Below are 71412 nucleotides of genomic sequence, written 5' to 3'. Positions count from 1 at the left end.
TGATAGATATAGACAGATATGATAGATGATAGATAGATAGATAGATAGATAGATAGATAGATAGATAGATAGATAGATAGATAGATAGATAGATATTGGATGGATGGATGGATATGTAGATGATAGGTAGATGATAGATGACAAGATAGACAGATAGATAAATAGATAATAGATAGATGATAGATAGATAGATATTAGATGGATGGATGCATAGATAGATAAGATAGATAGATAGATGATATAGATAGATGATGGATGATTAGATAGATAGATAGATAGATAGATAGATAGATAGATAGATAGATAGATAGATAGATAGATAGATAGATAGATAGATAGATAGATAGATGATAGGATCAGTGGTGGGATTCAAATAGGTGAACAACTGGTTCTCTGTCAGTGGCTGCCCTGAGCTTGCTGGGAAGAGGAGAACAAGATTTAAAATCCCCTGTTCCAAAAACATAAATTTCAGCCTTTAAAGCTGTTGCAGTTGCAATCTTGCTAAGACACATGAATCCTTTGGCTGACGGAGAGTAAGAAGAGGCTCGTCAATGCTGGAGATGGTTATTAATGTTTCCTAGGTAGCAAAGTCAAAAATGTGCAAGTCAGGACATCTCTGCTTGGGGCAAAGGAGCTTGAATTGAGGGCTCGTCAGAAGGGCCACAAGCGCTGTGGAAAGAAAAGGAAAGTGTCTCCTTTGCAGCTGGGGGGAACTGACTCCTTCTTCGCCCACGGGACAACAGGAAAACGCGGCTGGTTTGCAACACAAGAGGTGGCAAAATGCCGATTCCTCTGGGGCACAGCAGGGACCAGGGAAAAAGAGAAGGAAGCAAAAACTCCTCATTTGCCTTTGAGCTTAGAAACCTGATCCGTTTTATTTCTGGCCCCAGCTGTCCTAGGTGGAGGGGTTCCCCTCCCCAAACTGCTGAACATCGATTTCAACAACGCCTCGGTGGATGTCATCGAAGTAAGTGCTACAGGAGGAAGTTGGTAATGTATGCATTGGAGGGGGGGAGAGAGGGAGAGAGAGAGGGAGGGAGAGAGAGGGAGGGAAAGAGGGAGAGGGAGGAAGGGAGAGAGAGAGGAAAAGGGAGAGAGAGGGAGAGGGAGAGAGGGAGGGAGAAAGGGAGGGAGGGAGGGAGAGAGGGAGAAGGAGAGAGAGGGACACAGAGAGGGAGGGAGAGAGGGAGAGAGAGGGGGGAGAGAGAGAGGGAGGGAGAGAGGGAGGGAGAGGGAGGGAGGGAGAGGAAGAGAAAGAGGGAGAGGGAGAGGGAGGAAGGGAGAGAGAGAGGAAAAGGGAGAGAGAGAGGGAGAGGGAGAAAGGGAGGGAGGGAGAGAGGGAGAGGGAGAGAGAGAGAGAGGGACACAGAGAGGGAGGGAGAGAGGGAGAGGGAGGGAGGAAGGGAGAGGGAGAGAGGCAGGGAGGGAGAGAGAAGGAATGAATGGTGGGGAGAGTTAAAGGATCAAGATGTCCCATTCTCAAGACCTGTTAATGCTTTCTGGGAGACTTAATTGGACAAAGTGCATTTTGTGGCTGCCCCTCTTGATGCGTCTGTGGTTAACACTATTTGTGCCTTTGTGGCCTCCATTACTGGTTCCTTTGTGGTTAGCATCCAACAAGCAAAGTAAATGGGGGAAGCCAGATTCACTTAACAACCATGTGATTCACTTAAGTGCAGTGTCCCAAAGGGGCTTTTTTTTTCCAGGAGGCAACTGGATTTTCGTTGTTTTTCCTTGAAGAGGTTTCGCTTCTCGTCCCAGAAGCTTCTTCAGGTTCTGACTGCAGGGTGGGGAAGGGAAGGATTTATACTCCTTGCAGACGGCTGGTCATTTGCCTTCTTCCAGTGAGCTGTTGAGGCACCTTGGAGGTTGACCTGCCTCCTCAGGGTCACCCGAGTGGGTTCAGTCAGAACCTGAAGAAGCTTCTCGGATGAGAAGCAAAACATCTTCAAAGAAAAAACAAGAAAATCCAGTTGCCTCCTGAAAAAAGAAGCACTTTTGGGACAATCGTGATCCGGAGGACGCAGAATCTCCATCAACAAATGACTGCACCAATTCACTGAACGATTGTGGCAAAAAAAAAAAGGTCGAAGAATCAGGTGTGACCCACTTAGCAACCGAAAGTCTGGTCCGAATCGTAGTCCTAAGCTGAGGACTTAGCCTTGCTCAATAACCAGGGAAGTCCACAAAAGCTATGAGCCGATCTTTGGGATTTTTCAGGGAATGGCTTGGGAGGGTTGAGAAGGTCACCTAAACCCCAAGTTCTCGAGATCCTTCCCGGATTTTGGCGATGTGGGAGCAGCGGGAAAGGTTCCGCCAACGCCCTGGGTGTGTCGGAAGTCCGTTCCTCCGAACTTCTAGGCGGGATGATCTCCCCACCCCATGAAAGTCCCAGGAAGAAGGGATCATAATACGAGAATTCATAAATGAGGTATTTTCTTTTTTGCTCAGGATCTGCTGGTGTTGTCGGCGTAAGAGAAGTCCTCCGGGCAGGGCAACACCAGAGGAGGAGGAGAAGAAGTGATGTTTTTTGGAGCAGGATCCGTCCTTCCCCTTCCTCATCACACAGTTTTGAGTTTCAGCTTCTTTCTGGACAAGAGAAAACCACAGGAGTCCTAAATTTGTTTGCAGGAAGACAGGAGTTGGTTTTCCAGAATGGGCAACGGTGGCTGTTCTTAATAGGCTTCAATGCAGCTTTGTCGTTGCCGAGCAGGTGTGAAGCAGGCCCTGCCTGCACCAATACACTCACAGACTCACTCACTCACACACACACATACACACACACACACACACACACACACACACACACACAAACACACACACAGAGCCAACAAAGTTGCATCTCTCTCACCTGGCACATTTTAATAAAAACTTTTAATTTCATTGCACGTTGACTCCGTGGACTGCAAAACATTATTGGTAGTTTGGAAAGAGGGTGGAGAAAGCGTCATTACAGACAGTCCTCAACTTACAGCGAATCATTTAGTGACCGCTCAAAGTTACAACGGCACTGAAAAAAGAGACTTGCGCCCATTTTTCACACTTAACAACCGTCGCAGCGGCCCCCAGGGTCACGTGATCACGATTCAGATGCTTGGCAACTGGCTTGTAGACAGCACGGTTGCCAAAAGTGTCCCAGGGGGGGGTGTCACATGATCCCCTTTGGTGGCCTTCTGACGAGCAAAGTCCGTGGGGGAAGCCAGATTCATTTAACGATTGTGTGGCTAACTTAACAGCCGCAGTGATTCACTTAACGACCATGGCAAGAAAGGTCGTAAAACCTACTTAACAACTGTCTCACTTAGCAGTGGAAATGTTGAGCTCCGTTGTGGTTATAACTCAAGGACTAATGTAATGTGTAAGTATGAGAGAGAGAGAGAGAGAGAGAGAGAGAGAGAGAGAGAGACAGAGAGAGAGAGAGACAGAGACAGAGAGAGACAGAGAGAGACAGAGAGAGACAGAGACAGACAGACAGAGACACACAGAGAGAAAGACAGGAGAGAAAGAGAGAGAATAGACAGAGAGAGAGAAAGACAGGAGAGAAGGAGAGGGGGGAGAAAGAGAGAGGGGGAGAAAGACAGACAGACGGAGAAAGAAAGAGAGACAGAAAGAGAGAGAAAGAGATAGAGACAGAGAGGGAGAAACAGACACACAGAGAGAGAAAGACAGATAGAGGGAGACAGGAGAGAAGAGAGAGAGAAGGGACAGAGAGAGAGAGATGGAGAAAGAGAGAGAGAGAGAGAAAGACACAGAGAGAAAGAGATAGAAAGAGAGAGAGGGAGAAAGAGAAACAGACAGAGAGAGAGAGAAAGAGAGAGGGGGAGAAAGAGAGACAGAGACGGAGAAAGAAAGAGAGAGAGAGACAGAGAAAGAGAGAGACGGAGAGAGAGAGAGAGAAACAGACACACAGAGAGAGAACGACAGAGAGAGACAGAAAGAGGGAGACAGCAGAGAGAAGAGACAGAGAGAGATGGAGAAAGAGAGAGAGAGAGAGAAAGACACAGAGAGAAAGAGATAGAAAGAGAGAGAGAGGGAGAAAGAGAAACAGACAGACAGACACAGAGAAACAGACACACAGAGAGACAGGAGAGAGAGAGGCAGAATAACCGTCCATAAGTCAAGAACCGGCTGTATTCCAAGAAATGGCCTTGTTTTCCTTCTTTGGAAGAAGTCTGCTGCAGGGCAAGCAGCTCCCAAGGTCCCGTGGACCCCATTAACCCAAATTGGCTCAAGAAGCTCCCCATTCGTTCCGCTCCACTTTGCAGGAGGAAGGAACGGGACCTTCCCACTCCTGATGCCAACTTCTGCCGCCTTCTCTGAAACTGGGCACCAAATTAAACAAAGGAAAGATCCTGAGCGTTTCCCACCAAACTCCTTACGGGGAGTTTTTGGGCCACTAAGAGGATCCCCTTGACCTTTGCAGTTTCTCCCACTTCACGAGAACGGGGTGTGGTGGGGTGGGGTGGGGTGGGGTGGGCGAGGTTCCGCTCTGCCTGAATGGCCTCCTCCCTCTGCTTCGAGAGAGATCAAATATTTGCTCTGATGCCTTTGTCACCCGAAGAGGGTTTGCACCTGACGCCAGGAGTTGCATCAGAGCAACTTTCCGCTGGGAACAAAGGGGTGGGTTGACGACTCTCTTAGGCCACTTAAGGTGAGTTCAGTCAGAATACAGCTGGAAGGGACCTTGGAGGTCTTCTAGTCCAGCCCCCTTCTCAAACAGGAAACCCCTACACCATTTCAGAGTAATGGCTGTCCAGTCTCTTCTTAAAAGCCTCCAGTGTTGGAGCATTCACCACCTCTGCAGGCAGGTTGTTCCACTGGTTAATTGTTCTAACTGTCAGGAAGTTTCTCCTTAGTTCTAGGTTGCTTCTCTCCTTGACTAGTTTCCATCCGTTGCTTCTTGTCCTGCCTTCAGGGGCTTTTGGAGAATAATGTGACTCCCCTCTTCTTTTTGGGGGGCAGCTTCTCAAATACTGGAATGCTGCTCAAGACAAGATGTGCAGGTTAGGTTACCTTAGAACAAGAATCCAAGGAAGAAGCACACAAGGATCCCATCTGATTATTTGGCGGGGGGTTTAGGGTCTCCCAGATGGACCCCGTCTCTCCTCCTTTCTGCCATCTTGGAAGCAGCTTCATGGTAAAACCAGCCACAAGGTTCTGCCAGGATCCATCCTTCCTTCCTTCCTTCCTTCCTTCCTTCCTTCCTTCCTTCCTTCCTTCCTTCCTTCCTTCCTTTCCTTTTATCCTTCCTTTTTTCTTTCCTTTCCTTTTTTCCTCCCTCTTCTTTCTTTCTTTCTTTCTTTCTTTCTTTCTTTCTTTCTTTCTTTCTTTCTTTCTTTCTTTCTTTCTTTCTTTCTTTCTTTCTTTCTTTCTTTCTTTCTTTTCTTTCTCTTTCTTTCTTTCTTTCTTTCTTTCCTCCCTCCCTCCCTTCCTCCCTCCATCCCTTTTTCTTTTCTTTTCTTTTCTTATTTCTTTCTTTCCTTCCTTCCCTCCCTCCCTCTTTTCTTTTCTTTTTTCTTTTCTTTTCTTTTTTCTTTTCTTCTCTCTCTCTCTCTTTCTTTCCTTCCTTCTTTCTTTTTTTCTTTCTTCTTTATTGGCCAAGTGTGATTGGACACACGGGTGCATAAATTCACAGTGTACCTATAAACAGCAAGGCATAGGCCATAGATCATAAATCATAGTTACAATCGCTAACCCTAAGTTACAAACAATTGATTATAAGTGATGATTAACGATTAACCTACAAGTGAAAATCCTAAGAAACCAATGGGAGAAGATCGTAGGAAAGATGAGAAGATGGGAAAAGGTGAGAAATGAGACAGGGGGAATTAGGTGTTCAGGAGAGTGACAGGACGAGGGAAAAACTTATATCTCTGGTTATTTCGGCATACAATGTCCTATAGTAGCATCCAGAGGGGAGGAGTTGAAACAATTTATGCCCAGGAGGTGAGGGGTCCATACACACAGCCCTCTTACTCATTCGTACAGTATTCAGATGAGAGTCTGGAAAAAAATTCACAGAAGAGCCACTAAGATGATCCAAGGCCTGGAGACTAAAACATACGAAGAACGGCTGCGGGACTTGGGTTTGGCTAGTAGTCTAAAGAAAAGAGGAAATAGGGAGGAAATGATAGCAGTGTTCCAGTATCTGAGGGGCTGCCACAAAGAAGAAGAGGGGTTCCACCTCTTCTCCAAAGCACCAGAGGGAAGGACGAGAAACAACGGTTGGAAACTAATCAAGGAGAGAAGCAACCTGGAATTGAGGAGAAACTTCCTAACAGTGAGAAGAATTAACCAGTGGAACAGTTTGCCACCAGAAATCATGGGCGCTCCATCCCTGGAGGTTTTAAAGAAGAGACTGGACAGTCACATGTCTGAGATGGTATATGTTCTCCTGCTTGAGGAGGGGGCTGGACTAGAAGATCTCCAAGGTCCCTTCCAGCTCTATTCTATTCTATTCTATTCTATTCTATTCTATTCTATTCTATTCTATTCTATTCTATTCTATTCTATTCTATTCTATTCTATTCTATTCTATTCTATTCTATTCTATTCTATTCTATTCTATTATTCTATTATTCTGTTCTGTTCTATTCCGTTCTCTATTTTCTATTCTATTCTATTCTATTCTATTCTATTCTATTCTATTCTATTCTGTTCTGTTCTGTTCTGTTCTGTTCTGTTCTGTTCTGTTCTATTCTATTCCGTTCTCTATTTTCTATTCTATTCTATTCTATTCTATTCTATTCTATTCTATTCTATTCTATTCTATTCTATTCTATTCTATTCTATTCTATTCTATTCTATTCTATTCTATTCTATTCTTCTGTTCTGTTCTATTCCGTTCTCTATTTTCTATTCTATTCTATTCTATTCTATTCTATTCTATTCTATTCTATTCTATTCTATTCTATTCTATTCTATTCTATTCTATTCTATTCTATTCTGTTCTGTTCTGTTCTGTTCTATTCCGTTCTCTATTTTCTATTCTATTCTATTCTATTCTATTCTATTCTGTTCTGTTCTGTTCTGTTCTGTTCTGTTCTGTTCTGTTCTGTTCTATTCCGTTCTCTATTTTCTATTCTATTCTGTTCTATTCTATTCTATTCTATTCTATTCTATTCTATTCTATTCTATTCTATTCTATTCTATTCTATTCTATTCTATTCTATTCTATTCTTCTGTTCTATTCCGTTCTCTATTTTCTATTCTATTCTATTCTATTCTATTCTATTCTATTCTATTCTATTCTATTCTATTCTGTTCTGTTCTGTTCTGTTCTGTTCTGTTCTGTTCTGTTCTATTCTATTCCGTTCTCTATTTTCTATTCTATTCTATTCTATTCTATTCTATTCTATTCTATTCTATTCTATTCTATTCTATTCTATTCTATTCTATTCTATTCTTCTGTTCTGTTCTATTCCGTTCTCTATTTTCTATTCTATTCTATTCTATTCTATTCTATTCTATTCTATTCTATTCTATTCTATTCTATTCTATTCTATTCTATTCTATTCTATTCTATTCTATTCTATTCTATTCTGTTCTGTTCTGTTCTGTTCCGTTCTCTATTTTCTATTCTATTCTATTCTATTCTATTCTATTCTATTCTATTCTATTCTATTCTGTTCTGTTCTGTTCTGTTCTGTTCTGTTCTGTTCTGTTCTATTCCGTTCTCTATTTTCTATTCTGTTCTGTTCTATTCTATTCTATTCTATTCTATTCTATTCTATTCTATTCTATTCTATTCTATTCTATTCTATTCTATTCTATTCTATTCTATTCTATTCTTCTGTTCTATTCCGTTCTCTATTTTCTATTCTATTCTATTCTATTCTATTCTATTCTATTCTATTCTGTTCTGTTCTGTTCTGTTCTGTTCTGTTCTGTTCTGTTCTGTTCTGTTCTGTTCTGTTCCGTTCTCTATTTTCTATTCTGTTCTGTTCTGTTCTATTCTATTCTATTCTATTCTATTCTATTCTATTCTATTCTATTCTATTCTATTCTATTCTATTCTATTCTATTCTATTCTATTCTATTCTATTCTAGGCAGGCTGGTTGCAATTCTGTTTTTTTTTCTGCAGTCCTAACTATCCATTGAAGTCTGTATCTGTCCTGTTTAGTTGCTGTGCCAAACCAGTTACTGAGGTGCAAATGACCGACTCAATAATTCCTCTCTTGAACTGTATCAGCAGCTCCTTGGACAATCCACGCTTTCTGAGTGGAAAGCAGGAAGCACATTCTTTGTGGTGCCTTTTTTTAATGATGATTCTAATGCTAGCTGTTCCATCTGAAAGCCTGGGAGATAATAGAACCGAAAGACCTGAAGGTCTCTGCTGTGGATCCCGTGTCACCTCTCAAGGACCAGCTTGAGGTCACCAGATGAGCAGTGACGTTCACGTCCAGAAGAACACTCCAAAACAAGACCCTGTGGAAGAAGAAGAGAAAAGGGATGTGATGTCGGAAAGCCAGACGCCAGGATCCCTAATCCTTTCCTGGTCCACCATTCTGCAGAGAGGTGAAAGGGACCTTGGAGGTCTTCTAGTCCAGCCCTCTGGCCAATTGTTCTGAACAAATGGTTGTGCAATCTCTTCTTAGAAACTTCCAGGAGTGGAGCACCCACAACTTTTGGAGGCAAGCAGGAATTGGGTATGTCTAGTTTAATGAACAGAAGGATCAGGGGCTTTGGAGAATAGCTTGACTCCCTCTTCTTTGAGGCAGCCCCTGAGATACTGGAAGGCTGCTATCATGTCCCCCCTCGTCCTTCTCTTCATTAAACTAGACATCCCCAATTCCAGCAACTTTTCCTTACATGTTTTAGCCTCCAGCCCCCTGATCACCTTTGTTGCTCTTCTCTGCACCCTTTCTAGAGTGTCAACATCTTTTTTACATTGTGATGACCAAACCTGTTTGAAATGGTTAGGGTTTCCTATTCTCCAAAAGCACCAGAGGGCAGGACAAGATACAGTGGAATGGAGATTTATCAAGGAGAGAAGCAACCTAGAATTAAGGAGAAACATCCTGACTGTTAGAACAATTAACCAGTGGAACAACCTGCCTCCAGAAGTTGTGGCTGCTCCAGCACTGGAAGTCTTCAAGATGAGATTGGACAGCCCTTTGTCTGAAATAGTATACAGTCTCATGCTTGAGAAGGGGGTTGGACTAGAAGACCTCCAAGGTCCCTTCCAGCTCTATTCTGATTGATTGACCAGATAGGCCCAGTCTTCAAGCTGCTTCGAAAGATGTTCAGGGGAAAGGAGCCATCTCAGTGGCTTTAAGCCCTCCCAGAAGACAACCACCAGCTCCTCTTTGCTGTCTCCAGATATCCAAGTGTAATGGAGCTCTTGAGACAATACATGGCCCTTGCTTGCAACCCCCCAAACCCCTAAATGTCTGGATCAGGCCCCTGATGATAGAGCCATAAGATAGAGCATGATGATAGAGACATAAGATCGTCACTCCATTTCTCTTCTTCCGCTGGGCATGCAAGAACTCTACCGCGGTCTCTCACCCAGAAGCAGGGCTACCCCAGATTAGGTTGGAAGGGGGAAAAAATGTCCTGGGGGAACTGAATTTTGCACATTTGACACCCAGCCACAGGAGGAGGAAACAATCCCGCTGGGAGGTTTCCAATTCAACCCTTCTTCCTCTTCCACCTGCCCACGGCTGGCTTATATAAGAGAAGAAAGGTGACAGGGTAGGTGTACTTGCCAAAGTTGAAGACCGTCAGGTAAGAGCACTTGGTTTCTTCTCCTAGGACCAAGAAGGTGGATCGCGAGAAGCAGGCAGGAGAGTTTAGCTTTCAGTGGGGGTTCCGAGGACTAAATCTCCGGAGAACATAGAATAACAGAGTTGGAAGGGACCTTGGAGGTCTTCTAGTCCAACCCCCTGCCCAAGCTGGAGAGCCTGAGCCATTCCAGACAAATGGAACTCTTCTTGAAGTCCTCCAGTGCTGGAGCACCCACAACTTTGGGAGGCAAGCCATTGCACTCAATCACAGAATATCAGAGTTGGAAGGGACCTTGGAGGTCTTCCAGTCCAACCCCCTGCTCAGGCAGCAAACCCTATCCCATTCCAGACAAATGGCTGTCCAGTCTCTTCTTAAAAACCTCCAGTGTTGGAGCATTCACAGCTTCTGGAGGCAGGTAGTTCCACTGGTTATTTGTTCTCACTGTCAGGAAGTTTCTCCTTAGTTCCCGGTTGCTTCTCTCCTTGATGAGTTTCCATCCTTGCTTCTTGTCCTGCCTTCGGGGGCTTTGGGGAATGGAACAGAATCACAGAGCTTGGAGGGTCCTTGGAGGTCTTCTAGTCCAACCCCCTGCTCAGGCAGGAAACCCTATCCCATTCCAGACAAATGGCTGTCCAGTCTCTTCTTAAAAACTTCCAGTGTTGGAGCATTCACAGCTTCTGGAGGCAGGTTGTTCCACTGGTTAATTGTTCTAACTGTCAGGAAGTTTCTCCTTAGTTCCCGGTTGCTTCTCTCCTTGATGAGTTTCCATCCTTGCTTCTTGTCCTGCCTTCAGGGGCTTTGGGGAATAGGATAGGATAGGAGGGGAGGGGAGGGGAGGGGAGAGGAGAGGAGAGGAGTAGAGAGGACGGGGAGAGAGGATAGGAGAGGATAGGATAGGATAGGATAGGATAGGATAGGATAGGATAGGAGAGGAGAGGAGAGGAGAGGAGAGGAGAGGAGAGGAGAGGAGAGGAGAGGAGAGGAGTTGGAAGGGACCTTGGAGGTCTTCTAGTCCAACCCGCTCAGGCAGAAAACCCTATACCATTTCCAATTGTTGACCCCCTCTTTTTTTGTGGCAGCCCTTCAGATATTGAAACACTGCTATCATGTCACCCCCAAGTCCTTCTTCTCATTAGACATCCCCAATTCCTCCAAGCGTTCTTCGTATGTTTTAGCCTCCAGCCCTCTGATCCTCTTGGTTGCTCAAGTCCATGTTTCAGCCAGTTCTAAAAGGGTCACAGGTCAGGGCTGTCTGGAGTTACTCCCCCCTTTTCAGAGACCCCAGAGACATGCCCACTGGAAGCCATCAACCATCAAAACCGGGTTACAAGCTTCTGTGGACAAGGATCAAGGAGTCAATAAAGGCTGTAAACTTTTTCCCAGCGGCAGTTGAATTTTTGATTCATGGGTCACACCCGTGTGGCTCACACCAGGCTGTGATTGAACCAATCCTTTTATCGGAAGTAGGCGGGGGGGGGGGATTCTGACCCATCAACTCCCCCCAAAGGAGCTGAGTTTGCATAAAAATCAGAGCCAGAAAGAAAGAAAAAAGGCGAATTGAATCTCCTCCAAGCTTGCAAAGGGCCAATGGAGAGAATGCAGCTGTGAAGTGTTGACTCCACCTGATTAAACACTCTATGTGAGTGGTAATTTTGGGAATCGGAGTAAATGTGACAGATTATTTCGAAAGGCGTTCGTGAATTAATAACTGAAACGATTACAGATGGTCTCCGGTGATGGAAAAATACTGTCGGTTTAAATTAAACAGTTGGGGCATCGAAACATCTCAGGGAAATTACCTCCCTGTCCTTCTTTAAAAAGGCCTTAATTAACCTGCTGGAGATCCTGACAAAAAATGAGAGAGAATGTTAAATATTTTGCACCATCCATGATAGAATAGAATAGAATAGAATAGAATAGAATAGAATAGAATAGAATAGAATAGAATAGAATAGAATAGAATAGAATAGAATAGAATAGAATAGAATAGAATAGAATAATAATGAAGAACAGAACAGAACAGAACAGAACAGAACAGAATAGAATAGAATAATAATGAAGAATAGAATAGAATAGAATAGAATAGAATAGAATAGAATAGAATAGAATAGAATAGAATAGAATAGAATAGAATAGAATAGAATAGAATAGAATATATGAAATAGAATAGAATAGAATAGAATAGAATAGAATAGAATAGAATAGAATAGAATAGAATAGAATAGAATAGAATAGAATAGAATAGAATAGAATAGAATAGAATAGAATAGAATAGAATATATGAAATAGAATAGAATAGAATAGAATAGAATAGAATAGAATAGAATAGAATAGAATAGAATAGAATAGAATAGAATAGAATAGAATAGAATAGAATAGAATAGAATAGAATAGAATAGAATAATAATGAAGAACAGAACAGAACAGAACAGAACAGAACAGAATAATAATGAAGAATAGAATAGAATAGAATAGAATAGAATAGAATAGAATAGAATAGAATAGAATAGAATAGAATAGAATAGAATAGAATAGAATAGAATAGAATAGAATAGAATAGAATAATAATGAAGAATAGAATAGAACAGAACAGAATAGAATAGAATAATAATGAAGAATAGAATAGAATAGAATAGAATAGAATAGAATAGAATAGAATAGAATAGAATAGAATAGAATAGAATAGAATAGAATAGAATAGAATAGAATAGAATAGAATAATAATGAAGAATAGAATAGAATAGAATAGAATAGAATAGAATAGAATAGAATAGAATAGAATAGAATAGAATAGAATAGAATAGAATAGAATAGAATAGAATAGAATAGAATAGAATAGAATAGAATAGAAGTTGGAAGGGACCTTGGAGGTCTTCTAGTCCAGCCCTCTATTCAAGCAGGAGAACCTATACCATTTCAGACAAGAGACTGTCTAGCCTCTTCTTAAAAACTTCCAATGATGAAGCATCCACAACTTCTGGTGGCAAGCTGTTCCAATTGTTCTAACTGAAAAGAAATTTCTCCTTAGTTCTAGGTTGCTTCTCTCCTTTGCTAGTTTCCACCCATTGTTTCTTGTCCTGCCTCCAGGTGTAGCCAGATGTAGTGTCTAATTTTCCAAATCTCTCCAACTTCCTTAACTGAGGAGAAAATGATGTGTCTGATCTGACATGATTTTCCTCCGTGCAGGTTGAGATGGCTGCTTAAAAGTTCTTAAAGACAGCAATGAATTCTGTGCAGTGGATGCCAGCCACTTCTTTTGATTTCAATATGAATAGAGCTGGGAGGGACCCTGGAGGTCTTCTAGTCCAACCCCCTGTTCAAGCAACAGACCCTATACCATTTCAGACAAGTGACTGTCTCTTCTTAGAAACCTCCAGTGATGGAGCACTCACAACTTCTGGAGGCCAGTTGTTCCACCGATTAATTGTCCTCACCAGTAGGAAATTTCTCCTTAATTCCAGGTTGCTTCTCTCCTTGATGAGTTTCCATCCGTTGCTTCTTGTCCGGCCTTCAGGTGCTTTGGAGAATAGCTTGACTCCCTCTTCTTTGGGGCAGCCCCTCAAATACTGGAACGCTGCTATCAGGTCCCCCCATAGTCCTTCTTTTCTCTGGATGAGCCAAACCCAAGTCCTGCAGATGTTCTTCGTATCTTTTAGTCTACAGGCCTTTGATCATCCTAGTTGCTCTTCTCTGCATTTTTGTAGTCTCACTCTGCTCCTTCTCTATAAGCCTGGTGCTCAGCATCAAACCAATGAGCTAATGATCAAAGTGATGGTTCACCAACTGAGAAACCACATACCCCCATTCTTGAAGGGAATGATCATCTAGAAAAATGTGATTGTGTAACCCAGGGCTTTTTTTTCTCGTGGAACGCTCAGAACGGAGTTCTGGCACCTTTTTTGGATGGAACCTTGTAGGGTAGGCAAGGCGGGTTTGTATGACGTGTGTGAGTTCCGGCACCTTTTTCTTTGACAAAAAAAGCCCTGGTGTAACCAGTCAGTATGAAATGGAGGGAATGGAATAACACGGAGTGAAGAGGACACGTAAGCTTAAGCAAGCGCCAGGGGCAAAAAGACACGTAGACTAAAGCGAGGCGTAACTCCATAAAAATTAACAGCTTGTGACATTTTTACTTCCCTATTTCTGGTGTTTAAAAGATTAGTCTCGGCTCCTTTAGCAGCTGGGACCCTTTTGCTCTCTGGTATTTATTTTTTTATTAGCTTATAGCATAAAACGCAAAAATGCGAAAGCCAGTAATTGGAAGCAAAGGGAAAGGGAAGGGAAAGAGAGAAGTTTTGAAAAGAGGGGGGAAATGAAAAAAAATATATGGCGTTGACTTCCGATTCCCTCTGTTGTGGTAAAATAAGGCATTAACATCAAACCTCAGCTACAAAGCCCTAGTATGGCCACACCTGGAATACTGCAGCCAATTTTGGTCACCATGTCACAAAAAAGATGTTGAGAGTCTGAAAAAAAATTCAGAGAAGAGTCACTAAGATGATCCAAGGCCTGGAGACTGAAACATACGAAGAACGGCTGTGGGACTTGGGTCTGGCTAGTCTAAAGAAAAGAAGAAATGGGGGAGACATGATAGCAGTATTCCGATATTTGAGGGGCTGTCACAAAGAAGAAAGGGGTCACGTTATTCTCCAAAGCACCAGAGGGAAGGATGTGAGACAATGGTTGGAAACTGATCAAGGCGAGAAGCAACCTGGAACTGAGGAGAAACTTCCTGACAGTGAGGACAATCAACCAGTGGAACAGCTTGCCAGTGGCGTAGCGTGGGGGGTGCAGGGGGGGGCCGGCCGCACCGGCCGCAACATCTGGGGGGGCGCGCTCGCACTCGCAGCTCTCTGCCCCTGCCTGGCTCACTCACTCTCTCTCACTGCAGTGCTGGCTGTGTGAATCCGATCCGAGCCGCCGGGTCGCCGCCCACTGTGGAGGGGTGTGTGTGCCAGGCGTGCGGTGCGGTGCGGAGAGAGAGCGAGGGACTGTCTGGGGGAGGGACAGTGCAGCGGTGGAAGAGACTCGAGTGCTGAAATCCACGGGTTAGGGGGCGCAAATTACTTGCCTTGCCCCGGGTGCTGACAACCCACGCTACGCCACTGCAGCTTGCCACCAGAAATCGTGGGCGCCACATCACTGGAGATCTTTAAGAAGAGGCTAGACAATCACCTGTCTGAGATGGTGTAGGTTCTCCTGCTTGAGCAGGGGGCTGGACTGGATGACCTCCAAGGTCCCTTCCAGCTCTATTCTATATATAATAGCCATTTCTATAACAGAAAATCAATCAAATCAGTAAAACCCAAAATCAAAGTTTCATTATTTTTTCCATCTCAAGCACAAAGTCCAGAAGTGGTCTCCAAGTAGAAACAAGAGTATTTATATTCTTTTCTTTGATCGAAACGGTCAATTTAGCCATCTCTGCTAACTCCGTCAACTTTTGCAGCCATTCATCCACGGCAGGAATCAAAACGTCCTTCCATTTTTGTGCATAGAATAGTTTTGCTGCCGTCAACGTATGTAAGATCAGAGTTCCAGTATTTTTCCCCCCCAAGTCCTTTTCCATTAAACCCAAAACAAAAGTTTCTGGTTTTCTCTTTATAGTCACTTTAAGAATTTTCTGCATTAGAATATGAATCCTATCCCAGTATTTCTTTGCTGTGTGGCATGTCCACCATAAATGGTAAAAGGTCCCTTTTTTACATGTCCAACATTCATTTGAAGTACCTTTATACGTTCTGGATAACTTGTCTGGTTCTAAATAGCAGCGATACATCATCTTTTGCTATAGCACTTTCTTGAAAGAAAAATCAGGTTCACTTCCAAGTCGGGAATAAAATGGAGGCTGCCTTGGGAAGAAGGTTTTGGTTTATTGATGAGCAGAACCAGCAACAGCAGGCAGCTCTGGAACAGCTGACAAATTGATTTGATGAGCATAAGGATTTTTATATAGTTTTGCGACATTTCATAATTTGGAGACTTCCTTTGTGTGCTTTTGTTATTAGTTTTGTTTAGCTTGTTTCACAAAGGCCAGCAATGGATCTAAAATGCTGGCTTCCTTGAGGTTTAATCCTGTCAATGGATCTAAAATGCTGGCTTCCTTGAGGTTTAATCCTGTCAATGCTGGCTTCCTTGAGTTTTAATCCTGTCAATGGATCTAAAATGCTGGCTTCCTTGAGGTTTAATCCTGTCAATGCTGGCTTCCTTGTGTTTTAATCCTGTGAATGGATCTAAAATGCTGGCTTCCTTGAGGTTTAATCCTGTCAATGCTGGCTTCCTTGAGTTTTAATCCTGTCAATGGATCTAAAATGCTGGCTTCCTTGAGGTTTAATCCTGTCATTGCTGGCTTCCTTGAGTTTTAATCCTGTCAATGGATCTAAAATGCTGGCTTCCTTGAGGTTTAATCCTGTCAATGCTGGCTTCCTTGAGTTTTAATCCTGTCAATGGATCTAAAATGCTGGCTTCCTTGAGGTTTAATCCTGTCAATGCTGGCTTCCTTGAGTTTTAATCCTGTCAATGGATCTAAAATGCTGGCTTCCTTGAGGTTTAATCCTGTCAATGCTGGCTTCCTTGAGTTTTAATCCTGTCAATGGATCTAAAATGCTGGCTTCCTTGAGGTTTAATCCTGTCAATGCTGGCTTCCTTGAGGTTTAATCCTGTCAATGGATCTAAAATGCTAGCTTCATTGAGGTTTAATCCTGTCAATGCTGGCTTCCTTGAGGTTTAATCCTGTCAATGGATCTAAAATGCTGGCTTCCTTGAGGTTTAATCCTGTCAATGCTGGCTTCCTTGAGGTTTAATCCTGTCAATGGATCTAAAATGCTGGCTTCCTTGAGGTTTAATCCTGTCAATGCTGGCTTCCTTGAGGTTTAATCCCATTGATGGGTTTAAAATGCTGGCTTCCTTGAGGTTTAATCCTGTCAATGCTGGCTTCCTTGAGGTTTAATCCCGTCGATGGGTCTAAAATGCTGGCTTCCTTGAGGTTTAATTTTGTCAGATAGGTGTAATTAATTTTATCCCCTTATCTTCACTCGGACTATTATTTTTAGCAAGCTCTCTTTGTAAATCGATAGGCTCGTTTTCAACGTTACTGCTTTTCACAATAGCCAGGGGCTTCAAATCATTGGGTGGCTCAGATCAATGGATTAAGATTTCCAGGGTGGCATCTTCCGCCGAGAAGGGAGACACGCTTCTTTCTCAAGATGATAGAGGCAGGGGAGGGAAAGTAGAAAACGAAAGTTATCCCAATCGAAAGCACGTTCCCCTTCCCCCAGCGGAATGGCAGCCCCCCCAAAGTAGAACATATATGCAGGGGAAACAACGAGGGTTTGGGGACCTGACACAAGATCAGAGAGAACCAAGGACCCCACTGACTGGTAAGCTGCTCTGGAAAGAGTCAAGATGGTGGCCATCTCATGCAATCTAAGCCCATTCCCTCAAAAGGAATATATAAATGCTTGCGATAAATGAAACCATGAGCCAAGATCTTACCATTTTCCAAAGTAACAATTTCACCCAGATCTGGGAAGAAATGTTCCAAGGATTTCAAATGTTGAGAACTCATTCAGAGAGAATAGAATAGAATAACAGAGTCGGAAGGGACCTTGGAGGTCATCTAGTCCAACCCCCTGCTCAGGCAGGAAACCCTATACCATTTCAGGCAAATGGCTGTCCAGTCTCTTCTTAAAAACTTCCAGCGTTGGAGCATTCACAGCTTCTGGAGGCAGGTAGTTCCACTGGTTAATCGTTCTAACTGTCAGGAAGTTTCTCCTTAGTTCTAGGTTGCTTCTCTCCTTGACTAGTTTCCATCCGTTGCTTCTTGTCCTGCTTTCAGGGGCTTTGGAGAAGAGCTTGACTCCCTCTTCTTTGGGGCAGCCCCTGAGATATTGGAACACTGCTATCGTGTCACCCCTCGTCCTTCTCTTCATTAAACTAGACACTCCCAATTCCAGCAGCTGTTCTTTATATGTTTTAGCCTCCAGTCCCCTGATTATCTTTGTTGCTCTTCTCTGTACCCTTTCCAGAGTCTCGACATCTTTTTTTACATCAAGGCGACCAACACTGGATGCAGGATTCCAAGTGTGGCCTCACCAAGGCCTTGTAAAGTGGTATCAACACTTCACGTGATCTTGATTCTGTCCCTCTGTTAATGCAGATGATCTCCACGCCTTTTTTTTTCTTCCTTCTCTTTCAGGATGACCACCTTGACCATGTCTGAGGTCATCTGCATGGCCCTCTTCTGCAGTTTGCTGGGACCAGGTCTTGGGCTCAGCAGCCTCCATGGTTTAAACTCTGGAAGAACTCGAAGGGGTAAGTTCAACTTTGAGGGAATCTCCTGAAATGGCGTTTTGCTTCTTTGGGTAGATTCCATCAGAGTAAAACCATGATTGAACAATGGTTCATCCTGGCAGGAATGCTACCTAGTGGGTGTTTGCATCCATGTGTGTCTCTGGATAGGGACATCAAATCTAGGTATCTCTCACCTGGGTGTCTTAAGAAAAAAGTTAATGCAGAAACTAAAGGTTATAGCTAACTCAGGGGTAGGCAACCTTGGCTCTTTTATGACTCGTGGACTTCAACTCCCAGAATTCCTGAGCCAGCCAAGCTGGCTCAGGAATTCTGGGAGTTGAAGTCCACAAGTCATAAAAGAGCCAAGGTTGTCTACCCCGGAGCTAACTATAGTGAAGCAAGAAACAATTTCTTCCAAAAAATGAAAGCATACGTTCAAAATTGCATAAGGGCTAGTAAATACCGAATATATTATAAAGATACAGTACCTATCTAAAATTAAAGTTACAATCTGGATAGGTTTCTTAACCTCAGCAACTTTAAGACTTTTGGACTTCAACTCCCAGAATTCCCCAGCCAACCATGCTGGGACTTGAAGTCCACAAATCGGAAAGTTGCCAAGTGTGGAGACCCTTGATCTTGTGGTTAAGACACCAGACTAGAAAGTGCAGGTTGTGAGTTCAGGTCCTGCCGTGGGCATGAAAGCCAGCTGGGTGACTTTGGGCCAATCACCAGGAGATGGTGAGTTCTAGTTCCCACCGCAGCCATCTGGGTGAGTTGGGCCCAGTCAATCTCTCTCAGCTTAGCCCACTATGCAGGATTGTTGTTCTGGGGAATATCAGAGGCATGTTGTATACTGTATGTCATCTTGAGTTGCTTGTAAAAAATAATAAGGTGGAATACATTAGAATGGAACAGAACAGAACAGAATAGAAAATATGGAATAGAATGGAACAGAATGCAGAATGCAGAATGCAGAACACAGAACAGAACAGAATAGAAAATATGGAATAGAATGAAACAGAAGGCAGAAGGCAGAACACAGAACACAAAACACAGAAAAAAGAACAGAATAGAAAATATGGAATAGAATGGAACAGAATGCAGAATGCAGAACACAGAACAGAATAGAATAGAAAATATGGAATAGAATGGAACAGAAGGCAGAAGGCAGAACACAGAACACAAAAGACAGAAAAAAGAACAGAATAGAAAATATGGAATAGAATGGAACAGAATGCAGAATGCAGAACACAGAGCAGAATAGAATAGAAAATATGGAATAGAATGGAACAGAAGGCAGAACACAGAACACAGAACAGAACAGAATAGAATAGAAAATATGGAATAGAATGGAACAGAAGGCAGAAGGCAGAAGGCAGAACGCAGAACACAAAACACCGAAAACAGAACAGAATAGAAAATATGGAATAGAATGAAACAGAAGGCAGAAGGCAGAAGGCAGAACACAGAACACAAAACACAGAAAAAAGAACAGAATAGAAAATATGGAATAGAATGGAACAGAATGCAGAATGCAGAATGCAGAATGCAGAACACAGAACAGAATAGAATAGAAAATATGGAATAGAATGGAACAGAAGGCAGAAGGCAGAACGCAGAACGCAAAACACAGAAAACAGAAAGGAATAGAAAATATGGAATAGAATGAAACAGAAAGCAGAAGGCAGAACACAGAACAGAATAGAATAGAAAATATGGAATAGTTATAGTTATAGTTATAGTTTATTTGATTTATATACCGCCCTTCTCCTTGGTAGGGACTCAGGGCGGTTCACAGGGCATATATAAAAAAGACAATACAAAAATTAAAAAAGGATTAAACCCATGCCCAATTAAAACAGTAATACAAATTTAAAAAACAATTAAAAACCCATAATCCCCCATCAGGCCAGACCAGCTATTTCAAACAGGTGGGTCTTCAGGCCCCGACGGAAAGTTCGGAGGTCTGGTGCCATCCGGAGCTCCACCGGCAGTTGATTCCATAATGCCGGAGCGCCCACAGAGAAGGCCCTCCCCCTGGGGGCCACCAGTCGGCATTCCCTGACTGGCGGCACCCTGAGGAGGCCCTCTCTGTGGGAACGCACAGGGCGGAGGGGAATCGATGCCGGCAGCAGGTGGTCCCTGAGGTATCCCGGACCCATGCCATGTAGGGACTTAAAGATCGTAACCAACACCTTGAACCTCACCCGGAAGACAACTGGTAACCAATGTAGCTCGCGGAGCAAAGGTGTAACATGGGAGCACCGGGAAACTCCCAAGACAACTCTCGCGGCCGCATTCTGTACCAGTTGGAGCCTCCGAGTGGTCTTCAAGGGAAGCCCCATGTAGAGAGCATTACAGTAGTCAAGGCGAGAGGTCACAAGCGCATGAGTGACCGTACACAGGGCATCCCGGTTCAGATAGGGCCGCAACTGGCGCACCAGGCGAACCTGGGCGAAAGCCCCCCTAGTCACGGCCACTATATGATCTTCCAGGGTAAGCCGTGAATCTAGGAGGACTCCCAAGTTGCGAGCCCTATCCACGGGGGGTAAGAGCTCACCCCCCATAGAAAGAGATGGAACATTTTGAATGTCCCGGGATGCCGGAATGCACAGCCACTCAGTCTTGTCAGGGTTGAGTTGAAGTCTGTTCCTCCCCATCCAGACCCGAACCGCCTCCAGGCAACGGGACATCACGGCGAGGGCATCACTGGGGTGGTTTGGGGTCGAAAAGAAAAGTTGGGTATCATCTGCATACTGATGATACCCAACTCCAAAACCACGAATGATCTCACCCAGCGGTTTCATATAGATGTTGAACAAGAGAGGCGAGAGAACCGACCCCTGAGGAACTCCACAAACGAGAGACCTAGGGGTCGATCTCTGCCCCCCTGCCAACACCGACTGCGAGCGTCCCAGGAGATAGGAGGAGAACCACTGAAGAACTGTGCCTCCCACTCCCAATCCCCTGAGACGCCGCAGCAAGATACCATGGTCGATGGTATCGAAAGCCGCTGAGAGGTCTAATAGGACTAGGACAGAGGAATATCCCCTATCCCGCGCCCTCCAGAGATCATTCACCAGAGCGACCAATGCCGTCTCCGTGCTGTACCCGGGCCTGAAACCCGATTGGTAGGGGTCCAGATAATCCGCTTCATCCAGGACCAGAGGGAGCTGATGCGCCACCACACTCTCAACAACCTTCGCAAGAAAGCGAAGGTTGGAGACTGGACGAAAGTTGTTCAAAACAGCTGGGTCCAGGGCAGGCTTCTTGAGGAGAGGTCTCACCACCGCCTCCTTCAAGACGGTGGGGAAATAACCCTCACTCAGAGAAGCAGATATAACCGCCTGGAGCCAGCCTCGTGTCCTCTCCCTAGCTGCATAAACCAGCCAGGAAGGGCACGGGTCCAACAAACATGTGGAGGAGCTCAGCCTCCCCATAATCCTGTCCACTTCATCAGGGGTCACAGAATCAAACTCTTCCCAGAATGGAACAGAAGGCAGAAGGCAGAACACAGAACACAGAAAAAAGAACAGAATAGAAAATATGGAATAGAATGGAACAGAATGCAGAATGCAGAATGCAGAACACAGAACAGAATAGAATAGAAAATATGGAATAGAATGGAACAGAAGGCAGAACACAGAACACAGAACAGAACAGAATAGAATAGAAAATATGGAATAGAATGGAACAGAAGGCAGAAGGCAGAACGCAGAACACAAAACACAGAACAGAATAGAAAATATGGAATAGAATGGAACAGAAGGCAGAATGCAGAATGCAGAATGCAGAGCACAGAGCACAGAGCACAGAACACAGAGAACTGAACAGATCAGAAAATATGGAATAGAATGGAACAGAAGGCAGAACACAGAACACAAAACACAGAAAACAGAACAGAATAGAAAATATGGAATAGAATGAAACAGAAGGCGGAATGCAGAATGCAGAATGCAGAATGCAGAGCACAGAGCACAGAGCACAGAACACAGAGAACCGAACAGATCAGAAAATATGGAATAGAATGGAACAGAACACAAAACACAAAACACAGAACAGGGAACAGGGAACACAGAATAGAATGGAAAATAGAATAATAATACATACATACTCAACTAGGTAATAGCATCAGTGCTAGGCTGTAGCAGCAAAGCAGATTGTGAAGTACCACCTGGTACACCACGAAATCTGAGTTCCAGCTGCTGAGAACAGAACCAGAGAGAAAAGTAAAAGTTTCCTTGCAAGGAGGAACATCAGCAAGATTTTGAGACAGAAGGTCTGATGGAGGAAAGTATTGTTGATGGGGAAAGCCTGATGTGGACCTTTCTCTTCTCTACACAGGCTTGTTCGGTGATCTCGGTGGGATCCTTGGTGGTGGAGGCAAAAGTGATGGAGGAGGTGTCCTCGGTGGCATCCTTGGAGGTGGAGACAAAGGTGGTGGAGGAGGTGTCCTCGGTGGCGTCCTTGGAGGTGGAGACAAAGGTGGTGGAGGAGGTGTCCTCGATGGTGTCCTTGGAGGTGGAGACAAAGGTGGTGGAGGAGGTGTCCTCGGTGGCGTCCTTGGAGGTGGAGACAAAGGTGGTGGAGGAGGTGTCCTCGGTGGCGTCCTTGGAGGTGGAGACAAAGGTGGTGGAGGAGGTGTCCTTGATGGTGTCCTTGGAGGTGGAGACAAAGGTGGTGGAGGAGGTGTCCTTGGTGGCGTCCTTGGAGGTGGAGACAAAGGCACGCTTGGTGGTGTCCTCGGCGGTGTGGGAGGCCTTCTCAACAATGCAACCAATTCGGTGCTTGCTGGTGGAGGTTTACCTGTAGCTGGAGATGTCCTTGGTGGTGTCCTTGATGGGGGTGGAGGAAAAGGAGGACTTCTCAACGGTGTCCTTGGTAACGTTGGAGGCCTTCTCAACAACACAAACAATTCGTTGCTCGCTGGAGGTCTCCTGAATCCGAACCAACTTCGCCAACTCCTCGGCTCCCTCGATGGAAACTTACTCGGTCTGGGAAGTGGAGGAATGAAGGAAGCATTCCAGTGGTGAGTTGAGAAGAAGCAAGAGGCCAGGGTCTCACCTGGCCCCCCAAAATGTAGCTCCGGGGACATCCCTCGGTGTCCCTATGCTATAAGTTAAGTGTTCGTGAGTCCAGGACTACCTGTCCACAGAAGCAGGGGCTTGGATGATGTTCAGGCCACTGTGAAATAAGGCAGGCTGGAACATCGCAATAGGTCCTCAGTTTATGGCCATCATTAAGGAAACACTGAGGTCATTAAGTAACGATTGTCTCGCTTAGCAAGAGGAATGTTGAGTTTGGTTGCGCCTGTAGATGGGAAGATCTGTCCAGCAGATCAGGGAGATTCTTACTGAAAGATGTGCTTGATGGATCCCTTCCCTTATCAAGCAAAATGGATCCCTTATAAAAAGAGGAGGAACCGGTGAAGGCAGCTTGAAAAGCCAGTGGCAATTTGGGGGTGGTGGTGACCCCTTTCCTTTTACCCTCTTTATTTTTTTCACCTCCCAGGGGTAACATTTTGAACCTCCAGTTTATCAGAGGCTCTTGGAAGATCGTCGGCGGAACAGAGCTGATCCTCAATTTGCAAGCAACGATGGTCATGAAATTGCCAATGTAAGTCGTTGGGTGAACTTGTTAGAGACGGGTAGAGAGGGTTAGGGTCCGGATCTGAAGGGGGAGAGACCCAGATTTTGTTTCCCCCCCCCCTCCATAGATAGTCCTTGGGGACTAGGTAAAGACCTTCTGTCCACCTCTACTCAAGACTCAAGAAGGAGGGGTGAAGAAGCTACTAGAGACCAACTGAGGAGAGACATATAGAATAGAATAGAGTTGGAAGGGACCTTGGAGGTCATCTAGTCCAGGGCTTTTCAACCAGTGGTACGGGTACCACCTGTGGTACATTGGCACCTGGCAGGTGGTACGTGACCATCCTAGAAAAGTGGTAGCGGAGGAGGGGAATGAGCTGAACCGGTGGCAGCACCGCACAAGCCTGAGCGAGAGATGGGCTCAGCAGAAGCGCCGGGATCAGCGCCAGGATCCAGCTGATTCCAGTGCTTCTGCTGAGCCCTGAAGAAGCACCAATCAGTTGGAATGTTGCACCATCTCCAGGGTCTTGTGATCTACTGTACATTCAGATGCTTGGCAACTGATTCATATTTATGACGGTCACAGTGTCCCAAGGTCATGTGAAGTGACCAAAACCTGCTGCAACCACCCAGCAGATGGGGTGGGGAATAAAAACCAAGCACCCCACCCCCACCCCCGCTGCTGATCCTCAACAAGAATGCTCACAACAATGAAAACCTCGAACAGGAGGAAGAGCGCTGCTGGGCAGGCAGGCAGGTGTCTTGCTCGGTTGTGGCTTGGGGGGCACTTTATTCAGTGCCATGGTAACTTCGAACAGTCACTAAGCGAACTGTTGTAAGTCGAGGACTACCTGTACTTCATCACTTCCCCCCCCCCTTTTTTTGGTCATCATGTTTTTGACACCTTGCTAGGTGGCTGGTGGTACTTGGATATTGCCATATCCTAAAAGTGGTACAATGAGTGAAAAGGTTGAAAAGCCCTGATCTAGTCCAACCGCCTGCTCAGGCAGGAAACCCTATACCAATTCAGACAAATGGCTGTCCAGTCTCTTCTTAAAAACTTCCAGTGTTGGAGCATTCACAGCTTCTGGAGGCAGGTAGTTCCACTGGTTGATTGTTCTCACTCTCAGGAAATTCCTCCTTAATTCCAGGTTGCTTCTCTCCTTGGTGAGTTTCCATCCATTGCTTCTTGTCCGGCCTTCAGGTGCTTTGGAGAATAAGTTGACCACCTCTTCTTTGTGGCAACCACGTTTTTAGCCAGAGAAGTTTCCTAGGAGATTTTGGCTCCCTCTCACTGAGGAGTGAGTAGTGAGGAGAGTGCTGGAGTAGGAGAAAGGAGACCTAATTCTCTTGTAGGTTTAGTCCTCTTCCCATCCCTGGAAGTGCTAGCCCTCTCTTAGCAATCAAAGTTCGAGAGAGAACTTGGGGCTGGTCACCCTCTCTCAGCCCAGCCTCCCATACAAGGTTGTTGTGAGGAAAAGTAGAAGGAAGGAAAACTATGTTTATTACAATGAGTTTCTGGAGTAACTTTTGTTGATATACCTCTTTACCTTTATATCCTATTTTCTCTGTAATACGTGATTTCTGTTCCTTCCGTAATTGATAAGCCAACCACCTACCAGGCTTGTTTGCATTACAAAACGTATTATGTTTCGCGTAACGCAAATTAGTTGCAATCTGACCAGCCATTAACATATTAAATTGCTCTTTCAACATATTTATAGAAACCTTTAATCTATTATCTGATGGGTTCAAAATCAAAGCTTTCTCCTTCGATTTAATCTCTTTACGTTTTTGCATCTGCTTACGCCTATATCCATTATTCATATGAATCAAAACCCCTCTCATATAAGCTTTACTAGCATCCCAAACCATTGCCATCGAAGTGCCTTTATGCATATTCAAAGCGAAAAATTCTTTCAAATGTTCTCTACATTTCTGCGAAAGCACCTCATATCTAAATAATTTTTCGTTCAATCTCCAAGATCTTCTGTTCCCATCTTTAGAAAATAACTCCAACCATACAGGGCTATGATCCGACCATGTTCTAGGAAAGATCTTAGCATTCTTGACCCTGGAGAAAAGATCAGTAGTAATTAAAAAAAATCAGTTCTGGAGAATGATTGATGTCTATCCGGAAAAAAAAGTAAAGTCTCTATCTTCCACATTCCGTTCTCGCCAAATATCTCTAAATTCCAAATCATCTTTCAAATCAAAAAAAGCTTTAGGTAATTTAGAATGATTAGGAGAATTTTTGAAAGATCCCGTCTTGTCTTTACTTGAGTCCAAAACACCATTCCAATCACCCATCATGATAACAGATTTATAATCCAATTGAGTTAGTTTGTGATGTAAAAACTTATAAAACTTCTTTTGCTGTTGATTAGGGGCATATAATCCAATAATAAGAACTTTCTTGCCTTGTAGCACTAGTTCAATAATAACATATCTTCCTTGTATATCAGATCCAATTAATCTAGCCGATAAATCTCTTCTTACATAAATAACCACTCCCCCCTCTTTTTATCTGGGGCAGAAGCTATAAAATGTGATCCCACCTGAGAACTAATCAAGTACATTTGATCTTTCGCAGCAATATGAGTCTCCTGCAAGCAAACAATGTCATTTTTATGTTGTTTCAAGTAGTGAAATACTTTCTTTGTTTTCTGTGGTGAATTCAGAATTCATTAACATTCCATGTCAGAAGCTTTGCCATCCTTGGTGGCCTGGAGAACTCTGGGACACTGCTTGACCATCAGCCGTTTCTTGTCCTGCCTTCTGGAGCTTTGGAGGATAGATTGATCTCCCCTCTTCTTTGTGGAAGCTCCTTAAATACTAGAATGCAACAACCGTACTATGATCCCCTCTGTTTGGGAGGGGGCGATAAGGGAGGGAGGCTGGGATATCAGCAGGGGGAACTTTCAATGTAACACGGGTCCCGCCTGAGGTATCTTGATGTTCCCAAGCAACGTCGGTGATGCCATCTGGGAAATATGCCGGAGGTTCGGGTTTGAAAGGGATTTTGGAGATCCAAAAGAAAAAAGATAGAAGCTTCAGTGGCCTCTTCAGGCCTCTTCAGAAGCCATGGAGAAGATTATATCAATGGAACAACTTGTCTCCAGAAGTGGTGAATGCTCCAACACTGGAAGTTTTTAAGAAGAGACTGGACAATGATTTGTCTAGAACAGTATATAGGGTTTCCTGCTTGAGCAGGGGGCTGGACTAGAAGACCTCCAAGGTCCCTTCCAACTCGTTATTTCCAGAAATGGTGGGCCAGGAAAGGACCAGGCAGCCTGGGTCTGGCTTCCAACATCACTTCCCTTTCCTATTTTTCTTCAACAGACTGCTGTTTCGGACTGTCACTCTGGATGTGAACATCACTACAGACCTGGCCATCACCCAGGACAAACCGGGTGACCTCAAGCTGGTCCTTAAGAACTGCCGAAACCTTGCGGCTGGTTTTATGATCAAGCTGCCCCCAAGGTAGGCTGGCAGGAAGGAGAGCCCGTCCAGTTTTTGTAACTTAGTTGGGTGAGCCCAAACCACGGTCATTTATGACAGAGAGACCGAGAGAAGAGAGACTGTAGATGGACATTGTACTGTAGATGGAGAGAGAGAGAGAGAGAGAGAGAGAGAGAGAGAGAGAGAGAGAGAGAGAGAGAGAGAGAGAGAGAGAGAGAGAGAGAGAGAGAGAGAGAGAGAGAGAGACAGCCATATGGAAATGATAAACAGATTAGACAGATGATAGATGGATGGATAGATATATATAGATTAGATAAGATAGATATAGCTATTGATTAGATAGATAAGATAGATAGATATCAATCATAAATAGATATCGATTAGATAGACAGATGAGAAAGAAAAGAAAGATATAGATAATATAGAGATGAAAGATAAATGATAGATAGACAGACAGACAGACAGACAAACAGACAGACAGACAGACAGACAGACAGATAGATAGACAGATGAGTGAGAGAAAGAAAAGAAAGATATAGATAATGTAGAGATGAAAAATAAATGATAGAGATGATAGATAGATAGATAGATAGATAGATAGATAGATAGATAGATAGATAGATAGATGAGAGAAAGATAAACATAGATAATGTATAGACAGAGATGAAAGATAAATGATAGATAGTTAGATGTGTGTGTGTGTGTGTGTGTGTGTGTGTGTGAGAGAGAGAGAGAGAGAGAGAGAGAGAGAGAGAGAGAGAGGTAGATAGGATAGAGTTAGACAGAAGATAGAGAAAGAGGCTGTAGATAGATACTGCATAGACAGACCGACAGGGCAAAAACGTGTAATAGTAAATGCTTCAACGGAAAGTGGGGCTTTCTTTATTTTTATTATTCTCCCACACACACACACTTTAATCTTTGAGTCTCGCTGCCGGGGGCTGCAGCCCTTTGCGAGCCTGGGGTGACACCTCCCACACACCCTCCTCACGGTGGTGGTGGGGGGGAGCTGACACCCCACCCGGCTGCTCAGAGTGAGTCTCTTGCTCCTTCTCCCCGCAGCCTGATTGCCACGCTGCTCAGCAACGTCGTGAACCTGGCCGTTCAGAACAGCCTGCCTGGCACGGTGAGTGGACGGAGACCGGCCAGGGCGGGAAAACTGGCAAAATAGGACACCTGCCGACACCTCTTCCCGCTCACCTGCTCCTCAGCGCCCCACATCCAGCCTAGAGATCTGGAAGAGTCGTGGAACAGAGAACCCTAGGGCTGGAAGGGACTTTGAAGGTCATCTAATCCAGCCCCCTACTTGACCAGGAAACCCTACACCAGTGGTTCTCCACCTGCGGTCCGCAGAGCCCTGGGGGGGGAGGGGCTGCGGTGTCATCAGAATCAGAGTCAGAATAGAGCCGGAAGGGACCTCGGAGGTCTTCTAGTCCAGCCCCCTGCTCAAGCAGCAGATCCTGAACCGTTTCAGGCAAGGGGCTGTCCAGTCACAGGAGGTTCGTGAAGGCTTGAAGAAATGTTATGATTTATGTCTTGAGTTAAGCCTTGGGGGTCTGTGGCCACAAATGTTATTTAAAGGGGAGGGGGTCCATGGTGAAGGGAATATCAGAATACAGGCAGTCCTCAACATACGACCACAATGAAGCCCAAAATTTCTGTTGCTAAGAGAGAGAGTTGTTGAGTGGATTTTGCCCAGCCTTAAGACCTTTTCTGGCCAAACTTGTCATATGATCCACTGCAGTTGTTAAGTTAGTCATGTGGTTATTAAGTGAAACAGGCTTCCCACATTGACTTTGCTTGTCACAAGGTTGTAAAAGGGGATCACGTGAGCCCGGGACGTTGCAACTGTCATAAATCTGAGTCAGTGGCCAAGTGCCTGAACTTTGATCATGTGACCGCTAGAATAGAATAGAATAGAATAGAATAGAATAGAATAGAATAGAATAGAATAGAATAGAATAGAATAGAATAGAATAGAATAGAATAGAATAGAATAGAATAGAATAGAATATGGAATGGAACAGAACGGAATGGAACAGAACAGAACAGAATAGGGAATAAGGAATAGAACAGAACAGAACAGAATAGGGAATAAGGAATAGAACAGAACAGCAGAACAGAACAGAACAGAACAGAACAGAACAGAACAGAACAGAACAGAATAGAATAGAATAGAATAGAATAGAATAGAATAGAATAGAATAGAATAGAATAGAATAGAATAGAATAGAATAGAAATATAGTATGGAATAGAATAGAATAGAATAGAATAGAATAGAATAGAATAGAATAGAATAGAATAGAATAGAATAGAATAGAATAGAATAGAATAGAATAGAATAGAATAGAATAGAATAGAATAGAATAGAATAGAATAGAATATGGAATGGAACAGAACGGAATGGAACAGAACAGAACAGAATAGGGAATAAGGAATAGAACAGAACAGAACAGAACAGAATAGGGAATAAGGAATAGAACAGAACAGCAGAACAGAATAGAATAGAATAGAATAGAATAGAATAGAATAGAATAGAATAGAATAGAATAGAATAGAATAGAATAGAATAGAATAGAATAGAATAGAATAGAATAGAATATGGAATGGAACAGAACGGAATGGAACAGAACAGAATAGGGAATAAGGAATAGAACAGAACAGAACAGAACAGAATAGGGAATAAGGAATAAGGAATAGAACAGAACAACAGAACTGAACAGAACAGAACAGAACAGAACAGAACAGAACAGAATAGAATAGAATAGAATAGAATAGAATAGAATAAGATATACGAAGAACGGCTGTGGGACCTGGGTTTAGTCGGTCTAAAGAAAAGAAGAAACAGGGGAGACATGATAGCAGAGTTCCAGTATTTGAGGGGCTGCCATATAGAAGAGGAGGGGGTCATGTTTTTCACCAAAGCACCTGAAGGCAGGACAAGAAGCAACAGGTGGAAACTAATCAAAGAGAGAAGCAACCTAGAACTAAGGAGAAATTTCCTGACAGTGAGAACAACTAACCAGTGGAACAACCTGCCTCCAGAAGTTGTGAATGCTCCAACACAGGAAGTCTTTAAGAAGAAACTGGACAGCCATTTGCCTGGAATGGTTTAGGGCTTCCTGCCTGAGCAGTAGGTTTGGACTAGAAGACCTCCAAGATCCCTTCTAACTCTGTTATTCTTCTAAAGTTGGTAGGGCTGGTGGTGTGGTCTAATGTAGTTTGGATTCCCAGGAAGGAGGGGCTACATTTCAGAAAAGGAAGAAGCCACAGAGTTTGGCTTGTGTGTGAGAAAGAGGGTGAAGACAGCTCCTCCCCAATAGTTCCCAGAAAATATAAATATAATATATATATATATATATATATATATATATATATATATATATATATATATATATATATATATATGTATATATATATATATACGAAAGGGACGCGGTGGCTCAGTGGGTTAGGACGCTGAGCTTGTCGATCGGAAGGTCGGCAGTTTGGCGGGTCGAATCCCGAGTGCCGCGTAACAGAGTGAGCGCCTGTTACTCGTCCCAGCTTCTGCCAACCTAGCAGTTCGAAAGCACGTAAAAATGCAAGTAGAAAAATAGGGACCACTACGGTGGGAAGGTAACAGCGTTCCGTGCGCCTTTGGCGTCTAGTCATGCCGGCCACATGACCACGGAGACGTCTTCGGACAAGCGCTGGCTCTTCGGCTTTGAAACGGAGATGAGCACCGGCCCCTAGAGTTGGAAACGACTAGCACGCATGTATAACAACAGAATAATCAGAGAAGCCATTGAGATAGAAAAACGCCCCCACAGCATAAACAAACGAGATGATACCTCTCGCCTACCAACCATTTGGAAACCCGCCTTGATTGACAGACGAGTCCCAACCACCAAGAATGATAGACCCAAACTCATGATAACACCACATGACATCACCACCACACAACCATTCAAAAAGCAAATCCGAACCCACAATGATAACGAGGCACAACCACAAAACAGAAACCTAACTACAGCTGCAACATCAGCCACTTTAAACCCCTCCAAACCACACAATAAGCAAACTGACACCCACTATAAAAACATGGCACCACCACAAACACGAAGCCGAACAAAAGCAGCACAACTCACCAGCTCAGGTCTAAGGCTGGCAGCTGAGACCAGCCCATCCACTCAAAACACACCCCCACCCAATCAGAACACACCCACCATTCAAAACACACTCCCACCCAATCAGAACACACTTACTCCCCCACCCAATCAGAGCACACCTCCACCCACAGAACACACCCCCTCTGGCAGTTTAAAAAAGAGGAACAAACAGCCACATGCTTCTCCCAGAAGAAGGAAGCAGAAGCCACCAGCCTGATGATGACGGATGGGATTCCGTCGAAACGTCGCCCCTACACCTTTAGTTCTACGCGGGGAAAAACCCGAATAACCAAAGATCCACATACGAACACCCGCGAAAACCTCAGAAAACATATATATATATATATATATATATATATATATATATATATATATATATATATATATATATATATATATATATATATATATATATATATATATATATATATATATATATATATATATATATATATATATATATATATATATATATATATATATATATATATATATATATATATATATATATATATATATATATATATATATATATATATATATATATATATATATATATATATATATATATATATATATATATATATATATATATATATATATATATATATATATATATATATATATATGAGTCCTCCGGGAGAAGGGCGGTATATAAATGTAATAAATAATAATAATAATAATAAAATAATAATAATAATAATAATAATAATAATAATAATAATAATAATAATAATAATAATAATAATAATAATAATAATAACAACAACAATAAAGGAAACTTCTTAGAAGTGCCTCAGCATGCCTTTGGTGAGGATTAGGGAAAACGTGGCAAAGGGACTAACTCCAAAGGGCCAGGAGTTCTTCTAAATTTTGGAAGAAATTCTACTTCAGGGCTGCTATGTCTTCAGCTCTCAGGTGGACGCCTTCTCCCAAGCAGAAGAATCAATGGTTTGGAGAAGACAATCTCCAAGACTGGAGGTCTTAAGGTCTCTAGAACTTCATAGGTTAATCTTGGCACCTTAAATGATCTTTGGAAATCTATTGGAAGCCAACGCAATATCTACAGTGGGGATACTATGCTGCTGAACTGGCACTCACCCACCCACTCACCAATATGTAGACACCAACTGAAGGTTCCAGACAATCTTCAAGGGCAGGCCCATGAGCTGGGAATTGTCCAGAAGGTGCTTCTTTGATTCCACCAGCTCCCAGACCAAGGTCTGCTGGTCTGCTGGCGGTTTTTTCTATCTTTCTGAGCTTCCAAATTTCTGCTTTCTTCTAGTTGTGTCCCATATTTCAAGTCTGGATCAACGTCATCAATGCGCAACTCAGGATCCTCAACAGTAAGTTTTCTTTGTGTGCATAGGTGGACCTCTAGCTCCGTGGATAAACTGGACTCTGAGGGGCCCTGGGTGCCCTCTAAGATGGGGAGGGGGTGTCTCTTGCAGACATTTTGTGACCCAGCTAGGGAACTTCAGTAGTGCTAGAAGAGAGTGGAGGGAGGGGTTTATGGAGAGGAGGAGGAGGAGGAGGAGGAGGAGGAGGAGGAAGAGGAGGAGGAGGAAGAGGAGGAGGAGAATGACTGTGGAGTCCTTGGTACTCTCTGAGCATGGTTGTTTCCTTGCAGACATTTTATGACCCAACTAGGGAATGTCATTAGTGCCAGAAGGAAGGGGGTTGGGGGGGAGGAGAAGGAGAAGAAGAAAGAGAAGGAGAAAAAGGAGGAGGAGGAGAAAGAAAAGGAGGAGGAGAAGGAGAAAGAAGGAGAAAGAGAAGCAGGAGGAAGAGAAGTAGAAAGGAGAAGGAGGAGAAGGAGAAAGAGAATGAGGAGAAAGAAGGAGGAGAAGAAAGAAGGAGAAAGAGGAGCGTAAGAAAGGAGAAAGGAGTTGAAACTCAAATCCTATGGCCACCTAAGGAGAAGGAAGGACTCACTGGAGAAGAGCCTAATGCTGGGAAAGATTGAGGGCAAGAGAAGAAGGGGACGACAGAGAATGAGGTGGCTGGATGGAGTCACTGAAGCAGTAGGCGTGAGCTTAGATGGACTCCAGAAGATGGTAGAGGACAGGAAGGCCTGGAGGAACGTGGTCCATGGGGTCACGATGGGTCGGACACGACTTCGCAGCTAACAACAACAACAAGGTCTTTGGTGCTCTCTGAGCTTGGATGTTCTTGCAGACTTTTCATTAGCAGACTAGGGAACTTCAAGAGTGTTGGAAGGGAGTGTGAGGAGGAGGAGGAGGAGGAGGAGGAGGAGGAGGAGGAGGAGGAGGAGGAGGAGAGGCACCATGGGCTCCTTGGTCCAGCTGGGCAATGGCACCCAATGGAAAGGGAAGGCAGAAACATCAGAAGAACAGAGCTGGAAGGGACCCTGGGGGGTCTTCATAGTTCAAGAGGTAGTTGGACCTCCCACCAGGTTGTAGGGCAAGGTGTGGCGGGGGGGGAAGGAACCAGGGGGGAAGGGGAGAACGGACGAAGGGAAGGAATGGAGGGCAAAATGTAAACGTCTCCTTTGCCCTGAGTGACCCCCCCCACACACACACACACTCCTGCTTTTTTCCCCAGATTACGTTTTCTTTGGGCTCCTCAGCAAAATCCACACGGCTCTCTCCAGCATGCCGTTTTCCACCGGACATTTTTCTGAGCTGGATTTGAAGGTGGGTCACAACTGGGTGGGATCTTTCCCCCCTCCCCCCGGCTGCCTGGTGCCCCCGCACCCCCACCCCCGGCTTGGAATCCGACTTCTACTCCACAAATTCTTCTTGGAAGACCCCAAGCGAGGGGAATCCTGTGCTGAGTAGGGGGGTTGGACTAAATGACCTCATGGTAGGCCTGGTGAGCCACAGCTACCCGTTCTCAGCAGAAAGAGAGCTAGTCCTCGGCATAATGACGGTCGCATCCTTGCGGGCACACGATCAAAATTTGGGTCCTCAACTCGCAACTGTTCCTTTAAGTGACCGTTCCAGGTTACAACTGCAAAAAGTGCCTTAGGACCGTTTTCCACACCTTTGCAGCATCGGCATAGTCACCTGGTTAAAATTCAGATGCTTGGCAATTGACTCATATTTATGACGGTCACACTGTCCCGAGCTCCTGTGATTTCCCCCTTTTGCAACCTGCTGACCAGCAAAATCAATGACTCGTTTCACAACTGCCTTCCCAATTTAACAACTGCAGCGACTCGCTTAAGAATTGCGACAAGGGTCGTAAAATGGGACAAAACTCCCTTAACGACCATCTTGCTTAGCAACGGAAATTCTGTCCTCAATTGTGGTCGTTAAATCGAGGACTACTGTTTATTTAAGAGGAGTGGCAGTTTCCTGGGGCCATGTGACCATCATCCTCGTCATCATATTTCCGCTGGGAATGGGCAGCTTTTGATCTTTTCTCTTTGCAGTAAAATAAAATGTTTATAAGGATAATAATAATAAAGTTGGAAGGTCATCTAGTCCAACCCCCTGCTCAGGCAGGAAACCCTGGCCTATTCCATTTCAGACAAAGGGCGGCCCAGTCTCTTCTTAAAAACTCCCAGTGTTGGAGCATTCACAGCTTCTGGAGGCAGGTTGTTCCACTGGTTAATTGTTCTCACTGTTAGGAAGTTTCTCCTTAGTTCCAGGTTGCTTCTCTCCTTGATGAGTTTCCATCCGTTGCTTCTTCTCCTGCCTTCAGGCGCTTTGGAGAAGAGCTTGACTGCCTCTTTTTGGAGCAGCCCCTGAAACATTTGAACACTGCTATCATGTCCCCCATGGTCCTTCTCTTCATTCAACTGGACATACCAATTCCAGCAACCGTTCAGAGATTCCCCAAATATATCACAAGGTCATTTAGTTGAACCCGCCATTGGGGAAAAAAAAAACCTAGCAAGGAGAATGCCATCATGGTTCCAGGCAGGCTTACAACCGTTCGTTTAGTGACCATTGGGAAAAAAAACACAGCAAAAATCCTGATTTATGATGGGTCCTCATATTTACAACTGTCACAGTTGGAGGACCAATATTTGGGCACGCTTGGCAAGCAGCATGTATTTATGATGGTTGCAGCATCCTGGGGTCACAAGGTAGTCATTTGTGACCTGCTGACAAGCAAGCTCAATGGGAAGCTGGATTCACTTAATGACCACAGTTGATTCGCTTAACAACCCTGGCCAAAAGGGCCGTAAAATCATAAAATGCGAGTTACTTAACAAGCACCTTGCTTATGAATGGAAATTATGGGACTGGGCTTAAGTTGATCCTAAATTGAGGGCTATCTACAAAATATGCAGAAAAGATATTTGCCATGGGTCAATTAAATCCCAATTATTAATCTCTGACTTTCTGTCTCCTGCATCTCTCTAGGACAAACCGTTTCCGGGTTTCTTCCTCAACTGGCTTCTCAATAGTAAGTTCTTGGTTGTCTCATCTTCCTTCCACAACCAGACTTCCCAAAGAACTACAACTCCCATCATCCCAACAAGCAAAAAGAATGGAACAGAATAATAATAATAATAATAATAATAATAATAATAATAATAATAATAATAATAATAATAATAAGATGATGATGATGATGATGATGATGATGATGATGATGATGATGATGATGCAGCTTCCTGCAATAACTCCAGCAAAGCCTGGGATGCTGGCAGCAACCCGTGTCAACCATTAGTGCCAGTCAATTTGAGTGTTCAGTTGACTGAGTTCCATGTTTTATGAATAAAAGTTATATAATAATAATAATAATAATAATAATAATAATAATAATAATAATAATAATAATAATAATAAAGTTGGAAGGGACCTTGGAGGTCTTCTACTCCAACCCTATACTATTTCAGACAAATGGATGTCCAGTCTCTTCTTACAAACTTCCAGTGTTGGAGCATTCAACACTGGATAGAGCAGAACAGAACAGAACAGAATAGAATTGAATTGAAAAGAGAATAGAATAGAATAGAATAGAATAGAATAGAATAGAATAGAATAGAATAGAATAGAATAGAATAGAATAGAATAGAATAGAATAGAATAGAATAGAATAGAATAGAATAGAATAGAATAGAATAGAATAACAGAGTTGGAAGGGACCTGGGAGGTCTTCTAGTCCAACCCCGTTCATGCAGGAGACCCTAGACCAGGGATCTTCAAACTTGGCAACTTTTAAGACTTGTGGACTTCCAGAATTCCTCAGCCAGCCCTTCCAACTCTGATATTCTAGGAACTAGGTAAAGTCAAGGAAGTGGGCGCAGATGTCAACTCGAGGATATGATGTTCCAGAGGGTGGGAGCAATGGCAGAAAAGGGTCCTCTCGGGGACTCACACACCCCGGTTGGAATCCCTGAAGAGATGGGGTCATCAGCAGCCCCCTCTGCTGGTGTGGACGGGGCGGGCCAATCCCACCGGAGCCACGCCAGTGCACAACCGTGGAGCTACAGAATTGTGGCTGACCCTGCATTCTGCATTCTGCATTCAGTCGCTTCTGAATCGCCTTCAAGGGCAGCCCCAGGTAGAACACGCTGCGGTAGTCCAACCGAGAGATGAACAGGGCAGGAACAACTAACTGTCTTCCTTCTCTGCAGGTGTCAATTCAAAGATCATCCCGAAGATTGCTTGAGACGGTCCAGCGAGGCACATGCGGGGTAAAAAAAAAAAGACACAAAAATTGAGCTAACCCATTGATTCTATGCTCCCTTCGCGCTTGAAAGTCGCAGTCCTTCCTGTAGCCCGTGCGCTACACGAGGGTCCCGTGCGCTGGGTCTCTCTCATCTCCCCTCCCCCACATTGCTTTTCTCTGCCACAGGGGTCGCCCACCTGGGATGCTGAACTTCTGAGCATTGTACAACTGACGACATTGTCTAGGGAGGGGACCCAGGGGGGACCTAGCCTGTATATGGAAGCCTCACGCTGCAAACATCTGGAAGGCGTTCCTGTCCCGGCGGTTACTTGTCCTCTTTCTAAACTGACCTGGGAGGCGATCGTCGAAATGCACATAAAGGCAAAATAAATGTATAAAATAAATAAATAAATTGCTTAAATGGGCACGGGCCCCCCGATCGGTTTGCAAAATGCCAATTTATGACCCGCCTGCCTTTGGAATGAGAACAGAACAGTTGGCGCAAGGTTTCCGTCTGTTACTCGGCAGATCTGCTGCATTTAAGAAAGAGGGAAAAAAAGCCTAGTGGTTGGAAGGAAGTGCCCCAGCTGGCCTTCTCTCTCAGGACAGCGCTAACTCTGTAGGGTTAATCGAAATAACTTTTACTAAGAGAAAGTGGTTGTGGGAAAGTCAGGTGGAATCTTAACGGTTCCACGCAAAGCCAAAAGCCATCCCAACAGGCATCTAATGCATTGCCGCAAGGTTGTTTTGAGAATGCTGAGGTGCCAGGCAGGTAACAGGTCATCCTGAAGAGGCAGCGACCTTGGAGTCAGGCTGGAACTGTCCATCTCATCTCCGAAGACCATCCACCTCCCTAATTCCCAAGCGGTTATAGCAAAAGCGAAGGCATGCAAAGAACGCTCTCCCAGAGCCTCCCCCTCCCCTCAACAGAATGGGCATGTTTTGTGTTTTGAGCCCTGCAACGCACGGCAATCCTCGACTTACGTTCACAATTGGGACTAGAAATTTCCGTCGCTAAGCAAGTTGGTTTTTAAGAGAACCGAGAATGATTTTACCACCTCTTTGCCCCGGTTGTTCGATGTGTTGTAAATCTGCCAGCTGGCCTCCAGATGCTTTAAGGAGCCTAAATTCCTATTTTGGGTTTTCAGATATGCCCTGCTTGCTCATGGAGGCTCTACTTGGTCTCATAGCCTGCAGTTATTCAACCAAGGGTTTTCAGTCTTCAGATGTGCTGGAATTTCTAGGATTGCATAATTATATAGGACAGCTGTAACAGCACTGAAAAACAGTGACTTATGACTGGTCCTCACACACTTACGACTGCTGCAGCATCTCCAGGCATGTGATCACAATTTGGGCGCTTGGCATGTATTTACAACAGTTGCAGCATCCTGAGGGCGCATAATCTCCATTTGCGACTTTCCCATCAGGTTCTGGCAAACAAAGTCAGTGGGGGAAGCTAGATTCGCTTAACAACTACTGTGATTTGCTTAATGACAGGGACTACAAAGATCGTAAAACTGGGCGAGACTCCCTGAGAAACCGTCTTGTCTAGCAAAGGAAATTTTGGTCAAAGCTGTAGTCGTAAGGTGGAGACTACCTGTAAACCTGCTTCATTAATCTGTTGCTTAATGAGTGTGGGGTTCGCTTAACGACTGCTGAAAACAAGGTTGTAGAACCAGACATGGTGACCTGCTTAGTGGCTGCCACAACTTACAACTTATAAGTCCAAGCTCAATGATAGTCCTAACTCGAGGTCTATTTTAATGCAGTCAAATGCTGGTTACACCCCCCAGGGGTAGGCAACCTTGGCTGTTTTATGACTCATAGACTTCAACTCCCAGAATTCCTGAGCCAGCATGGGGGAACCATGGCCCCTTCATGACTGGTGGACTTCAATTCCCAGAATTCCTCAGCCAGCATGGGGGAACTATGGCCCCTTCACGGCTCGTGGACCAACTCCCAGAATACCTGAGCCAGCGTGGGGGAACTACGGCCCCCTCATGACTTGTGGACTTAAACTCCCAGAATTCCTGAGCCAGCATGGTGGAAACTATGGCCTCTTCATGACTGGTGGACTTCAACTCCCAGAATTCCTGAGCCAGCATGGTGGAAACTATGGCCTCTTCATGACTGGTGGACTTCAAGTCCCAGAATTCCTGAGCCAGCATGGCTCAGCTTGTAAACCTCTTTCCCCTCAGCATGGATGGCTCAGGAATTCTGGGAGTTGAAGTCCAGGAGTAATAAAAGAGCCAACAGATACATTCATGTACCCCTTGTATTGTATGATGTGTTTCATTTTTGGAACATCAGGTAAAGATCGTCCCCAAAGTAGAAACTGTTTGGGCAAAAAAGACCTCAGGTAGTTTTCTTGGTCTTTAAAAGGCCTTGGTGAGGCCACACTTGGAATACCGCATCCAGTTTTGGTCACCACGCTGTAAAAAAGATGTCGAGACTCTGGAAAGAGTGCAGAGAAGAGCAACAAAGATGATTAGGGGACTGGAAGCTAAAAGATACAAGGAACGGTTGCTGGAATTGGGTATGTCTAGTTTAGTGAAGAGAAGGACGAGGGGGGGGACAGGATAGCAGCCTTCCAGTATCTCAGGGGCTGCCCCAAAGAAGAGGGAGTCAAGCTCTTCTCCAAAGCCCCTGAAGGCCGGACAAGAAGCAACGGATGGAAACTGAACAAAGAGAGAAGCAACCTAGAACTAAGGAGAAACTTCCTGACAGTGAGAAAGATTAACCGGTGGAACCACCTGCCTCCAGAAGTGGTGAATGCTCCAACACTGGAAGTTTTTAAGAGGGGATTGGACAGCCATTTGTCTGAAATGGTACAGGGTTTGCTGCCTGAGCAGGGGGTTGGACTAGATGACCTCCAAGGTCCCTTCCGGCTCTGTTCTATTCTATTCTAATTTCTTATTCTATTCTTATTTCTAATTCTATTCTATTGTATTCTTATTTTTAATTCTATTCTATTCTATTCTCTATTCCAATTCTATTCTATTCTTCATTGATGCCCATGAAATGCGTGTGTGACCAATAAACACTTGGCCTATAAAGAATTCTACAATAAAGAATTCTAAGAAAGAATTCTGGAGTTCCAAATTCCACTGTGTGGCGATGCCACTTGGCATCCCGAAAGCGGACAACTGGTTCCTCACCATCCTGTCTCGAACAGGATCTTCCTTGAGAAAAGAGGAAGATTAGCCAAAAGGAGAGGATTCCATCCACAACCCCCCCCCCAATCCTTCCCCAGGAGGAAAAACGTGTCTCATTTTCAGAAAGTGCTGGCAATTCTCCAGCAGGAGGGAGACAGGCCACAAGCTGTGTGCTGGAGAAAAGTAAGGAGAATAAAGGACCAGCCTTCCAGGCCTGATGACGTTACCTAGTGTGGTAGTGAAATGTCTGCAAGGAAGCAGCCAAACTCAGAGAGCACCAAGGGCCCCACAGTCCTCCTCTTCCTCTCCCTCTTCAACTCCGCAACCCCACTCTCTTTTAGCACTGGCAATGGTCCCCATCAGTAACGCCATCTAGCACCGATGATGCTACCTAGTTTGGGTCATGAAATGACTGCAAGGAAGCAGCCAAACTCAGAGAGCACCAAGGACCCCACAGTTGTCATCCTTTTCCCTCCTCCTCTCTACAACCCTCCTCCTTCCTACACTGATGACGTTACCTAGTTGGGTCATGAAACATCTGCAAGAAAACAACCCAGCTCAGGGAGCACCCAGGACCCCCCAGTCCTCCTCCTCTTCCCCACAAACCCCACTCCCCTTCTAACACTGATGTTGTTATCTAGTTTTGTTTGTTTGTTTCGATTTATATACCGCCCTTTTCCCGGTGCCTGAAAACAACCAAGCTCAGAGAGCATCTAGGACCCCACACTCCTTCTCTTCCTCTTCCTCCCAAATCCCCCTCCCTTCTAGCCCTGATGACGTTCCCTAGTTGGGTCATGAAACGTCTGCAAGAATACCACCCGGCTCAGAGAGCACCCAGGACCCCACAGTCCTCCTCTTCCCCCTTCTCCTTCCCACAACTCCCCCCCCCCCGATGCCTTTCAAGCAAAGAGAGCACCAAGGATCCCACATTCCAGCCTTGATGATGTTCCCTAGTTGGGTCATGAAACGTCTGCAAGAAAACAACCCAGCTCAGAGAGAATGTTAAGCTAAAAATCTTGGTGCTTTCCTTCTTGCTGGTGGGCAACTTCACTAAAAAAAAAAACCTAGTTAGTCCTATATATGGGGAGAGAGAGAGATTAGAGAGAGAGATATAAAGTAAAGGTAAAGGTTCCCCCGCACATGCGTGCTAGTCGTTTCCGACTCTAGGGGCCGGTGCTCATCTCCGTTTCATAGCCGAAGAGCCAGCGTTTGTCCGAGGACGTCTCCGTGGTCATGTGGCCGGCATGACTAGACGCCAAAGGCGCACCGAACGCTGTTACCTTCCCACCGGAGTGGTCCCTATTTTTCTACTTGCATTTTTACGTGCTTTCGAACTGCTAGGTGGGCAGAAGCTGGGACGAGTAACAGGCGCTCACTCTGTTACGCGGCACTCGGGATTCGACCCGCCAAACTGCCGACCTTCCGATCGACAAGCTCAGCGTCCTAACCCACTGAGCCACCGCGTCCCTGAGAGAGAGATATAGCTGGGTTTATTTCTCATTTCCAATTTTAAGAAGTGCCCACATTGGGTGAAACAGACGGAAGTGTTTGCTTAATGATTGCCACAAAACAAAAAAGTCCGGCCTGGTTACATGATGCCTTAACTTACAAACAAAATGATTTATGAGTTATGTAATGATTCCAGGCTCCGTTATGGTCGTATGTCCGAGGACTAGCTGCGTTGATTCTTCCGGCGCCCAGCAGACAGGAGGGGTTGCGTTAAATCAGGAGTCCTCAGAATGCAACTCCCAGAATTCCCTGGCACTCCTTTGCATGTGTAGCCCCATTGTGCTTGCTTCCTGCCTTGCAATCCCTTCCTCTGCAATCTCTCTGCTCTACAGGGTGGGAGGAAAAATACAGGCAAAGCTGGCTGAGGAATTCTGGGAGTTGAAGTCCACAAGTCTTAAAAGTTGCCGAGCTCGAGAACCCCTGCCTTAAAAGGCACCAAATCAAACACGGAAACCCTTAAAACGTACTTTTTGCGAAGATTAATATATTTATTCCGGAGCTTCCCATCCCACCCCATTTATGAATCCCAGCAGCCCCCGCAACCACAAATCCCATCATCTCTAAGGAAGCCGAAAGCCGGGCTGCCCAGCCAAGCTGGAGGGAACCTGCTCCCCCCCGCCCCACATCCCACAGGTCCTTTCACAAGGTACACAACCTCACAAATCTTGCAAAAGGAGCGAGCGTGGAGGGCTGCTGGCGAGGCTTCTCTAGCCCAGCAGCTTTCATCCTGGAGAGTCCGCTGGCCCTCAAGCCGACGGACGCCATGTCCGAGACCGAGCGGGAAGCGTCAGAGAAGGAGGAGAAGCGCGGAAGCGGCCCCTTGGGTTGGAAGCAAAGAGACAACTTCTGCACTTCTGAATGCATGGACGAAGCATGGCCTCCTGGTTCCCAAGGCTGCGCGTCCAGCCACGTCGCTCGTCTTCCACCTTCCTCCGGGCCTCTGCTGCAGAAACCTTGGCTGGCGTTGCGTCGGGGAACAGCCTCCGGCCGAGCGACGGCCCGGGCTAGGTGGCAGCAGCTGGGATCCTAGGTGCTCGCCGGTCACCCTTCAGTCCTGAGCTGCTCCTCGGGGCCTTGAGGCTGCGGAGAATCCTCCCCCGGCACCCTGGGCTGCTCTGCAGGCGGCCCCCGCCAAGGCCGGGGATGAGGAGCTGCCTCTGAGCGTGGTTCGGCCAAGGGGGACGCCCTTCAGCGTCAGGGAGGAGGCCGAGGAGATCTGGGACGGGAGAGAAGGAAGGTGCAAGAGGTCAATCACTAGGAGGCGGGGAGTTCTAGTCCCACCTTAAGGATGATAGTGGGCTGGGTGACTTTGGGCCAATCACCAGGAGACGGTGAGTTCTAGTCCCGCCTTAACAGGAAAGCCAGCTGGGTGACTTTGGGCCAATCACTGGGAGATAGTGAGTTCTAGTCCTGCCTTAGGCATAAAAAACAGCTGGGTGACTTTGAGCCAATCACCAGGAGACGGTGAGTTCTAGTCCCGCCTTAGGCATGAAAGGCAAAACCCGACTGGGTGACTTTGGGCCAATCACCAGGAGACGGTGAGTTCTAGTCCCACCTTAGGCATGAAAGCTGGCTGGGTGACTTTGAGCCAATCACCAGGAGACGGTGAGTTCTAGTCCCGCCTTAGGCATGAAAGGCAAAACCCGACTGGGTGACTTTGGGCCAATCACCAGGAGACGGTGAGTTCTAGTCCCACCTTAGGCATGAAAGCTGGCTGGGTGACTTTGAGCCAATCACCAGGAGACGGTGAGTTCTAGTCCCGCCTTAGGCATGAAAGGCAAAACCCGACTGGGTGACTTTGGGCCAATCACCAGGAGACGGTGAGTTCTAGTCCCACCTTAGGCATGAAAGCTGGCTGGGTGACTTTGAGCCAATCACCAGGAGACGGTGAGTTCTAGTCCCGCCTTAGGCATGAAAGGCAAAACCCGACTGGGTGACTTTGGGCCAATCACCAGGAGACGGTGAGTTCTAGTCCCACCTTAGGCATGAAAGCTGGCTGGGTGACTTTGAGCCAATCACCAGGAGACAGTGAGTTCTAGTGCTGCCTTAGGCAGGAAAGACTACTGAGTGACTTTGGGCCAGTCCCTGTCTCTCAGCTGAGCCCACCTCACAAGGGTGTTGTAGGGAAAATAGGCAGAGGAAGGATTATTAGGTACGTTCGCCCCCTTGAATTACTTGTAAACCAGTTAAGGGCAGGATTAAAAATCTGAATACATAAATAAAAGAGTCCCGACGTCCCCTTCTCCGTACAGTGACAGCCAGGCTGTGCAAACCAGCCTCCCCGGTTCTGCAAAAAGGAGGGTGTAGGAAAAAAACACACCCAACAAAGTGAAAGCATACCTCCTGGCAGCAGAGGCCAGTTGCACCTTTACTCAACAACAGGGTCCCCAACCTGTACCGGTCCGTGGCCTATTGGCTACCAGGCCGTAGGAATGGCTGGCGAGTGTGCACATGTGTGCACACACCCTCCCTAATCGCACCAGTGCTGCCGCACTGGCGCTAGTGGCTGTTTGCGCATGTGTGGAGGCCACTAACGCCGCTGCCAGTGTCACGCAGGCACTAGCAGTCCGTTTGCGCAGGCGCGTGGGTGCTAGTGGCCTGTTTGTGTATGCGTGCAGGCGCCAGCGCCGTGTGAAGCCTGCCGTGCGCATGCCCATCTTGCACACGTACATGTGCTGCACACGTGCACGCACACATGTCCTTTTCCCTGCTCCTCCCTCTCCCTCCGGGCCACCAAGCTGGCAAAGTTGGGGAGCTCTGCTCTACAAGCGAGAAAAGTCCAGAACGCAGATGAAACCTCCTTCCTGGGATCAGACAAATCTTTGGAGGGCCGTTGCGGAGAAGCGGCCACCACGGGGCTTACCTCGACCAGGACGTAATCTCCCGGCTGCGCTCGGACGGCCGATGCCGCCTCAGTCCCGTCGCTCATCTCCACGTCCGGGAAGATGACTTTGGCTCCGCCGTCGTTCCTGCCCCACAGCTCCAGAGGGGAGCGCTTGCTGGGCTGGAAGGGCCAAGGGGGGTGGGGGGAAGGGAGGTCAGGAGGCTGGGGGGGCATTGCCTGCTCTGGGGCACTCAGCGCCTCCTGCCCCGACGCTCCCAGGGCGCCCCTAGGGACGGGCGGAAGGCAATGAACAAGTTGGACCTGGCACAGTTTTCTTTTTGGAAGAATAAATCCGAAACTGGGCAGTGCCAAACCTTCCTGGCAAAGTCCGAGTCAGATTGTACAAGTGGAAGCCTCGTGTGGCCGAGTCCTACCTGGAGATCTGTCTGTCAGTCTGTCTGTCTCCTCTACTCTCTATCTATCGCTCTATCATCCATCACTATTGCTCTATCAACTATAGAGTTTTATGGTCATTTTTTAATATCTGTATTTACTGTTTTTAGTCGGGCATATGTTTAATTTTCTTTTAACTTTTGTATTTTTGTATTTTTATATATTTGCCCTGTTCACCGCCCTGAGTCCTTCGGGAGAAGGGCGGTATATAAATAAAATTATTATTATTATTATTATTATTATTATTATTATTATTATTATTATTATTATTATTATTATTATTATTATTATTATTATTATTATTATTATTATTATTATTATATCTATCACACTATAACTATCCCTATTATCTAGCTAGCTAGCTATTCATTCTATCATCTATCACACTATCACTCTATATGTATCATCTATTTATCTACCACTATCAACTATCATCTATCACACTATCATTCTATCATGCTATCTATCTATCCCTATCTATCCATCCATCCATTCATCCATCCCTATCTATCCATCCATCCATCCATCCCTATCTATCCATCCATCCATCCATCCCTATCTATCCATCCATCCCTATCTATCTATCCATTCATCCATCCCTATCTATCCATCCCTATCTATCCACCCACCCACCCACCTACCTACCTATCTACCTACCTATCTAAGGAAAACATTGGCCAAGCATTTGTCAGGACGGTATAAGGTTTCCTGCCTTGGGCATCAGGTTAGTCCCCCTCCAACCCTATCCTTATCCTTATCACCTCTCTCTCTCCTCCCCCCCAATTCCCGTGCCATTCATTCATTCCCCTCTCCCCAGGGACTCAGGGTGGTGGGATTCCCAGTGTTGCCCTCTCTCCTGCCCGACACCCGAGGACCCCAGGAAGCCTTCCTGGACCGACCAGAGCCCGCTCGCCCTGTGGCCTGCTCACCCCTTCCACCAGGACCACTTGGGTCTGGCCCAGGGCAGCCGCGTGCAGGCAGGAAGCCCCCTCCCGAAAGGCCGCGTTGAGCTCCTCCAGCCGACGCTGCTTCACTTCGCGGGGGACGTCATCCGGCAGGCGGTGAAAGGCCCGGGTTTTCTGGGGGGGGGCGCAGAGCGACCGAGAGAGGGTGGTCAGGAAGCGGGGCCAGGCCAGGAGCGTCCAGCCGAGGGCTGACCTAGCAGCTGACCATACCGATCCTGACCAGCCCAGGATGGCCCCTGCGCTGGACAGCCCTGTAGGGTAGGCCAGACTAAGAAAGGGGATATATCCCCCGCCTTGAAATATTGGGGCACATCTGCCACAGATGTGAATCAGCCACCCCCCACCCCACCCCCCAAGGTGCCACCCAGTCCCAGCCAGGCCTCACCTGCCGCTGGCTGTAGGCAAAGATATAGGCGAAGTCGTAGCCGACCTCATGGAGGAGCGACAGCGTCTGCAAGTGATCGGCCTCCGTCTCCCCAGAAAACCCAGCGATGAAGTCACTGGTGAGGGTTGCGCCTGCCGCAGGAATGTCATTTACAGAGTCCTCGTTTAGCGACCGTTGGAAGTTACGACCAGTCCCCCAAAGGTACTTATGACCCAATTTCCAAGATCACTCAGCCACATCCCCCCCCGCCACTCAAAATGATCACACGGTCGTATTTTGGAAACTTTTCAATAATTTTTTTTTTTGCCAGTTTCCACCATTTCTGGGGGAAAACCCCCCCCCACATAATACGGATTTTCTTAAAGTCCCTGTTGTTTGCTTAATAACTTGTTTACTGTCATTTTTGCTTGAGAGATGCAGTGTTTGCTTAACAGCCACTGCCAATGGATCAATACATTGGGCAAAGTTGGCTAGGGGATTCTGGGAGTTGAAGTCCACCCACCTTGAAAGTTGCCCACTTTGTAAAATGCCGATCTAAATCAATAAATCATAAGTAGCCACCCTTTGAGCAAGATTCCTGAAAAGCTGACAGGAAATCTCTAAACAATGATATAGATCAATATAAATATTAATTTATTTATTTCTGCCTTAATGTCTTCTGTCCCAAAATTTCTTTCTGGGGTATTTAATTTTTAATCCGGATGCTAAAGGTACATTCCATTCTTTTATTATTCAATTTATATGCTGCCCAAGCTCACCGTCAAGTGGGAGGACACATCCTAAAAACCTCATAAAAACCAAGGTACCAATTGTAAAAAACATATTACAGGCAGTCCTCGGCCTGTGACCAAAATGGAACCCAAAATTTATGTGGCTAAGTGAGACAATTGCTCAGTGAATTTTCGCTCTATTTCTTGCCAAGTGTCCGAATTTTAATCACGTGACCATGGAGATGCTGTAGAGGGCGTAAGTGTGAAAAAATGGTTCTAAGCCACTTTTTTTCAGGGTTGTTTTAACTTTGTAGAGTTACTAAATGAACAGTTGTTAAGTAGAGGACTACAACGTAAGAAGTAAGTTGATAAAGCCAGAAAACTAGGGGTAGAGGTGGGATCTTCCTCCTAGTTCAGAGGTAGGCAACCTTGGCTCTTTTATGACTCGTGGACTTCAACTCCCAGAATTCCTCAGCCAGCCATGCTGAGGAGAAAGGGAGAGGTTTCCAAGCTGAGCCATGCTGGCTCAGGAATTCTGGGAGTTGAAGTCCACAAGTCACGAAGGGGCCAGTTTCCCCATGATGGCTCAGGAATTCTGGGAGTTGAAGTCCACGAGTCATGAAGGGTCCATAGTTCCCCCATTCTGGCTGAGGAATTCTGGGAGTTGAAGTCCACGAGTCATGAAGGGGCCATAGTTCCCCCATGCTGGCTCAGGAATTCTGGGAGTTGAAGTCCACGAGTCATGAAGGGGCCATAGTTCCCCCATGCTGGCTCAGGAATTCTGGGAGTAGAAGTCCACAAGTCATAAAAGAGCCAAGGTTGCCTGCCCCTGGCTTAGGCCGCTTTATGACTCATGGACTTCAACTCCCAGAATTCCTCAGCCAGCCACACTGAGGGCAAAGGGAGAGGTTTCCAAGCTGAGCCATGCTGGCTCAGGAATTCTGGGAGTTGAAGTCCACGAGTCATGAGGGGGCCATAGTTCCCCCATGCTGGCTCAGGAATTCTGGGAGTTGAAGTCCACAAGTCATAAAAGAGCCAAGGTTGCCTACTCCTGTCCTAGTTCACTCACCATCTCCAAGATGGAATGCCCCCATCTTCACGGCTCCTAATTTTAAAAAAAGGCCAGCGATAGAGGCCACGCCATGACATTCAACATGCTAGCAGAAGGGTGATATGTAATCATGCAATTAAGGCAATGATGTCATAAGAGCTGCCACATGGCTCCGCCCCCCCACCCCCACCCCCAAATCGCCTGTATGTTATCTTCGAAGTCCATAAATAAGTCATTTGATTCTGGCGGTCAACGTGAAGCATAACTGAGGGACCCACCTGGTAAATAAGCACGGAGTTGGTGTACAAGCTCCAGGTATGATTCCCGCGTGTACCTGGAAGAATAAGAATGTGGACGTCAGGCCCCAAACCAAGAATGACCACACGGTGATTCTTCCAAGCTGACTATTGTTTCCCACCTATAGATAAAACCTTGCCAGACTAAGGACTCTACTATCTGAATCCACAATATTCTCTGGGAACTGTTGAGGAGAGGCTGTCTTCACCCTCTTTCCCTCACACAGCATATCTGTTATATCTTAACACTCTGCAATGCACCCCTCTCTATTGTGATCCCCCCTCCTAACTATATTCCATCACATCATGTGTAGACTCCAGAATCCCTCAGCCACCACCTGTGGACTTCAGCTCCCAGAATTCCTCAGTCACCCTGTCTCAGGCCCCAAACCAAGAATGACACGTGGCGATTGCCCTAAGCTGAGTACTGTTTCACACCTACAGACAGAACCTTGCCAGACTAAAGGGAATCCGTAATATACTCTGGGAATTATTAGGGAGAGGCTGTCTTCACCCTCTTTCTCTCACATATGATATCAGGTTTATCTCCTGGGGGTCCACTTTCTCACAACATTCCATCACATCCTGTGTGGACCACAACTCCCAGAATCCCTCAGCCACTGTGTGTGAGGCCCCTTACTAAGAATGACATATGGTGATTCATCCAAGCTGAGTTCTATGTTGTTCAACACCTATAGACAGAATTTTGCCAGAGTGAAGACTTGACTCTCTGCATCTAGAATAGATTCTGGGATCTACTGGGGAGAGGCTGTCTTCACCCTCTTTCTCTCACATGGGATTTTCAGGCTGGGTTGTCTCTTACTCCTCTGCAATGTCCCCCTCCTCTTGGGGTCCCCCTCCTCACTACAGTCCATCACATCAGGCATGGACTTCAACTCCTGGTATCCCTCAGCTACCAGGTGTGGACTTCAACTCCCAGAATCCTTCAGTGTCAGGCCAAAATCCAAGAACGACAGGTGGAAATTCTTCCATGCTGAGGTCTTTATTGTTCCACACCTAGAGACCGAATCTTGCCAGACTCGAGGATTCGATTCTCTGAATCTACAATATTCTCTGGAAAGTATTGAGGAGGGGCTGTCTTCACCCTCTTTCTCTCACATGTAATATCAGGTTTGAGTTGTCTCTTACTCCTCTGGGATGCCTCCCTCCCTCCCGGGGACCCACTTCCTCATCACATTCCATCACATCATATGTGGACTTCAACTCCCAGAATCCCTCAGCTGCCACATGTGAGGCCCCAAACTAAGAATGACATATGGCGATACTTCCAAGCTGAATTCTTAATTGTTCCACATCTATAGACAGAATCTTGCCAAACTGAGGACTCTATTTTCTCCGTCTACAATAAAGCTCTGCATCGTAGACTTCAACTCCCAGAATTCCCCAGCCATGCCGGAGACCCCTGCTCTACAAGACTCCGGGATCTTGACATACGGTGATTCTTCCAAGCTGAATTCTTTATTGTTCTACACCTACAGACAGAATCTTGCCAAACTGAGGACTCTACACTCTGCGTCTACAACAAGGCTCTCCAAACTTGGCAACTTGAAGACTCTACCATGCTGGGGAATTCTGGGAGTTGAAGTCTACGAGTCTTAAAGCTTTCCAGGTCCTGCTCTATAAGACTCTGGGATCTATTAGGGAGAGGCTGTCTTCACTCTCTTTCTCTCACACATAATATCTGGGCCGAGTTGCCTCTAGCGCCTCTGGAAAGCCACTTCTCCCTCCTGGGAGATCCAGTTCCTCATCAGATTCCATCCAGATGGCAAAATCAGGCAGCCTCAAATCCTCTTCAAACACACAACAGGTACATGTGCCGAAATGGGACACGTGTTCTGCTTTGTGTTGCAAACCAGAATCTAAGCCAGCGGTGTCAAACTCGCAACATCACGTGATGTGCGGTGACGTATGGTGACTTTTTCCCCCACTGCCGGAGCTGGGGCAGGCACAGTTTCGGCATGACGCATCCGGCCCGTGAGCCAGCAATTTGACACCCCTGATCTAAGCGGACTTCCCCAATGGGCTGCTGAAAGGGGATGCCAGCTGGCTAGACTGGGGCGTAACAACCGCTACAGACACTCACGTACACACAAGCACACACCTTACCCCCTCCTCATGGCCTCCAGGACACGGGAGCTGCCACTTTGGGCGGGAAGGTGCACCTGTTTGCAGACATTGTGTCTTTCCCGCATGACCTGGAAGACCTGCGGAGCGCAGAGAGGTTGTTATTGGCGCACGGCTGCCAGCTTTAGGACCGGAAGAGCTCAGTGGGGCGCAACCCACCTCGTCCGGGAAGTCTTTGGGGTGGGGAGAAGTGAAGCGGATCCTCATCTCTGGGTCCACGGCAGCCACTCGGTCCAGCAGCTCTGCAAAACGCAACCCGCCCTTTTTGGCTTTGTAGACGGTCCGGAATCCTGGTCTGAGCTCAGGTGACGCCAGGGAGAGGAACTGGACCTCAGAGGTGTCCCGGTAACTGTTGACATTCTGGCCCAAAAGGGTCACTTCCTTCACACCCTACAAGGAGAGGAGAGAGGGGAGAGGGGAGGAGAGGAGAGAGAGGAGAGGAGAGGAGAGGAGAGAGGGGAGGAGAGGAGAGAGGGGAGAGGGGAGGAGAGGAGAGAGGGGAGAGGAGAGGAGAGGAGAGGAGAGGAGAGGAGAGAGGGGAGATGGGAGGAGAGGAGAGAGGGGAGGAGAGGAGGAGAGGGGAGGAGAGAGGGGAGGAGAGGAGAGGAGAGGGGAGGAGAGGAGAGAGGGGAGAGAAGAGAGGGGAGGAGAGGAGAGAGGGGAGGAGAGGAGAGGAGAGAGGGGAGAGGAGAGAAGAGAGGGGAGGAGAGGAGAGAGGGGAGGAGAGGAGAGAGAGGAGAGGAGAGGAGGAGAGAGGGGAGATGGGAGGAGAGGAGAGAGGGGAGGAGAGGAGGAGAGGAGGAGAGGGGAGGAGAGAGGGGAGGAGAGGAGAGGAGAGGGGAGGAGAGGAGAGAAGAGAGGGGAGGAGAGGAGAGGAGAGAGGGGAGGAGAGGAGAGAGGGGAGAGGAGAGAAGAGAGGGGAGGAGAGGAGAGAGGGGAGGAGAGGAGAGGAGGAGAGAGGGGAGATGGGAGGAGAGGGGGGAGGAGAGGAGAGAGGGGAGAGGAGAGAAGAGAGGAGAGGAGAGAGGGGAGGAGAGGAGAGAGAGGAGAGATGGGAGGAGAGGAGAGGAGAGAGGGGAGGAGAGGAGAGAGGGGAGAGGAGAGAAGAGAGGGGAGGAGAGGAGAGAGAGGAGAGGAGAGGAGGAGAGAGGGGAGATGGGAGGAGAGGAGAGGAGAGAGGGGAGGAGAGGAGAGAGGGGAGAGGAGAGAAGAGAGGGGAGGAGAGGAGAGAGGGGAGGAGAGGAGAGAGAGGAGAGGAGAGGAGGAGAGAGGGGAGATGGGAGGAGAGGAGAGGAGAGAGGGGAGGAGAGGAGAGGAGGAGGGGAGGAGAGGAGGGGAGGAGAGGAGAGAGGGGAGAGGGGAGGAGAGGAGAGAGGGGAGAGGAGAGGAGAGGAGGAGAGGGGAGGAGAGGGGAGGAGAGAGGGGAGGAGAGGAGAGGAGAGGGGAGGAGAGGAGAGAGGGGAGAGAAGAGAGGGGAGGAGAGGAGAGAGGGGAGGAGAGGAGAGGAGAGAGGGGAGAGGAGAGAAGAGAGTGGAGGAGAGGAGAGAGGGGAGGAGAGGAGAGAGAGGAGAGGAGAGGAGGAGAGAGGGGAGATGGGAGGAGAGGAGAGGAGAGAGGGGAGGAGAGGAGAGGAGGAGGGGAGGAGAGGAGGAGAGGGGAGGAGAGGAGAGGGGAGGAGAGGAGAGGGGAGGAGAGGAGAGAAGAGAGGGGAGGAGAGGAGAGAAGAGAGGGGAGGAGAGGAGAGAGGGGAGGAGAGGAGAGAGAGGAGAGGAGAGGAGGAGAGAGGGGAGATGGGAGGAGAGGAGAGGAGAGAGGGGAGGAGAGGAGAGGAGAGGAGAGGAGAGGAGAGGAGAGGAGAGGAGAGGAGATGGGAGGAGAGGAGAGAGGGGAGGAGAGGGGAGGAGAGGAGAGAGGGGAGAGGGGAGGAGAGGACAGGAGAGGAGAGAGGGGGAGGAGAGGAGAGAGAGAGGGGAGAGGGGAGGAGAGGAGAGAGGAGAGGAGGAGGACGGGAGAGGAGGAGAAGGAGCGGAGGGGACGGGAGGAGAGGAAAGAGCAGAAGAGGAAAGCAGGAGAGGAGAGGAGGAGGAGGAGGAGGAGGAGAAGAAAGGAGGAGAGGAGAGGGACAGACAGTCCTGGTGAAGAAGGATGCAACTGAGACACGATGTTCGAGAGACCACTTTGAACCTTCTTGTGTTGGAACTCCTGCACCAGAAACCTCTCTTTTTTCCCAGTAAAAGAAAATACGTTGAAATGAGGGGGTCCTGGGTGCACTGAGCTTGGTGGTTTTCTTGCAGATGTTTCAATACCCAACTAGGTAACATCCTCACTCCATCAGTAACGGCACCTAGCACCGATGATGCTACCTAGTTTGGGTCATGAAACGTCTGCAAGGAAACCGCCAAGCTCAGAGGGCACCCAGGACTCCCCACTTACTTCTCTTTCTGGAGGAAGTGAACGGCCCAGGGGCAACAGCCACGGAAGGAAAGGTGCCGGGGATCAGGTTTACCAGAAGGAAGAGTTCTCGCCACACCCATCCAAAGTGCAGAGAAGAGCAACAAAGGTGATTAGGGGGCAAGAAGCTAAATCCTGTAATGAATCGGTAAGGAGATTTAGGGGGTCACAAAGAAGAGGGGGGTCGACCTCTTCTCCAAAGCGCCCAAAGACTGGACAAGAAGCGACGGATGGAAACTCATCAAGGAGAGAAGCAACCTGGAATTAAGGAGAAACTTCCTGACAGTTAGAACGATTAACCAGTGGAACCACCTGCCTCCAGAAGCTGTGAATGCTCCAACACTGGAAGTTTTTAAGAAGAGACTGGACAGCCATTTCTCTGAAATGGGATAGGGTTTCCTGCCTGAGCAGGGGGTTGGACTAGATGACCTCCAAGGTCTTCAAGTCTTCAAGTTCCAAGGTTGGACACCCCTAGCAGAGGGTCCCCTGTTCGAGCATGGGGTTGGACTAGAAGACCTCCAGAGGTCCTCAAGTCTTAAATGTTTTCTTTTTTGTCTTTTTTTCCTTAAGATATGAGAAATGTAAAAAATGTGACGGCTTGTATGAAAAAAAAAAGATTTAAATACTTAAGTGTAACCAATTTTGAGAAAATCTTAACCAGTAAGAATGTTTTGAATACTGTGGGGGAAAACAAATGTAAATAAGAATGTAAACAGGATTTACGATGAGGCAATCAAGATGATCGATGAAAAGAAGCTTTATACTGATGTGGCTATTATTTGCAGAAACGTGAGAAAAATCTTTACGTTTAATTGTCATTTATTTAAATAAGAACTGTATTAATTTAAGGTTGGCTAAAGAGAATATTGTCGGAAGAAGAGGAACTCAAGTCAAGTCATTATATGGACTATAGAATTATAGAAATTAATTGTTATTCTTTTTTTAAACACTAACCCAGACATCACCATGTTTACCATATATTAAGGTATAGGTTAAAAATCAATAAAACATATTTTATATATATAAAAAAAGTCTTAAAAGTTCCAAGGTTGGACACCCCTGGAATAGGATCTCCTGTTCGAGCATGGGGTTGGACTAGATGACCTCCAAGGTCCCTTCCAGCTCTTCTGTTCTTCTATTCTGGATTCCCCGCTTCCCAAAAAGGGCTGGGAAGAGCACAGGATGTATCTCCACCTTGAGCAGAGTTTTTAGTGACCCTCCAGGCTTGGTCAGAGGTTCAGGTTCAAAGGCCACCTACCTGCTCCGACAGCATCTGCACTTCCTGGAGAATGGACGCCACGGGCCGGCTGCGTTCGCGCCCACGAGTGAAGGGGACGATGCAGTAGCTGCACATGTTGTCACAGCCGCGCATGATGGACCTGGGAGGGAGAAAGTCGTTCCCCGGAGAACGTTATGGAGACAACTGGTGGGAGAGGGTGTCAAACTGGGATCTTGCTTCCCTCCCGTCCTCTTCACCCACGAACAACTGATGGCCCTCAGTCTTAACACCCTACGCTGGTCAAAATCGGGGTCTGCTAACACAACGCTGAGCACATGGGATGCTTTGGAAGTGGGTAAGAAGATGCAGAACTGCCCCAAAGGTGTTTCCCTCCCCCCCGCCCCGCCCAAAGGACAACTGGACTTTCTTGGGGGGTTTTCCTTGAAGACGTTTTGCTTCACATCCAAGAAGCTTCTTCAGTTCTAAGTGAATGGCGGAGGAGGACTTATACTCCTTGTAGACAGCGGGGCGTTAGCATCTTCTCTCTAAGAGTCATTGAGGCCACTTGGAGGTTTATCTGGGGCCTCAGAGTCTCCTGGGTAGCGCAATAGTCCATATCCATTTGTGCAATAGTGTGCAATAGTCCGCACCCATTTGCACTATCCAGGTGACCCCGAGGGCACAGACGAAGCCCCAAGTGGCCTCAATGACTCTCAGAAAGAGTACTAATGACCAGATGACTGCTAAGGAATATAAATCTTTCCATCCCCCACCAGTCAGACCTGAAGAAGCTTCTTGGATGAGAAGTGAAATGTCTTCCTCTCTCTCTCTCTCATCTCTTTCTATCTACATCAATCTAACTATCTAGATCTATCATTATCTAGCTGGCCAACTATCTGGTTATCATCTAGCTATCATCTTATTCTATTCTATTCTATTCTATTCTATTCTATTCTATTCTATTCTATTCTATTCTATTCTATTCTATTCTATTCTATTCTATTCTATTCTACTTTTATTTCTATTAATTCTATTCCATATTTTCTATTCCATTCCATTCCATTCCAGATTTTCTATTCTATTCCTATTTCTATTCTATTCCGTTCCATATTTTCTATTCTATTCTAATTCTATTTCTATTCTATTCTAAATTCCATTCCATTCTAATCTAATCCCTAATGCACCTATGTCTATCATAGCTAGCTATCTAGTTATAATGAATCTAGTTAGCCCCTGTCTAGCTGTCTGTCTGTCTGTCTGCCTCTCCAAGGGAGAGTTTAGAAATATGAATTACGTATCAATCAGTCAATCAATCTTTACCACCCAGAGCCCCTCCCCAAGGGAGATGGGCGGTTAAGAAACACGAACTCTCTCTATAAATTAATCAATCAATCTTGGGCATTTTCTATCTTCCAGGCTCCCAGGCTGGATCAAAGCAGCGAAGAAACCGGGTTTCCCCTTACACAAAGGCCGTGGTTGCGCCGGGGCTGAGGTGGACGGGCAGAATATCTGCGTAGGTCTCGTCCAGAGAGAGCAGGACGTTGGCTGCCTGCTGGCCGGATTCAGCCACCGCCAAGAGCCGGGGCAGGTCCCGGTAAGCGTCCGGCCCGGCCACAATATCGACCAGCTTCTCCTTATCCAAAATTTTCTCCTTCAGCCTCTCGGCCATGCAGCCTGCGAGAAGAGGAGGAAGTGTGAGCCGAAGAGAAGCAAACAAAAACACAGGGGATCTGAATCGGGAGATTACATCTTGCTTCGAACCAGATTTACAGATTCAAAATTATGAGCTGCAGGAGAGACAGGAACCCCTTTTGATCTAGCAAGGGGGTGGGGGGGGGAGAATCACTTTTTAATGCCCCCACGGAGGAAAAGTAACAAGCAAGGAAGCACCCACAGCTGGAAAATTTCCTATTTACAGAGAGGGGGGCGGATTCAAAACATTGCGACCCTCTTTTCAACAAGTGTTGACTTAATTTCATTTTTTTATTATCATCAGCTAGACTTTTATCCGTCCGTTTCTGATGCCTTTGCATCCGCACGCTTGCCTGCTTGGAAACGTAGCTGGATTATTCAGATTTTATCCCAGGTTTATGATAAAAGACTCGAGGGGCTGAGCATGCCTAATCCTCCTTTTCCCTCGTATTTTGCCCACAACAACCCAGTGAGGTGGGTTGGGCTGAGAGTGTGACTGGCCCAAAGTACCCCAGCAGCTTTCGTGCCCAAGGCGGGGCTAAAATTCACCGTCTCCTGGTGATTGGCCTAAAGCCATCTATTTGGTGTTCGTCCCTAAGGCGGGACTAGAACTCCCAGTCTCCTGATGATGGGCACCAGTCACCCAATCAGCTTTCGTGCCTAAGGCGGGACTAGAACTCACCGTCTCCTGGTGATTGGCCCAAAATCACCCAGCCAGCTTTCGTGCCTAAGGCGGGACTAGAACTCACCGTCTCCCGGTTCCGAGCCTGCTGCTTCCACCACTAAACTGGGATATTGGGGCGACTAACTATGGGAAGCCCCAGCTTTTGAAAAACCTTGCCTAACCGTTCATCCCAGCCCCAGGTTCTTCTGATAGTCCCAGTCCAGCTGCAGGTGGCCTCCCGTCCTTCAAGACCATCTGCTCTGAGGGTTTACATTACCTAAGATCCCAATCCGCAGAGACCCCCGGGAGCGTTGCCGTTTGGTCTTGAGCGTTTTGAACACAGCCAGGCGATTCCAGACCGTCTGCTCGGCTTTCTCCCTGTGAAACCATCAACCGTGGGTGAACCTTTGGCCAGGCCTGAGGAGTCACTAGAAACTCTGCTCAAGCTGGCAAGGGGTCCCCAGTCCTTCCCTACCCCTTCTGGGAAGTGGGGAATCCAGAACAGAATCACAGAGCTGGAAGGGACATTGGAGGTCTTCTAGTCCAACCCCATGCTCAAGCAGGAGACTATATGGCAGGTGTGTCCAACCTTGGAGTTTTAAGACTTGTGGACTTCAACTCCCAGAATTCGGGGAGTTGAAGTCCACAAGTCTAAAGTTCCCAAGTTTGAACACTCTTATACCATCTCAGACAAATGGCTGTCCAGCCTCTTCTTAAATACTTCCAGTGTTGGAGCATTCACAACTTCTGGAGCCAAGCTGTTCCACTGATTAATTGTTCTAACTGTCAGGAAATTTCTCCTTAACTCCTCAATTGTCTCCTTGATTAGTTTCCCTCTATTCCTTTTTCTTCTGCCTTTAGGTCCTTTGGAGAATAACATGACCCCTTCCTCTTCTTTGTGGCAGCCCCTCAAATACTGGGAAGCTGCTATCGTGTCACCCCAAGCTATATCCAGATATAGCTAGATTACACGTCTCACCATCTCTGGTGCTGGTGGGAAGAACAGTTCAATAACATCTGGAAGTGCCCACTAACTTGGGTTTGGGTGACAGCAAATGGATCTTCTTTTATAAGAAGAATGACACTTTGTCAAGAATGAAACTTTGGCAGCTGCATGCCTCTTCGTTTCAACCTGGAATTAAGGAGAAACTTCCTGACAGTGAGGACAATTAGCCAGTGGAACAGAAGTTGCCTCCAGAAATCGTGGGTGCTCCATGACTGGAGGTTTTTATGAAGAGGCTAGACAGTCACTTGTCTGCGATGGCATAGGTGGTCCTGCTTGAGCAGGGGGCTGGACTAGAAGACCTCCAAGGTCCCTTCCAGCTCTATTCTATTTTAACATTCTAACTTGCCATTAGAGTAAAAGGGGAAAGAGGGATGTTGCTTTAAAATGGGTTAGATGGAGAAGGGAAACCGCTACGATTCCGCTGAAGACTGTGAGAGCCTGAAACCCTTCCAAGGACACCACAGCAGGTGCTGAGACGAAGCAGACGGTTCCTATAACAAAGTGAAATTGTTTACAAGGACTACGTGAGAGGGTGGGGGGTTGGCTGGAGAAATTATGGTTTAATTCTATGAACTACTATCTGGGAACCTCAGAGTTAAGTTTTGCTTCAACACTACCATGCTGTGTCTTCAATAAACAGTGAGATTTTTGGAAATGGAATGAACCTGGATTTTCATCTGGATTTTAGAGCTGGATGCTGACACCTACTAGGGTGCCACGCCAAGCACAATTCCTTCCCAGATGGCTAGAAAGCAATGGGATGGGGGTTTGGCTTCCTTCTGCCTAACAGTTTGAAATAGAGGTAGTCCTCGCCTTACAACAGGGGTCTTCAAACTCAGCAACTTTAAGACTTGTGGACTTCAACCCCCAGAATTCCTCAACCAGCCCAGGTCTGGCTGAGGAGTTCTAGGAATTGAAGTCCACAAGTTTTAAAGTTGCCAAGTTTGAAAACCCTTGCCTTACAACAAAACTGGGACCAGAATTTCCATTGCTACGCCGCGCAGTTAGCTGAATTGTGCCCAATTTCATGACTGTTTTTGCCACGGTTGTTAAGTTCAGTGCATCTTCTTCGTTGTCCTTCAAATATTCTTCCAAAGCCTTTTTTTTCTTTCTTCAACCATCTGATGTACTTGCAACGTTTCACGCCCACCTATTTGCCTTGGTAAGTAGAGTCTGTCAGCGTCGCTACTAAGGATGAAGGATGATTGATTCATTGTCATTATATCTGTGCTCTTCCTATCCATTGCTTTTAGTCCTGCTTGGGTCCAGGCCACTATTCCAGCTGAGTATCTAATGACTGGAAATTCTTACGTATTAATTGCCTGGATGGTATTTACCTTTGCCGAGTTTGGACTTTTTAAGAGTTTCTTCATTCTCTTGATATATTTACTTCTGAGCTCTTTCTTGACCTCAGTGTGCTTGATGTTGCCAGCTTGAAGGATGCCCAGGTATTTCTGGTAATCATCTTCATCCAGACTCTTAATGTTATTTTCCCTGATGATGGTAAACATGATGCATGTTTAGAGCCTTGGTGGAGCAGTGGGCTAATGCCTCCTTAAGTAACACCAGCTGCCTGCAATTAGTGCAGGTTCGCATCCCACCAGGCTCAAGGTTGACTCAGATTGTTGGGGGCAATAAGCTGACTTTGTAATAATGCCGCTTGGGGGGGGGAGCGAAAGCCCTAATAAGCAGGCATATACATAGAATGAAGGCTATTGCTAAGCACATTGGTTTGTGCTTTAGATTGTAAGCCGCCCTGAGTCTTTGAAGAAGGGCGGGATATAAATGGGATTAAAATAAAATAAATAAAATAAATGCATTTGTCCAGTCCAAACTCCATTGCAATATCTTGGCTGTATATACAGATAGCGTTGAGCAGCAATTGTATTTCAGACGGAGTTTTTTCATACAGCTTCAGATCATCCATGTAAAGGAGGTGGAACAACCTGGCAGATATTTTTGATGTTTGACAACCAGGCCCTGAGTTATTCAGTATTGTTGACAGAGGAAACAGCGCAATGAAAAATAGTGGCGATAGTGAATCTCCTTGAAATATTCCTCTCTTGATATTAAACTCTCCCAGTCTTTCACCATTGACCTGCAACTGTGTCTTCCATTGCGCCATCGATCTTTGCACAAAGATTCTGATGTTTCTACTGACTCCTGTTATTTCTGGGCACTTTGATTATCCAGTCATGTGGCAGAGAGTCAAATGCCTTTTTGTAGTCAGGTTGGACTTTTACAGGTTGGTCTTCCTTCTCTTGCAGTTTTCCAAGATCATTTTATTTATTTATTTATTTATTTATTAGATTGATATACCGCCCTTCTCCCGAAGGACTCAGGGCAGTGTACAGGGCAATTAAAATATGACATACAAAAGTTAAAAATAGATTAAATTAAATTTAGCCCCAAACAAAATAAATTAAATTATGAAATTTAAAACCCCAATCCCTCAGTCCAGGCCGGCAAGCTCGAATAACCAGATTTTCAGCTCACGGTGAAAAGAGCGAAGGTCAGGAGCCATCCAGAGCTCCACAGGCAGCTGATTCCAGAGGGCAGGCGCGCCCACAGAGAATGCTCTCCCAATGGGGGCCGCCAGCCGGCACTCCCTGACCGACGGCACCCTGAGGAGACCCTCTGTGTGGGAGCGCACGGGACGATGGGAAATTGACGCTGGCAGCAGGTGCTCCCTCAGATAATCTGGGCCGATGCCATTTAGGGCTTTATAGGTCATCACCAGCACCTTGAATCTCACCCGGAGGGCAACCGGGAGCCACTGCAGCTCGCGGAGTAGAGGTGTTACATGGGAGTATCGGGAGACCCCCATCACAACTCGCGCGGCCGCATTCTGCACCAGCTGAAGCCTCCGAATGGTCCTCAAGGGCAGCCCCATGTAGAGAGCATTGCAGTAGTCTATTCGAGAGGTCATGAGCCCATGAGTGACTGTACGTAGGGCATCTTGTCTATTAGGAGTTGATCTTTTGTTCCTCTGCTATTGGGGCAGTTTTCAACTAGATGCTGTTGGACTGCATCAGCTACCACACCAGTTAGCAATTTGAAAGTTGTTGGTAAGCAAGGCATCAAGTTTAAAGAGGGGGTAAATGGTGCTGCACGTTACAGTTATTTCTAAATCCAAGCAAATTAGTAATCTCTCTTGTCTTACCTGATGGAACATGTGACAAGCAGAACCACGTCAGCCTAAAAGAGAGAGTGGGGGGAGAGAGAGAGCTGGCATTATTAAACATAAACAGGGGTAGGAAGAAACATTTTGCCTTCTGTGGGGTCAAACCTTCCCCATCTGCACAAAATGGGCCTCTTGCCTAATAGAAGTCTTTAAAAAGCTCCATTTAAGCAGAAAAAAGCAGCCTCCAGCATTCAAGCGAGAAAGAACACGGGTGATAACGTGGGGCTCGGAAAACGGTAACCAGAATCTGTTTCTCCAAAAGTCCCAACCTTACGACATAATAAATAAATAAATAAATAAATAAATAAATAAATAAATAAATAAATAAATAAATAATAAAATAAAATAAAATAATAACAAATTCACCATTAGTCAATTGCAAAAGGCGGCCTTACTAGGAACTGCTTCCATCTTGCGACGATATCTGTAATACCATCAAACATCCACATCTGCCTATCCCAGGTCCTTGGTAAGGACTCGATAGGTAGACAAAAATGCCAAATCGTCTGAACATCTGGCTGACTGCGTGATGATCAATAATAATAACAGAACTTTATGACAGCATGGAGCAGCCAGGATTATTGTCACAATTTGACTATGTCAGGATGTTGAGCAGAATAGCAGGGTCCTTGGTGCTGAGTTTGGCTGCTTTCTTGCAGACATTTCATTACCCAAACTAGGGAATAGTCAGTGCTAGAAGGGAGACGAGTTTGCGAGGAGGAGGAGGAGGAGGAGGAGGAGGAGGAGGAGGAGGAGGAGGAGGAGGAGGAGGAGGAGGAGGATTGTGAGGTCATTGGTGCTGAGTTTGGTTGTTTCTTTGCAGACGTTTCATGACCCAACTAGGTAATATCACCAAGGTTGCAAGTTCCTTGATGTTATTTCCTGATCTTTGTCCTAGTGCTAATCTTGGTGCTAACCTCTGCTCCTCTGGTTGTTGATTGCTGGTGGTGAGTTTTTCTCCAAATCAAAAGCCTACTTGGCCAAGGGAAAGGCGTTTACAAACCTCGACCTTAGGGAAGTGTATTACAGGGTCCGGATCAAAAAAGGAGACGAGTGGAAGACGGCGTTCAACTGTCCGTTAGGCAGCTACCAGTTTCGAGTCATGCCATTTGTAGGGAGCCCCTGCGGTGTTCATGCAACTCACTGATGAGGTTTTGCATGAACACCTGTACCGCAGGGTGCTTGTGTATTTGGCCGACATCCTGATCTACTCCTCCAAAATGGCAGACCACCTCCGACTCGTAAGACAGGTGTTGGAAAAACTGCTGAGGGCCCAACTATATGTGAAGCTGTCCAAATGTGAGTTCCACCAAACCCAGTTGGATTACCTAGGGTACTGAATATCGGGGGAGGGGGTGGAGATGGACCCAGGTAAAGTCAGGGCTGTGTTGGAGTGGCAGGCCCCAAGAACCTGCCGTCAGCTGCAAAGCTTCTTGGGGTTTGCCAATTTTTACCGGCAGTTCATCCCCTCCTTTGCTGCCGTCGCCTTACCCCTAACGGACCTGCTCCGTACCTGACAAGCAGCGGCCAAGCCACGCCCCAGTCAACCTCTGGGGTCGTTGGCCTGCCAAAAGGCCTTTGAGGACCTGAAGGCCCTCTTTGCTAAGGAGCCAGTTCTACTGCATCCGAATCCTGACTTGCTGTTCATCGTCCAAGCCGACGCCAGCGACGTCGCGGTGGGAGCAGTTACTCCAGAGGAACAGCCAAGGGACGTTACAGCCCTGTGCCTACACCTCCCGTAAGCTAACAGATACAGAACGAGGAGGCGTTCGCCGTACGCTGGGCATTGGCGACGTGGCGACATTTCCTGGAGGGCGCAAAGGAACCGTTCGAGGTGTGGACGGATCACAAAAATCTGGAGGCTTTGCAGACACCACGGCGCCTGTCCCCAAAACACATACGGTGGGTGCAATACTTTCAGTGCTACCGCTTTCGGTTACTGTATGTACCAGGGGGCAAAAACTTTCTGGCAGATGCACTGTCACACATGCCCCAATATAAGAGCAAGTGGGAGGAGGTAGTACATGCCATTATGCCTCACTTCAGGCAAGTGGTGGCGCAAGTGGTTGCACACCATCCGGCCAGCGACCTGGTCCAGGAACTGCAGAAGGCCACCCAGGACGATCCCTGGCTGCGGGACGACCAGGCCCTGCTAACGAAAAGGGATGGACTGGCGTGGAAGGGCGATAAGTTATATGTCCCACAGGCGGTGAGGATAAGGGCATTGCAAAAATGCCATGATGTAAAGCAGGCAGGACACTTCAGATTCCTCAAGACCCTGCACCTAGCGAGACGCCAATTCTGGTGGCCGCAGATGAAGATGGATATTGAAGCCTACGTACGGGGCTGCCCTGTGTGTGCCACTGCAAAGCCTCGTACCGGGAGGCCACCAGGGCTGCTGCTGTCGGATCCAACCCGACCATGGGAGGAGATAGCAATGGACTTTGTCGTGGAACTGCCGGAGAGCCGTGGTTACACGGTGATCTGGACGGTAGCCGACCTTTTCTCCAAGCAGGCCCATTTTGTACCATGTAAGGGGTTACCGTCTGCGCGGAAACTCGCTAAGATGTTCATCACGCAGGTATACCGCCTGCACGGGGTGCCGCGGCGGATAATCTCGGATCGGGGGGTGCAATTTACAGCCTGCTTCTGGCGTGAGTTCATCCGTTCCATCGGGTCATCTCAGGGACTCAGCTCGGCATACCACCCCAGTACCAACGGGGCAGCAGAACGGGCCAACGCGATGGTGGAGCGATATCTACGGTGCTACGCCTCCTATCAGCAGAACGACTAGGCTGACATTTTACCATTCGCAGAAGTGGCATACAATAATGCAGTGCACAGCAGTACCGGTTTTACCCCCTTCCGGGTGGTACATGGTCTGGACTTCGTCCCGATCCCCGAGTGTTCGCAGCGGGACCCTTCCCCGTCAACGCCAGGACTGGATAGCCCACATTAGGGGGGCTTGGGGGGATGTGAAGACAGCCTTAGTACGAGCGGAGGAGGCCGCAAAGGTGCAGGAAGACAAGAAAAGGACAGCCCAAAAACCCTTTCGGGTGGGGGACATGGTATATTTATCAACCAAGTACCTCCGCTTGAGGGTGCCATGCAAAAAGCTGGGACCGAAATACCTAGGGCCATTCCGGATCACAAAGATCATCAACCCGGTAGCCGTTCGGCTACAGCTACCCCGGTTCCTGGGGAAGATACATCCGGTCTTCCGTTCCAGCCTGCTGAATTCGGCAGAGGGGACCCCCTTGAGGCCTGTAACAAAAGCCCCCGGGGCCCGTTACGGGGGACCATTATGAGGTGCAGGAGATACTGGACTCCCGGCTCCGGCAAGGCCGGTTGCAGTAGCTGGTGCGGTGGAAGGGATACCCTGTCACAGAGGCCTCATGGGTGGGGGTAGCAGACGTTCAAGCTCGACTGGTGAGGAGGTTCCAGCGACAGCATCCCAGGAAGCTGGGGGGGGGGCGTTAGCTTAACTATCTGCCACAGCGGGTGATTAATCATATGTGTCTCCTTACTTTCCAGGTGGAGCCCTGGTGGAGAGGCCGCCTGTCAAGCCCTGTGGGCTCGCCATTTCAGGGAAGGGAAAGGGAGGGAAATTCCCCTTTGCCCGAGGAATCCCTCTGCCTGACCTCTGGGCAGCTGAGGCTCCTGGCTGCATGCTGGACTGCTGGAGACAAGGCTGGAGGGGGGAGGCGGAGGCCAGCTATGCCGGTTTTAGGGATGGAGGCCGGATGCTGGCTGGTTGGATGGGGGGTGGAGCTAAGGGGATTCCCAGTGCTGACTTTATTTGCTGTTAATTGCTGTTATTAATGGCCATCAATAAACACTGGTCAGAACGTTCCTGCCTAGCCAGCTACCTTGTTGACCATCATTTATCATTGGTGGAACCAGGGCGGGTAAGGACTCTACTAACAGGCAAACAAGCTAAGAGTAAACCATAATCGAATCAAGAACATTCCCACCAATGCTGACGAGCCCACTCCCTTCTAGCCCCAATGACGTCACCTAGTCGGGTCATGAAATGTCTGCAAGGAAAAAACCAAACAAAAACTAGCACAGACAACGCCAAGGACCCCTCAACCCCCCCCCCCCCAGATTGTGTATTGGGTCTGTCTGTGACAGGGCAACGAACGAATGAACGAACGAATGAATGAATTTAATATTTAATTTAATTTAATATTTGCATTTGTATACCGCCCTTTCCCTGAGGACTCAGGGCGGTTTACAGGGAATTAAAAAGCAAAACATACAAAAGTTAAAACCAATTAAAAAGCATTAAATTCACCCTGTACATTAAAACCCCAGTTAAAATTTTCTCCTCAGCCTGGGCCCGAGAGCTCAAAGAGCCAGGTCTTCAGGCCCCGGCGGAATGATCGGAGGTCGGGAGCAGTCCTCAACTCTACCGGCAGCTGGTTCCAGAGGGCAGGCGCTCCCACTGAGAAGGCCCTATCCCTGGGTGTCACCCGCCGGCAATCTCTCACCGGCGGAACCCTGAGCAGACCCTCCCTGTGAGAGCGCACTGGGCGAAGGGCGTTTGATGCCGGCAGCAGGTGTTCCCTCAAATAACCCGGACCCAGGCCATGTAGGGCTTTATAGGTGATAACCAGCACCTTGAATTTCACCCGGAGGGCAACCGGAAGCCAATGCAGCTCGCGGAGTAGAGGTGTTACATGGGAGTATCGGGAAACCCCCATTACAACTCGCGCGGCCGCATTCTGCACCAGTTGAAGCCTCCGAGTGGTCTTCAAGGGCAGCCCCATGTAGAGAGCGTTACAGTAGTCCAAACGGGAGGTCACAAGCGCATGAGTGACTGTGCGTAGGGCGTCTCGGTCCAGATAGGGACGCAACTGGCGCACCAGGCGAACCTGTGCAAAAGCCCCCCTGGTCACGGCTCCTATGTGATCTTCAAAATTGAGCCGTGAATCCAGGAGGACACCCAAGTTGCGAGCCCTATCAACGGGGGGTAACACCTCACCCCCCATCGTTAAAGGTGGAATAACGTGGTTAACCCGAGACGCCGATATGCACAGCCACTCAGTCTTGGCGGGATTGAGACGAAGCCTGTTTCTCCCCATCCAGACCTGAACCGCCTCCAGGCACCGGGACATCACGGAGAGGGCATCACTGGGTTGGTTCGGGGTGGAAAGAAAAAGTTGGGTATCATCAGCGTACTGGTGATACCCCACCCCAAAACCACGAATGATCTCGCCCAGCGGCTTCATGTAGATGTTGAACAGGAGGGGCGAGAGAACCGACCCCTGAGGGACTCCACAAATGAGAGACCTCGGGGCGGATCTCTGCCCTCCTGTCAACACCGACTGCGAGCGGCCCTGGAGGTAGGAGGAGAACCACCGTAGGACGGTGCCTCCCACTCCCAACCCCCTGAGACGCCGCAGCAGGATACCATGGTCGATGGTATCGAAGGCCGCTGAGAGATCTAATAGGACCAGGACAGAGGAGCAACCCCTGTCCCTAGCCCTCCAGAGATCATTCACCAGCGCGACCAATGCCGTCTCCGTGCTGTGTCCGGGCCTGAAGCCCGATTGGTACGGGTCCAGATAATCAGTTTCCTCCAGGAACAGAGGGAGCTGATGCGCCACCACACTCTCAACAACCTTCGCCAGGAAGCGAAGGTTGGAGACTGGACGATAGTTGTTTAAAACAGCCGGGTCCAAAGCAGGCTTCTTGAGGAGGGGTCTCACCACCGCCTCCTTCAAGGCGGCAGGGAAGACACCCTCCTTCAAAGAAGCAGTTATTACTGCATGGAACCAGCCTCGTGTTCCCTCCCGAGCCGCATAAGCTAGCCAGGAGGGGCACGGATCCAACAAACAGGTGGTGGAGCTCAGTCTCCCCATGATCCTGTCCACATCATCAGGGGAAACAGGGTCGAACTCAGTCCAGATAACGTGCTCAAGACCGCCTGATTCCTCCACATCAGACTCTGCCCAGTCAGAGTCCAAGCCGGTCCGGATCCGAGCGATTTTGTCCGTCAGATGATGACTAAACTCCTCGGCTCGTCCCTGCAAGGGATCCTCTCTCACCTCCTGGTTAAGGAGGGAGTGAGTCACCCTAAACAGGGCGGCCGGGCGATTATCTGCGGACGCGATAAGGGCGGCAAAGTAGTTAGACTTCGCCGTCCTTATCGCCGCAAGATAAGACCTTATGAAGGTTCTTAACTGCAATCGGTCGGATTCGGATCGGCTGGATCTCCAACCGCTCTCTAGACCTCGTCTCCGACGCTTCATCTCCCGGAGCTCCACAGAGAACCATGGGGCCCAACGGGATCTGCGCCGGGTCAGAGGTCGCATGGGTACAACGCAGTCGAGTGCCCTGGTGGCTGCCGTTTCCCAGGCCTCCACCAGGGCATCGACTGGGCTGTGGGTAAGGGTGATAGGTATAGGCCCAAGCGCCCTCTGGAACCGATCTGGGTCCATTAGGCGCCTGGGGCGGAACCACCTGGTCGGCTCCGCCGCCCAGCGGCGGGGGATGGCATGACGGAAAACTAGCCTCAGGAGGTAATGGTCTGACCATGACAGAGGGGTGATGGACGGAGAACCCCCTCCCAGATCATCCAACCACTGTCCAGACAGAAACACCAGGTCAAGAGTGTGACCCCCCTCATGAGTCGGGCCCTCAATAACCTGGGTCAGGCCCATGGCTGTCATGGAAGCCATGAACTCCCGAGCTAACTCCGACGACCCTCCCAGTGATGGCAGGTTGAAGTCATGAATGAATGAATGAATGAATGAATGAACTGGCACTCCCATTAACCCAGCCGCTGAATAAGGAGGCCCCTGCCAAGAAGCGGCCAGCCTGGACCTCAAATACCTCTGCCAGGTTTCTAGTCCTCTGGTAGCCACTGCGCTGGAGGATGGCCCAGGCTGTCTCCGTGTCGCTGACGTTCATCTGGCAGCCGAAGGTCTCCAGATAGACTACGAGGCAAAGAAAGGAGGAGGAGGAGGAGAGATTCCTTAAGGGAGGGGTCGCTGAGTAGTTGTGCCCTTCATTTTGGAGGTGGCTGCATTCTCACTGAACGTTGTTCAAAGTGACAACAGCATTGAAGAAAGTGACGGCCATTTTTCACACCTACAGCATTCCGTCGCAGCATTCCCCAGGGTCACGTGATCAAAATTCAGACGCTTGGCAACTGACTCATACTTACGACGGTTGCAGCGTCCCAGAGGGTCATGTGATCGCTTTTTGTGACCTTCTGACAAGCCAAGGTCAACGGGGAAGCCGGATTCACTTAAGAACCGTGCAACTAACTTATCAGCTGCACTGATTCCCTGAACATCCGTGGCAAGAAAGGTTGTAACATGGGTCAAAACTCACTTAACAACGGTCTCCCTTAGTGATGGAAATTTTGGGCACAGTTGTGGTGGTCAGTTGAGGGCTACCTGTAGAATTGTAAGCAGCCCCTCTGGGCCAAGCAGTCCCTCAATACCCCTGGACAAATGGCCATTTCCCACAGAGAGAACCCCCCCTATCTGCAACTAAGCCCACCTAGGATGAAAGTTCAAATCCAACTCGACTCTTCGTAACTGTCAGGATAGCTTTTTTAGCAGCCACATGGAAGTGATTTGACACACTCCTTTTGAGACTCCCCGGCCTAATCTGGAAAGCTCAGGATTTCCTGGTGGTCTCCCATCCATCCAAATACAAATACAGGTTCAACCCTGCTAGGAGCCAGACTGCTCCTTCATCGTGAGGGAACTATTTTGACGCCGTAAGTGGGCAAACTCACTTTGGTTGCCCAGCAGGACACAAGGAGTCTCTCCCCCCCCCAATGTCTCTAAAGAAAATCAAATCAGCCCTTGTGTAGCCGGAAAGGTATGGTGGAGCGGCCATACTCACCTTTCTTTGGGGAATCTGCCAGGGTGAGGGGTCCAAGGTAAGGGGCAGGGTCTTCCAGGACTTCCGCTGGCAAGCGGTGGGCATCCTGTGTAGGAGCAGCCGATTGTAGGAAGTGCTGCAGAGACGGACCCCCAACCAGTTTGGAGCGGAAATCTTGGAGGCTTCCTTCACCTCTTTGTTTTTTGAGGGGGGGCTTTGGATCCGGACTGCAGGTTGAAAGCCAGGCTTGGCATCCCGAGCGCACGGACCAACACAGAGGCCTCGGGCAGACCAGGGCGCTGCGCAAAGCCAGCATCTTGGCACGAGGCCCTTCTGTTCCCTAAAGCAAGCAACAGATGTATCAGTCAACTCTTGCTAGGTGCCCTTCAAACAAAATGGGGGGGGGGACGACAAATCATTTCAAAAAGCGTTATGAACGGATGAGCCAGTCTGTCTCTCAACCTAACCCACCTCTCAGGGTTGTTGTGGGGAAAAGAGGATGCTTTGTACCTAAAATACAGAATAAATGCTTTATCCCATGTTCTTTACCTAAAAGGTTGAAATAAAGTTAGCTAGGTTGGCAGACAGGCAAATAGATAACAGAGATAGATCGATAGACAGATATAGTATAAATAGATAGATAGATAGATAGATATAGATAGATAGATAGGATAGATGATAAATTAGATGGACAGACATATGAAAGATAGATACATACAGATTAGACAGATATAAAAGATAGGATAGACAGACCGATACGATATAGACATAGATGATAGATAAGACATACAGATATAAAAGAGATAGATAGATAGATAGAATGATAGATAGAATGATAGATAGATAGATAGATAGATAGATAGATAGATAGATAGATAGATAGATATAGAGAGAGAGAGAGATGAGATAATGGATGGATGGAGATACAGACAGATGGGGGAGAGAGATAGATGATGGATGGATATAGACAGATAATAGACTGACATAGATGAATAGTATAGACAGATGATATATGATATAGACCAAGAAGATATATATAGTTAAATATATACACTATCATCTATCTAATCCTCTTGCCTCCTCTTTTCCCCACAACAACCTTGTGAGGTAGGCTGCCTGAAAAGTACTGGCATGGACCACCACCCAGCTTCCTGTTCTTCCTTCCTTCCTTCACTATTGTTACTGCTATTATTCATTTTATCCCACCTTTTCAGGCCCAGAAGACCGCTGACGGCCCCTCCCCCACTCTCCCCGGTAGCCCTCCAAGGGGCGGAAGACGGGAGGCTCTTACCGCCCCCCCTCCGAGAGAGCAGCGCCCCACACCAGAGGCCGGAGAGACCCCCCCCAACCCACGACCCCCGGGACGGCCGGGGACGTTCGGAGGCGCCTTTTCAGTGACGGACACAGGAAGTGAAGAGAGACTTCCGGTGGGGGGGAGCCGACTCCGCATAGAGCAGCGCGGCTCAGCCTCTGATCACGTGGGCGCCTCTAGTGCGGCGGGTGCTCCTCCCAAAACGTTCCCCACCGGAAACGTTTTCCGCGGCGCGACGTTCCGGGCTCTAACCTTCCGCCCTGCTTCCCTTTCTTTCACTCTTTCTCAACCTTGGAAGCTTTAAGAGGGGTGGGCTTCAACCCCCGGAAGACCCCAGTCAGAAAGCAGGAGGACTGGAGGAGTGGTTTTCACGCTCAGCCTCTTTGGGATGGACGCATGGACTTCAACTCCCAGAATTCCTCAGTCGGTAAGCAGGGGGAGGTAGATCCAGTATTTTCCCCAGCTTGGAATTCTGGGAGTTGAAGTCCAGCCATCTTAAAAGGGGCTGAGCTTGAAAACACTGTCCGGTTGTGTATCCCACTGCACTGGCTGATCCTTCTGAGTTTCTGGGCAGCCCCAGTACTTGTCATTTGCTTCCCCCCCCCCCCCCACACACACACACACATTGTGCACTACACAATATCATTAACCTGGATGCTGGATTAACCCAGTGTGGGAGGACAGCACACTTGAGAAAGAAATATTTTGGGAATATTGAAAGGCAGAATATTATATTTCCCTAAAGGAATAATGGAGAATATCTTAAAAGGCAGAAACACACGCGCACGCACGCACACACAAACACACACACAAGCAGAAACCACAACCTACTACTTGATAAGATAGAAAAATGTGGGTTAGATAGCATCACCACCAGATGGATTCAGAGCTGGCTGACAGGCCGTACTCAGCGTGGGGTCCTCAATGGACCTGCATCTACATGGAAGGAAGTGTGTAGTGGGGTGCCCCAGGGCTCTGTTCTGGGCCCAGTGCTCTTAAATATCTTCATTAACGATTTGGATGAGGGGATAGATAGGGAACTCATCAAATTTGCAGACAACACCAAGCTGGCAGGAATAGCCAATACTCCAGAAGATAGGCTTAAAATACAGGAGGATCTGGACAGACTTGAACACTGGGCACTATCTAACAAAATGAAATTCAGTGGTGAAAAAAGTAAGGTTCTACATTTAGGCAGGAAAAATCAAATGCACAGGTATAGTATAGGTGGTACCTTGCTCAATAGTAGTAACTGTGAGAGGGATCTCAGAGTCTTAGTAGACAATCACTTCAAAATGAGCCAGCAGTGTGCTGCAGCTGCCAAAAAAGCCAACACAGTGCTAGGCTGCATTAACAGAGGGATAGAATCAAGATCAAGTGAAGTACTAATACCACTTTACAATGCTTTGGTAAGGCCACACCTGGAATACTGCATCCAGTTTTGGTCACCACGATGTAAAAAAGATGTCGAGACTCTAGAAAGGGTACAGAGAAGAGCAACAAAGATGATTAGGGGGCTGGAGGCTAAAACATATAGGGAACGGTTGCTGGAATTGGGTATGTGTAGTTTAATGAAGAGAAGGGTGAGGGGTGACATGATAGCAGTGTTCCAATATCTCAGGGGCTGCCCCAAAGAAGAGGGAGTCAAGCTATTCTCCAAAGCACCTGAAAGCAGGACAAGAAGCAACGGATGGAAACTAGTCAAGGAGAGAAGCAACCTAGAA

General features: G+C 47.1%; 2 protein-coding genes across 3 annotated transcripts in view; one reads left to right on the top strand and one right to left on the bottom strand.

Moving 5' to 3' along the window:
- LOC308665563 (BPI fold-containing family B member 4-like) overlaps positions 1 to 2475 on the top strand; it is a gene marked incomplete at both ends in the record, with an annotated part of 24822 nt that extends 22347 nt beyond the window's left edge. Inside the window, 2 exons of the mRNA XM_081323627.1 lie at positions 891 to 967; positions 2452 to 2475. Coding sequence (XP_081179753.1) covers positions 891 to 967; positions 2452 to 2475 — 101 coding nt within the window. The remainder of the gene's footprint in view (positions 1 to 890; positions 968 to 2451) is intronic.
- A 39049-nt stretch (positions 2476 to 41524) lies between these two features.
- On the bottom strand, positions 41525 to 69720 carry CDK5RAP1 (CDK5RAP1 mitochondrial tRNA methylthiotransferase). 2 transcript variants are annotated; one of them, XM_081323753.1, is made up of 14 exons: positions 69583 to 69720; positions 68398 to 68716; positions 67372 to 67475; positions 60511 to 60545; positions 56619 to 56719; positions 55449 to 55659; positions 54025 to 54145; positions 50475 to 50705; positions 50298 to 50395; positions 48153 to 48208; positions 46114 to 46244; positions 45693 to 45842; positions 44350 to 44490; positions 41525 to 42702 (listed from the first exon to the last, which is right to left on the bottom strand). In XM_081323753.1, exons 2-14 carry the CDS (start codon positions 68690 to 68692, stop codon positions 42535 to 42537), a joined length of 1842 nt encoding a protein of 613 aa, XP_081179879.1. In that variant the 5' UTR covers positions 68693 to 68716; positions 69583 to 69720; the 3' UTR covers positions 41525 to 42534. The 2 variants fall into 2 exon arrangements, with proteins under 2 accessions (XP_081179879.1, XP_081179880.1); XM_081323754.1 differs by having other exon boundaries at positions 69668 to 69703.
- Between the last annotated feature and the right edge of the window lie 1692 nt (positions 69721 to 71412).

The sequence above is a fragment of the Vipera berus genome, assembly GCF_964194415.1.
Source record: "Vipera berus genome assembly, chromosome: 3".
Lineage (NCBI taxonomy): Eukaryota > Metazoa > Chordata > Lepidosauria > Squamata > Viperidae > Vipera > Vipera berus.
The sequence above is the reverse complement of the archived record's forward strand: the minus strand, read 5'-3'. Positions and strand labels throughout refer to the sequence as shown.

Excerpts from the sequence above, each read along its gene's own strand:
- CDK5RAP1 (XM_081323753.1), bottom strand. The coding sequence starts at position 68,692 with ATGCTGGCTTTGCGCAGCGCCCTGGTCTGCCCGAGGCCTCTGTGTTGG. Across the intron at positions 67,476-68,397 it reads GGCAGATTCCCCAAAGAAAG|TCTATCTGGAGACCTTCGGC; the intron begins GTGAGTATGGCC and ends TTTGCCTCGTAG. Across the intron at positions 54,146-55,448 it reads GGCGCAACCACGGCCTTTGT|GTCCATCATGCGCGGCTGTG; the intron begins GTAAGGGGAAAC and ends TCTCCCTCCCAG.